This window comes from Arachis ipaensis, chromosome B1 (assembly GCF_059453495.1).
Source record: "Arachis ipaensis isolate K30076 ecotype BB chromosome B1, ASM5945349v1, whole genome shotgun sequence".
NCBI classification, from domain to species: domain Eukaryota; kingdom Viridiplantae; phylum Streptophyta; class Magnoliopsida; order Fabales; family Fabaceae; genus Arachis; species Arachis ipaensis.
The window spans coordinates 129,033,911-129,105,999 of NC_142436.1; the positions used below are offsets into that span (position 1 = coordinate 129,033,911).

At 35.5% G+C, this 72,089-nt stretch overlaps 4 protein-coding genes across 4 annotated transcripts; all 4 read right to left on the reverse strand.

Annotated features, from left to right (window-relative positions):
* Positions 1-24,711: 24,711 nt before the first annotated feature.
* On the reverse strand, positions 24,712-26,116 carry LOC148578353 (protein FAR1-RELATED SEQUENCE 5-like). Its single transcript, XM_088503015.1, has 3 exons — positions 25,575-26,116; positions 25,087-25,490; positions 24,712-24,980 (listed from the first exon to the last, which is right to left on the reverse strand). Exons 1-3 carry the CDS (start codon positions 26,114-26,116, stop codon positions 24,712-24,714), a joined length of 1,215 nt encoding a protein of 404 aa, XP_088359141.1.
* Positions 26,117-29,996: 3,880 nt separating this feature from the next.
* On the reverse strand, positions 29,997-30,443 carry LOC107611283 (uncharacterized). The gene has a single exon (XM_016313230.1). It carries the CDS (start codon positions 30,441-30,443, stop codon positions 29,997-29,999), a length of 447 nt encoding a protein of 148 aa, XP_016168716.1.
* Positions 30,444-33,514: 3,071 nt separating this feature from the next.
* LOC107611292 (protein RKD1-like) lies at positions 33,515-34,495 on the reverse strand. The gene is made up of 2 exons (XM_021123813.2): positions 34,277-34,495; positions 33,515-33,897 (listed from the first exon to the last, which is right to left on the reverse strand). The coding sequence occupies exons 1-2, from the start codon at positions 34,493-34,495 to the stop codon at positions 33,526-33,528; spliced, it is 591 nt and encodes a 196-aa protein (XP_020979472.1). The 3' UTR covers positions 33,515-33,525.
* A 6,193-nt stretch (positions 34,496-40,688) lies between these two features.
* LOC107634005 (protein EMBRYO DEFECTIVE 514) lies at positions 40,689-42,296 on the reverse strand. Its single transcript, XM_016337588.3, has 2 exons — positions 41,708-42,296; positions 40,689-41,312 (listed from the first exon to the last, which is right to left on the reverse strand). Exons 1-2 carry the CDS (start codon positions 42,065-42,067, stop codon positions 41,016-41,018), a joined length of 657 nt encoding a protein of 218 aa, XP_016193074.1. The 5' UTR covers positions 42,068-42,296; the 3' UTR covers positions 40,689-41,015.
* Positions 42,297-72,089: the final 29,793 nt, after the last annotated feature.

Genomic DNA, 72,089 nt, shown 5'->3' on the forward strand with positions numbered 1-72,089 from the left:
CATGTCTTCAATCACGCCTAATGGGTATTTAATGGAGCCATCAGCAAGTTGAAGACATATCCGGGTTGGTTTAACTTCTTCAGTTAAACCAAGCTTTCTGATAGTGGATGCAGGTATTAGGTTGATGCTTGCCCCAAGATCACATAAAGCTGTCTTGGTGCAATTACCTTCTAATGTGCATGGTATCAGAAAACTCCCAGGGTCTTTAAGCTTTTCAGGAAAGCTTTTCAGAATGACTACACTGCATTCTTCAGTGAGGAGAACTCTTTCAGTTTCTCTCCAATCCTTCTTATGACTCAAGATCTCTTTCATGAACTTGGCATAAGAAGGTATTTGATCAAGTGCCTCTGCAAATGGAATCTTTATTTCAAGAGTCCTGAGATAATCTGCAAAGCGAGCAAATTGCTTATCCTGCTCCTCTTGGCGGAGTTTTTCAGGATAAGGTATCTTGGCTTTATATTCCTCAACCTTAGTTGCTGTAAGTTTATTTCCTACAGAAGTGGTTGAAGAAGCCTTTTTAGATGGGTTGTTATCAGCACTTGTGTGTGTCTGATCCCTCACTGGCAATTGAGTGCCAGAGTTAGAAGCTGGAGTGACGTTAGACGCCCGCTCCCCATCTGTTCCTGGCGTTTGAACGCCAGAACTGTGCCTCTTTTGGGCGTTCAACGCCAGATCCTTGCTTGTTTCTGGCGTTGAACGCCAGTCCTGAGCATGGTCTGGGCGTTCAGCGCCAGCCTTCCACCCAACTTCTGGCGTTTTAGCGCCAAAATTATTTTTCCCTGGGCTCTTACTGTCCTCAGATGGATTTTGGGTGGTTTGCTCATTTCTTGATTTCCTGCTGCTTTGAAGTGGGGTAGTTAGTGCTTTCCCACTTCTTAGTTGAACTGCTTGGCATTCTTCTGTTATTTGTTTTGACAGCTGCTGCCTTGTTTGCTTTAATTGTACTTCCATGTTTATATTAGCCATCCTTGTATCTTGTAGTTTATCCTTGAATTCAGCTAACTGCTTTGTTAGAAAATCCAATTGTTGATTGAATTCAGCAGCTTGCTCTGCAGGACTGAGTTCAGCAGTTACTGTTTTAGCCTCTTCTTTCATGGAAGAGTCACTGCTTAGGTACAGATGCTAATTTCTGGCAACTGTATCAATGAGCTCTTGAGCTTCTTCAATTGTCTTTCTCATGTGGATGGATCCACCAGCTGAGCAATCTAAAGAGACATGAGCTCTTTCTGTAAGCCCATAATAGAAGATGTCTAACTGAACCCACTCTGAAAACATTTTAGAGGGGCATTTTCGTAGCATCTCTCTGTATCTCTCCCAAGCATCATAAAGAGATTCATTATCTCCTTGTTTAAAGCCTTGGATGTCCAGCCTTAGCTGTGTCATCCGTTTTGAAGGAAAGTATTGATTCAGGAATTTTTCTGTCAGCTGTTTCCATGTCCTTATGCTAGCCTTAGGTTGGTTATTTAACCACCTCTTGGCTTGGTCTTTTACAGAAAATGGAAACAGTAATAATCTGTAGACATCCTGATCTACTTCCTTATCATGTACTGTGTCAGTAATTTGTAAAAATTGTGCCAGAAACTCTGTAGGTTCTTCCTGTGGAAGACCGGAATACTGGCAGCTTTGCTGCACCATGATAATGAGCTGAGGATTCAACTCAAAGCTACTGACTCCAATGGAAGGTATGCAGATACTACTCCCATATGAAGCAGTAGAGGGGTTAGCATATGACCCCAGAGTCCTCCTGGACTGTTCATTTCCACTTAGATCCATGATGGAGAAAGGGAGATGATGTAAAATAAATAAAAATAGGTGAAAATTTTCGAAAAAATGGGGAGAGAGAAAGTGGTTAGGAAGTTTTGAAAAAGATATGATTTGGAAAAGATTTTAAATTTTGAAAAAAAAAATATGAATTTTTAAAAATAATTTTCGAAAATTTGTTTTAAAAATAGAGAGAAAAGATATTTTTTTGAATTTAGTGAGGAAAGAGAAGAACAATAAAATAGCACAAGATTTAAAATTTTTAGATCTAATGCTCCTTGTTTTCGAAAATTTTGGAGGGAAAACACCAAGGAACACCAAACTTAAAAATTTTAAGATCAAGACACAAGGAAAACTCAAGAACACTTTGAAGACTCACAAGAACACAAGAATATGAAGAAAGAACACCAAACTTAAAATTTTTAGAAAACCAAACTAAAATTTTTGAAAAACAAAGAAAAATCAACAAGAAAACACCAAACTTAGAGTTTGGCACAAGATTTATTCAAAGAAAAATTATTTTTGAAAAAGATTTTAAAAAAATAGGATAGCCAATTACCAAGAACATAAGCACCACGCTCTAACTAATTGAGCTATAAATTTAAAGTGTTTTAACAATGTAAAAATAATAAAAGACTCTAAACCAAAAAGAAAAATTTTTCCTAATCTAAGCAACAAAATAAACCGTCAGTTGTCCAAACTCAAACAATCCCCGGCAATGGCGCCAAAAACTTGGTGCACGAAAATTACTTCACACTATGTAATTCCGCACAACTAACCAGCAAGTGCACTGGGTCGTCCAAGTAATACCTTACGTGAGTAAGGGTCGATCCCACGGAGATTGTTGGCTTGAAGCAAGCTATGGTTATCTTGCAACTCTTAGTCAGGATATTAATCAGTGGCTATCAATTGACTTGCAAATGAACAAGAGAGCATGAATTAAAGGTTACTAGTTATGCAGTAAATGAGAATATGTTGGAGTTTTGGAGATGCTTTGCCTTTTGAATCTCTGCTTTCTCTCTATCTTCTTCTTCACGCACGCTCGTCCCTCCTATGGCAAGCTGTGTGTTGGAAGATCACCGTTGTCAATGGCTACCATCCTTCCTTTCAGTGAAAATGGTCCAGGTGCGCTGTCACCGCTCGGCTAATCATCTGTAGGTTCTCGATCATACCGGAATAGGATTCGCTATCCTTTTGCGTCTGTCACTACGCCCAGCACTCGCGAGTTTGAAACTCGTCACAGTCATCCAATCCCAGAATCCTACTAGGAATACCACAGACAAGGTTTAGACTTTCCGGATTCTCAAGGATGCTGCCAATGGATTCTAGCTTATACCACGGAGATTCCGATTAAGGAATCTAAGAGATACTCATTCAATCTAATGTAGAACGGAGGTGGTTGTCAGGCACACTTTCATAGGTTGAGAATGGTGATGAGTGTCACGGATCATCACATTCATCATAATAAGGCGCAAAGGAATATCTTAGATAGGAACAAACATGGTTGAATAGAAAACAGAAATACTAGCATTAACTCATCGAGGCACAGCAGAGCTCCTCACCCCCCAACAATGGAGTTTAGAGACTCATGCCGTCAAGAGGTACAAAGTTCAGATCTAAAAATGTCATGAGATACAAAATAAATGTCTAAAAGTTGTTTATATACTAAACTAGTAACCTAGGTTTACAAAAAATGAGTAAACTATGATAGATGGTGCAGAAATCCACTTCTGGGGCCCACTTGGTGTGTGCTGGGGCTGAGACTAAAGCTTCTCACGTGCATAGGGCTGTTTTGGGCATTCAACGCCAGCTTTGGATCCAATTCTGGCGTTGAACTCCAACTCCTAACTTGTTTCTGGCGCTGGACGCCAGACAACAGCATGGAACTAGCGTTGAACGCCAGTTTACGTCATCTATCCTTGAGCAAAGTATGGACTATTATATATTGCTGGAAATCCCTGGATGTCTACTTTCCAACGCAATTAAACGCGCGCCATTTGGAGTTCTGTAGCGCCAGAAAATCTACTTTGAGTGCAGAAAGGTCAGAATCCAACAGCATCAGCAGTCCTTTTTCAGCCTGAATCAGATTTTTGCTCAGCTCCCTCTTTCAGCCAGAAAATACCTGAAATCAGAGAAAAACACACAAACTCATAATAAAGTCCAGGAATATAAATTTTGCCTAAAAGCTACTAAAAATAAACTAAAAACTAACTAAAACACACTAAAAACTATATGAAATTAACCCCAAAAAGCGTATAAAATATCCGCTCATCAAAAATCGTATCCAAAAATTTTCAAATCTTTTTAATTAATTAGCCATTTTAGTATTCGAATTATTTTATTTTATCTTATTTCCTTTTATTTTTTGAAACTTATATTCTATTTTCCAATTATTTTATTTTATCTTATTTCCTTTTTATTCGGTTTTTCCTTAATTATATTAAATAAAGACAAAAATATACTTTATTTGCAATCCACATCATCTCCCTTTCTCCATCATGGACCTAAGTGGAAATGAACAGTCCAGAAGGACTCTGGGGTCATATGCTAACCCCACTACTGCTGCATATGGGAGTAGTATCTGTATACCCCCCATAAGAGCCAGGAACTTTGAGCTAAACCCTCATCTCATTATCATGGTGCAACAAAATTGCCAGTATTCTGGTCTTCCACAAGAAGAGCCTACTGAGTTTCTGGCACAATTCTTACAAATTGCTGACACAGTACGTGATAAAGAAGTAGATCAGGATGTCTACAGATTATTACTGTTTTCATTTGCTGTAAAAGATCAAGCTAATAGGTGGTTAAATAACCAACCCACAGCAAGCATAAGAACATGGAAACAGTTATCAGACAAATTTCTGAATCAGTATTTCTCTCCAAAAAGGATGACACAGCTAAGGCTGGACATCCAAGGCTTTAAACAAGAAGATAATGAATATCTTTATAATGCCTGGGAGAGGTACAAAGGGATGCTAAAAAAATGCCCCTCTGAAATGTTTTCAGAATGGGTACAGTTAGACATTTTCTACTACGGGCTTACAGAAAAGGCCCAGACGTCTCTAGACCACTTAGCTGGTGGATCTATACACATGAGAAAGACAATTGAAGAGGCTCAAGAGCTCAGTGATACAGTTGCAAGAAATCAATATCTATACTTAAGTAGTGGGTCCACCATAAAAGAAGAAGCTAAAGCAGTATCCACTGGACTTAGTCCTCAAGAACAAGTTGTTGAACTCAATCAGCAATTGCTTATTATAACAAAACAGTTCGCAAAATTTAAAGAGATGCTGCAAGAAACCAAAGATGCTAACCAGAATATGGAAAAACAATTAAATCAAACAAGACACCAGTTATCTAAACAGATAACAGAAGAATGCCAAGCAGTTCAATTAAGGAGTGGGAAGACATTGAATGTCTCAACTCAAGGCAGCAGAAAGCCAAGAAAGGAACAACTGAAAGAGGATGACCAAGCCATTGCCCAAATTCCCTCTGAGGACAGTGAGAGCCCAGAGAGGAATGATTCTGGCGTTCAAACGCCAGAAAAGAGGGAAAAATTGGCGTTAAATGCCCAATGGGTAGTCAAATCTGGCGTTCAAATGCCAATAAGGGATCAGACACCTGCAAGTGCTGATAACAACTCCCTTAAGCAGGCTTCTCCAACCCTTTTTGCAGGAAATAAAGCTGCAGCAACTAAGGTTGAAGAATATAAAGCCAAGATGCCTTATCCTCAGAAACTCTGCCAAGCGAAACAGGATAAACAATTTGCCCGCTTTGCAAACTATCTCAGGACTCTTGAAATAAAGATTCCATTTGCAGAGGCACTTGAGCAAATACTCTCTTATGCTAAGCTCATGAAAGAGATCTTAAGTCATAAGAAGGATTGGAGAAAAACTGAAAAAGTTTACCTCACTGAAGAATGCAGTGCAATCATTCTGAAAAAGCTTACTAGAGAAGCTTAAGGACCTCGGAAGCTTTATGATACCATGCACATTAAAGGGTGCTTTTACCAAGACAGCTCTATGTGATCTTGGGGCAAGTATCAACCTAATACCTGCATCCACTATCAAAAAATTTGGTTTGACTGATGAAGTTAAACCAACCCGGATATGCCTCCAACTTGCTGATGGCTCCATTAAGATTCCATCAGGCGTAATTGAGGACATGATTGTCAAGGTTGGGCCATTCGCCTTTCCCACTGATTTTGTAGTGCTGGAAATGGAGGAGCACGAGTGCAACTCTCATTCTAGGAAGGCCTTTCCTAGCAATTGGATGAACCCTCATTGACGTCCAGAAAGGGGAGATAACCCTAAGAGTCAATGAGGATGAGTTTAAGTTGAATGCTGTCAAAGCTATGCAGCATCCAGACACATCAAAGGACTGCATGAGCACTGATATTATTGACTCCCTGGTGGAAGAGGTCAATATGACTGAGAGTCTCAAATCAGAGCTAGAGGACATTTTTAAGGATGTTCAGCCTGATCTGGAGGAACCAGAGAAAACAGAAGAACCTCTGAAAACTCCTCATGAAGAGGAGAAGCCTCCTAAACCCGAGCTCAAACCACTACCCCCATCCCTAAAATATGCATTTCTGAGAGAAGATGACACTTTTCCGGTAATCATATGCTCTACTTTAGAGCCACAGGAAGAGAAAGCACTAATTCAGGTGCTAAGGACACACAAGACAGCTCTTGGGTGGTCCATAAGTGATCTTAAGGGCATTAGCCCAGCCAGATGCATGCATAAGATCCTATTGGAGGATGATGCTAAGCCAGTAATTCAACCACAGAGGCAGCTGAATCCAGCCATGAAGGAGGTGGTGCAGAAAGAGGTCACTAAGTTACTAGAGGCTGGGATTATTTATCCTATTTCTGATAGCCCATGGGTAAGCCCTGTTCAAGTTGTCCTCAAGAAGGGAGGCATGATAGTGGTTCATAATGAAAAGAATGAACTAGTTCCTACAAGAACAGTTATAGGGTGGCGTATGTGTATTGACTACAGAAGACTCAATACAGCCACCAGAAAGGATCATTTTCCTTTACCATTCATAAACCAGATGCTAGAGAGACTAGCAGGTCATGAATACTACTACTTTTTGGATGGCTATTCAGGTTATAACCAAATTGCAGTAGATTCTCAGGACCAAGAGAAAATAGAATTCACATGTCCTTCTGGAGTATTTGCCTACAGAAGGATGCCATTCAGTCTGTGTAATGCACCTGCAACCTTTCAGAGGTGCATGCTCTCTATCTTCTCTTATATGGTAGAGAAATTTCTGGAAGTCTTCATGGATGACTTCTCAGTATTTGGAGACTCATTCAGCTCCTGTCTTGACCATCTAGCACTTGTTCTAAAAAGGTGCCAAGAGACTAACCTGGTTTTAAACTGCGAGAAATGTCACTTTATGGTGACTGAAGGAATTGTCCTTGGGCAAAAAATTTCAAATAAGGGAATAGAGGTGGATCAAGCTAAGGTAGAGATAATTGAAAAATTACCACCACCTGCCAATGTTAAGGCAATCCGAAGCTTTCTGGGGCATGCAGGATTCTATAGGAGGTTTATAAAGGATTTTTCAAAAATTGCAAAACTTCTGAGCAATCTGCTAGCTACTGACACGCTATTTATCTTTGACACAGAGTGTCTACAGGCGTTTGAGACTCTGAAAGCTAAGTTGGTCACAGCATCAGTCATTTCTACACCAGACTGGACATTACCATTTGAACTAATGTGTGATGCCAGTGACCATGCCATTGGTGCAGTATTGGGACAGAGGCATGACAAGCTTCTGCATATCATTTATTATGCTAGCCGTGTTTTAAATGATGCACAGAAGAATTACACAACTACAGAAAAGGAGTTGCTTGCAGTGGTTTATGCCATTGACAAGTTCAGGTCTTATTTAGTAGGATCAAAAGTGATTGTGTACACTGACCATGCTGCTCTAAAACATCTCCTCATAAAGCATGATTCAAAACCCAGACTCATAAGATGGGTGTTGCTTCTGCAAGAGTTTGATATAGAAATAAGAGACAGAAAAGGGACAGAGAACCAAGTAGCTGATCACCCGTCCCGGATAGAACCAGTAGCAGGGGAGTCCCTCCCTCCTACTGAGATCTCTAAAACCTTTCCGAATGAGCAACTATTTGCCATTCAGGAATTACCATGGTTTGCAGACATTGCAAACTATAAAGCTGTGAGATTCATACCCAAAGAGTACAGTAAGCAACAAATGAAAAAAATTGATTTTTGATGTAAAGTACTACTTGTGAGATGAACCATATCTCTTTAAAAGGTATGCAGATGGAGTAATCCGCAGATGGAGTAATCCGCAGATGTGTGCCTAGAGAAGAGGTACAGAAGATCCTATGGCATTGCCATGGATCACAATATGGAGGACACTTTGGAGGTGAGCAAACAGCCACAAGGTTCTCCAATGTGGTTTCTACTGGCCTACTCTCTATAGAGACACCCGAGAGTTTGTACATAACTGTGACAGTTGCCAGAGAGCTGGTAATCTGCCTCACGGTTATGCCATGCCTTAGCAAGGGATCTTAGAGATTGAGTTGTTTGATGTATGGGATATTGACTTCATGGGACCTTTCCCACCATCTTATTCAAATACTTATATTCTGGTGGCAGTAGACTATGTATCTAAATGGGTAGAGGCAATTGCAACACCTACTAATGATACGAAGACAGTAATGAAGTTCCTCCAGAAGCATATCTTCAGCAAGTTCGGTGTTCCTAGGATACTGATCAGTGATGAAGGCACTCATTTCTACAATAAACAGCTTGACTCTGCTCTGGTCCAATATGGAATTAACCATAAAGTGGCAACTCCATATCATCCACAGACAAATGGGCAGGCTGAAGTCTTGAATAGAGAACTAAAATGAATCCTGGAAAGGACTGTGAGTACCCATAGAAGGGATTGGGCAAGAAGTCTGGATGATGCTCTGTGGGCATACAGAACAGCATTCAAAACTCCTATAGGGACCTCTCCATACCAGCTTGTGTATGGAAAAGCTTGTCATCTACCAGTGGAACTGGAACACAAGGCCTACTAGGCAACCAGGTTCCTAAACCTTGATGCTAAGGTAGCTGGAGAGAAAAGATTACTCCAGTTGAATGAGCTGGAGGAGTTCAGACTCAATACTTTCGAAAATGCTAAAATTTATAAAGAGAAAGTAAAAAGATGGCATGACAAAAGGCTATCACCTAGAGTCTTTGAGAAAGGACAAAAGGTCCTGCTGTTTAACTCTAGGCTCAGATTGTTACCTAGGAAATTGAAATCCGGTGGAGGGAACCGTATGTGATTACAAGTGTGTCACCATATGGCTATGTAGAGCTTCAAGATATTGATTCTGACAAAAAGTTCATTGTTAATGGATAGAGAATCAAACATTATCTTGAAGATGATGTTGAGCAAGAATGCTCAAAACTGAGACTAAATTAAAAAGCTTAGTAAAAGTCCAGCTAAAGACAGTAAAGAAGTGCTTACTGGGAGGCAACCCAGCCATTATCAAAATTTAGATGTTTATAACAATTATATAAGTCCATTTAATTTTGTTGTTAATGTTTATTAATGCTTTTCAGTGAACAAGTTAGGGAAATGAAGGTTCAGAACATAAAACAGAAGAATCACAGAGAAAAAGAGCTTACTGGCATCAAAACACCAATAAAGAGGCAATTTGGGCGTTAAACGCCAGAATGGCTACCATTCTAGGCGTTTAACGCCAGTAAAGGTATCATTCTGGGCGTTAAACGCCAGAATGGGCAGCATTCTGGGCTTTCAGAAAAATGCCCAGTAAAGAAGAATTTCTGGCGTTTAACGCCAGCCAGGGCATTAAACACCCAAAATGGCCACCAGATGGGCGTTAAACGCCAGAATAGGTATCATTCTGGGCGTTTAATGCCAGAACAGCTAGAGGAGAGGTAATTTCGTTTCCAATTCAATTTTTTTTTCGAATTTTCATGTTTTAATTCAAAATTTTCTGCATCCAAACATTACAAACATTCATTTTTTAATTTCTATTAACAAAAATTCATAATCTTATAAATTCTTTTTAATTCTCTTTCAAACCTTTTCAATTCTTTTTCAAAAACTCATTCATCTTTCCAATTTCTTTTCAAATATTTTTAATTCATTCATATTATCTTTTATTTCTTAGATGCATAATCAAAAATTCAGATTTAACTTCCTCGTATCTTTTTCATATCTCTTAAATTTTGAAAATAATCTTCTCTTTTTCATATCATGTTTATCTTTTATCAATCATATCTTTCAAATCATATCTTTTTCTAAAAATTCGACCCCATTCCCTCCTTCCCCTTTATTTATACACTCGGCCATCCCCTTTACTCCATCATTCGAATCCTTCTCTCCATCTATTCATCTTCTTTCTTTTTATTTTGCTTGAGGGCAAGCAAATCTCTAAGTTTGGTGTGATTTTCATGATCCCTGAGCTAAAACAAACCAATCTCATGGCACCCAAAGGAAGACAAACCGCTTCAAGAGACAAGAAAGAAAGCAATCCAAAACCACGTTGGATGCATGAGAACTTCTGTACCAAAGAACATGCAGACCATTATCTCAAAATTGTGTGCAAAAGATCAGTGATCCCGGAATTTAGGTTCAATATGAAAGAAGATGAATACCTGGAGATCCAAGAGCAGATCTAAAACAGGGGCTGGGAAGTCCTGGCTAATTCTGAGATACATGTTGGAAGAAACATGGTCCAGAAATTTTATGCAAATCTGTGGATGACAGAAAAGTAAAGATTAGAGGGAACTGCTTTCTACTCCTTTTGGACTATGGTCAGAGGGAAGATTATTTACTTCCATTTTGACAAAGTGAGAGAAGTTCTTAAACTTTCTCAATTACAAGAAGATCCAGAGTCCTTTAACAGGAGAATGGCCAAGGATAAAAGGCTAGATCAAGTTCTAGAGAACATATGCATCCCTGGAACCAAGTGGATTACCAATTCAAAAGGTGTCCCAAACCAGTTAAAGAGAGGATATCTCAAACCAGTTGCTAGAGGGTGGCTGGACTTCATTGGGCGTTCTATACTCCCAACCAGCAACCGATCTGAAGTCACTGTCAAGAGGGTAGTGATGATCCACTGCATTATGCTGGGAAAGGAGGTAGAAATTCATCAACTGATCCCTGTTGAGATTTACATGTTTGCAAACAAGGAATCCACTGAAGCCAAAATGGCCTACCCAAACTTGATTAGTCTGCTATGTAAAGATGTGGGGGTAAAGATGGGTGTGGATGAATTTATCACAGTTGAATATCCAATCACCAAAAAAGTGATGGATGGACCTCAAATTCAAGATAACCTCATCAAGAGGGGGCACATGAGCTCCACCCAGAAATTCCTCAATTTGACTACTGGGCCCGCTTAGAAGCATCTGTCACCAAGCTGCAAGAAACTGTGAATCAACTCAAAGAAGAACAGCAGAATCAAAACAGCATGCTCTGTAAAATGCTCACACAACAAGAGAAACAAGGGCGTGAGATACAGGAGCTAAAGCGTCAGAAGCTGTCTCTTGAAGAGTTGGACGTCCCACAGATTGAAGGAGCACCTACCCCTCAAAATCAAGGTTGTTGAGTCCTAACTCTGTGATAACTTTTATTATTGGAAACCTATTTTAAGAGTTACATAAGCATTAGTATTAGAGTCATTTATTTTTATGTCTTTAATTTCCTTTCTTTTATTATTATTTGTTTGCTTTTATGTTTATTTTATGTCTTATTTTTATTCCATGATCAATAAAGTTTAGAGTCTATGTCTTAAAGCTATGAATGATTCCATGAATCCCTCACCTTTCTTAAATGAAAAATATTTTTATTTGCAAAAGAACAAGAAGTACATAATTTTGAAAATTATCTTGAAATTAGCTTAATTATTTTGATGTGGTGGCAATACTTTTTATTTTCTGAATGAATGCTTGAACATTGCATATTTTTTATAGTGAAGTTTATGAATGTTAAAATTGTTGGCTCTTGAAAGAATAATGAAAAAAGAGAAATGTTATTGATAATCTAAAAAATAAACAAAAATTGATTCTTGAAGCAAGAAAAAGTAGTGAAAAACACAAAGCTTGCAAAAAAAAAAGAAAAAAAAAAGCAAGCAGAAAAAGCCAATAACCCTTTAAACTAAAAAGGCAAGGGTAAAAAGGATCCAAGGCTTTGAGCATTAACGGATAGGAGGGCCCAAAGGAATAAAATCCTGACCTAAGCGGCTAAATCAAGCTGTCCCTAACCATGTGCTTGTGGCGTGAAGGTGTCAAGTGAAAAGCTTGAGACTGAGCGGTTAAAGTCGTGGTCCAAAGCAAAAAGAGTGTGCTTAAGAGCTCTGGGCACCTCTAACTGGGGACTCTAGCAAAGCTGAGTCACAATCTGAAAAGGTTCACCCAGTTATGTGTCTGTGGCATTCATGTATCTGGTGGTAATACTGGAAAACAAAATGCTTAGGGTCACGGCCAAGACTCATAAAGTAGCTGTGTTCAAGAATCAACATACTGAACTAAGAAAATCAATAAAACTATCTGAATTCTGAGTTCCTATGGATGCCAATCATTCTGAACTTCACATGATAAAGTGAAATGCCAAAACTATTCAGAAGCAAGGAGTTACTAGTGCCGCTCATCTAATTGAAACTAATCTTCATTGATATTTTTGAAACTTATTGTATAATCTCTTCTTTTTATCCTATTTTGTTTTTGGTTGCTTGGGGACAAGCAACAATTTAAGTTTGGTGTTGTGATGAGCGGATAATTTATACCCTTTTTGGCATTGTTTTTACATAGTTTTTAGTATGATTTAGTTACTTTTTATTATATTTTCATTAGTTTTTATTCAAAAATCACATTTATGGACTTTACTATGAGTTTGTGTGTTTTTCTATGATTTCAGGTATTTTCTGGCTGAAATTAAGGGACCTGAGCAAAAATCTAATCCAGAGGCTGAAAAATGACTGCAGATGCTATTGGATTCTGACCCTCCTGCACTCGAAGTGAATTTTCTGGAGCTACAGAAGCCCAATTAGGGCGCTCTTATTTGAGTTTAAAAGTAGACATCTTGGGCTTTTCAGCAATATATAATAGTTCATATTTTGCCCGTGATTTGATGGCTGAAACTGGCTTTAAAAGCCAGCCAAAAACTTTCTGGCGTAAAACGCCAGAACTGGCATAATTCTTGGCGTTAAACGCCCATTTTGGCACCCAGGGTGGCGTTTAATTCCAACCTTGGGCATATGCACGTGAAAGCTTGAAAGCTCAGCCCAGACACGCACCAAGTGGGTCCCGGAAGTGGATTTCTGCACTATCTGCACTTAGTTACTCATTTTCTGTAAACCTAAGTTACTAGTTTAGTATAAAAACTACTTTTAGAGATTCATTTTGGAACTTATGACATTTTACACTTCATATTGTATCTTCTATAGCATGATCCTCTAAACCCCATAGGTGGGGGTGAGGAGCTCTGCTGTGTTTCAATGGATTAATGCAATTACTACTGTTTTCTATTCAATCATGCTTGATTCTATTCTAAGATACTCACTCGTACTTCAATCTAGAGAATGATATAATCCGTGACACTCATCATTATTCTCAATTTTATGAACGCGTGCCTGACAACCACTTCCGTTCTATCTGAGCTCAACGTAGTCATTGGGTGACAGCTTGAGTGCGTATATCTTGGGTCTTTGATCCATGGACCGAGTCCGTAAGATCAAAACCTTCGTGGTAGAGGCTAAAACCAATTGGCAGCATTCCTGGGATCTGAAAAGTCTAAACATTGTCTGTGGTATTCTGAGTAGGATCTGAGAAGGGATGACTGTGACGAGCTTCAAACTCACGAATGTTGGGCGCAGTGACAGTGTGTAAAAGGATAGAGAGATCCTATTCCGACGCTAGTGAGAACCGACAAATGATTAGCCGTGCGGTAATTGTACCTGGTATTTTTCATCCAAGACGAGAAATCTGACAGTTGATTAGCCGTGCAGAGATCGTGCCTGGTATTTTTCATCCGAGAGGATCATACAGCTTGCCGTTGAAGGAAGCCATGCGTGTTTGGAGAAGAAGACAGTAGGAAAGCAGAGATTCAGACGACAGAGCATCTCCGGAACCTTAGCCTGTTTCTCATTACTGAATCACAAGTACTATTTATTTCATGTTATTTATTTTACATAAATACAATCATTCTTGTCATTAATCTCCTGACTAAGATTTACAAGATAACCATAGCTTGCTTCAAGCCGACAATCTCCGTGGGATCGACCCTTACTCACGTAAGGTATTACTTGGATGACCCAGTGCACTTGCTGGTTAGTTGTGCGGAGTTGTGAAAAGTGTAATCACAATTTCGTGCACCACTGGCACATGTGCCAAAAATGAACGTCTCTAATACACTGCTGATAGAATTGCTTGATCGGTTTGATATAGAGAGAGGATGCCTGAAAACTCTACAGGGGACAATATACATAACTCCTCGGAAGGTAGCAGCTGCCCTCGGCATAACCAATGGAGGTAATACATTTTCCACTTACTGCTTATTTTCAGTCCATTGGTGTCCGGATAATTAAACTGGTCATTTTTGTCTTATTTTTGCTATTAAAATATTGTAGGGAATCTTTTTCCTGAAAAGTTTGATTACAACAAGCTGAATCCAACAGACAAGAAAATATTTGACAGCGTCAAAAATATTTCCTTGGCAACTTTGGTAAGGAATGTGCTGGATATGAGTGTAGAAGGGGAGGATAACCAGAAAAAATTCAAAAGGACTTTTGTTGTCTTCATACAAAAGTGCTTCTTGCTCCCCACAACGGTAAGTGTGGCCTCCCCAATCCACAAGCCACCGATCTTTCATGTGGACAACATTAGGGAATGGGATTGGGCAAAGCATGTTCTCAACTTCTTAATGAAAGGAGTTGAAAACAAGAGAAAGGGAAAGAAATAGTTTGTTGATGACTGTGTTTTTATATTAATATTGATATACTTCCATGAAACAAAGTTCCCCCGCCCATTTGCACCTGATGCTCCCCCTGCACCATGGGTGGCCTATTGGACAAGGGAAAAGATCATTGAACGGATTTCATCCGAAACAACACAACCATTGGTAAGTACTATACTAAAATTCCCCGAAAAATTTGCTTTGAAATACTTTTAGGTTATAATTAAATTATTTGTCCTACTTGCAATTGTTAGTTTTGTTCATTCGAATGTTTTTGCATTAAGAAACATTTTTCTTGATGAATAAATAGCTGTCATGTACTATTCACTATATGAATATTTTTCGGTTCGGTAGGATTACTTTATTCAGTTCACCGAATTGTTAAATTGTTATTTTGATGATTAATTAATTGAGATCTTATTTCTAATTTAGGGACTTCTGTACAAAAAGCAAAAAAAGAAAGAAAAAACAAAAATAAGTAACTTGGAGAAAAAAGAAAAAGAAAAAAAATAAAAAAGAAAAATGTTGAGAGGAATTCTTCTTCAGAAGAGGAAAGACTTTCCGAATTTGAATTCGAAAGCCAGTAAGTTTAATTTTCATATCAATTTCATTTAATTTGTATTTGCTTAAATTTGTTCTTATGCGCTTGTTCTTATGTTTTGCAGAGAAGAAGAAATAAAAAAAACCACACAAAAAAAAGAAAACAACCATTGAAGGTGGTTAAAAAACAAACAAAAAAAATAAAGCCTGTGCCTATAAATTCAGAGAGCACAAGCAAATCTGAAAACGAGTAAGTATTTTTGTTGATTGCATATATATCTATTTTCGGTTCGGTTGGCTTCTAGGTTTCGTTTTAGCAGTTTAATTTATTTCGGTTCGGTGTTATCTTTGGATTTGGTTGACTTCATCGTTAGTGTCTTGTCTCCGATATAAATTCAATGTGTTTATCTGTTTTACAGAAAAAATGAAACTGAGAAAACACCCATAATAAAAAGAAGAAAACAACCAGAAAGAGTGGCAAAAACACCAACCCAACCTGAGAAGGAGTAAGTTTCTTGAATCATATTTTCTTTTACTGATACTTACATTTTAGGTTTCTTGATACTTATTTTATGAACTTTCAGAATTGAACAAGAAAAAGACAATGCTGCCGAAAAAAGAAAACGAGCATTGGAGATGATAAGGGAAAAAAGATCAAAGAAAAGAAATGATGGAGCTCAGTCAACAAACATTGCTCTGGATTAGTTTGACTCTCCACAGGGACAAAATGATTTCTCTCAGATGTAAGATTCAGTTTATTATTCTCGAATTCTTTTTCTTACTTTGCTTACTTTTGCTACAACTTTTTATAATTCCTCTAGATTCAATTACTAATATTTATTTATATTGCTTAGTGTGCCGAATGTAAATATTGATAGTGAGCAAGTCTTACAGACTCAAGGAAGCTCTACACCTTCTGTAGATGCTGCGAGCAATACAAGGTAAATTGGTTCACTGCATATTATATTTTCGGTTCGGTGGTTGCCCAAAAATGAATTTAATGTCTTTCTAGACCTCTGCTTTTAATCTTGGTTTCTAATTTTAATTTCTTATTTTTTTTAGGAAAAATATCCCGGACAGCCTGGTAAAATATTTTAGAAAAAAGAAAATCTTCCCAAGAAAGACGTCTAAAACTCCACAAGTGTAAGTTAAAAATATTTATGTTACTCTTTTAGATTTAGTTAATAATTTTTGTTAAATTAATCACAAGGAAATTGTGTTTAAATGTCACTAGAGCTACACCTGAATCTGAAGTACAAATCGTTGAGTTTTAACAACAAACTCGTTCTGAACCTTTGGAAGTGTGAGTTTTTCAATGTACAAATTTCTATTTTTCAAAACAAATTCTAATTATTCAACATTAACTTTATTTTTGTTTACATTCCTTAGACCTCCTCTTGCATTGTCTCTTCCAAGTTCAGTTCAGGAAGAGTTGATGAAGGATGACTTCATCTATGTCCCTCCACAAGAGGAAACACAACAAACTTCTAATAACGAATAAGTTAATAAATATTCATTCACCACATGAATCTTGTTCAATGTTTACTGCTTATAAATGGTTTAATTATGGTTCAGTTAAAACCAGAAATGAATTCAATCTGTTCTTGTCTTTGGACTCTCTTCTGCTTATTACAGCTGCCCTCAAGAAGCTGAAAAGCAGGGTGTTACAGTACGAGTTCTGTAATTGAAGACTTAATGAAAGATGACTATGTGTATCAAGTTTCTAATGAAGAGTAAATTTCACATAAAAATTCTTTTTATTAATTTTAATGGTTGTTATTGAACTGTTTTCTATTTAATGCAACAGCCCTGCAAAAGAACAAGAACAACAACCCCAAGAACCAACGGTGCAAGAAGAATCAGAACAAGAAGCACCTGTTAATGTGTAAGCATTAAATTCTTTAATATCACTTTTGTTTAATATAATTTCGGTTCACTGTAAGTTTGGGTTTTGGTTCAGTATAAGTTTAGTTTTCGGTTCACTATAATGATTAGTGTAATTTCTGTTAAATATCATTGTTAAATATGATAATAGTTTGGGATAATTATAGAAATCTTTACTGTTTAATGCAACAGCCTTGCAAAAGAACAAGAACAACAAGCCCAAAAACCACTGGTGCAACAAGAATCAGAACAAGAAGCACCTGTTAATGTGTAAGCATTAAATTCTTTAATATCACTTTTGTTTAATATAGTTTCGGTTCACTATACGTTTAGGTTTTGGTTCAGTATAAGTTTGGTTTTCATATCACTATAATGATTAGTGTAATTTCTGTTAAATAACATTGTTAAATATGAAAATAGTTTGGATAATTATAGAAATGTTTACTGTTTAATGAAGCAGACCTCTGGAACAGCCCTGTGAAGAACCAACAGAGCAACAATCCAAATAAGAAGCACATGTTGATGTGTAAGTTTTACTGCTTATATAAATATCGATAATATTTACTGCTTATACATGGTTTAATTATGGTTCGGTTGAAACCAGAAATGAATTCAATGTGTTGTTGTCTTTGGACTCTCTTCTGTTTCTTATAGCTACCCTCCAGAACCCAACAAGCAGGGTGTTACGGGGTCTATTACAAGCTCTGTTATTGAACAATTTTTCAAGGATGCCGATGTCTATCCAGTTTCTGATGAAGAACAATCCAAAGAACCACCGGTGGCACGATAATCATAAAAAGAAACTCTAATCTTGTCATCATTTGACAGGTATGTTACTTGCTTTTCTTTAATATCATTTTTGTTTAATATCATTTCGGGTCACTGTTAGTTTGGGTTTGGGTTCACTACTTGTTTGGATTTCGGTTCACTATATTGATTAAATATCATTTTTGTTTAATATCATTGTTAAATATCTATCATCCTGTAGTGCTGCTCAACCGAGGGAAAGGGAAGATGAAAGGCCTTCCTTTAGCCTTGGGATAAGTCCACCAGCATCTCAACCAACTCAGCCCTCTCAAGAGAGTGATTCACAGCTTGACATCCTGGCAGAGACAGTGATAGAGGCTGGATGGAAGCAGCATTAAAATTTGCTGAAGGAACATCTTCAAAACCAACCTTACCGGCGGCTCAAGTTTACAAAACCCCGCAGAAAAAGACAAAAATCACAAACGGGCTGATTGAAAAGTGTTATCATTGGATGACACATGTAAAACAAATAAAAGATGGTACCAATGAATATGAACCATTATTTGTCTTGAAACATGAGGGACTCTACGAGGGATTAAGAGAATATTTCACATCTCTAAAGCCCGAAGAACAAGTGCATGCCGTGGTAAAATCCTTTGCCAATTGCGTTAACATTAATGATTTTTTTAAACACTCTTATATAGTATGTCTCATAAATTTTTATCCTGTAGGTGGTTAGTATACACAGCTTGATTCTCAACGAAATAAAAACTAAACGGTATCAAGAACAAATATACATTGTGCCGATGGATATTGTGGTAAGTAAATTTCTTATTCACTGCTTATTACTTTTCAGTTTAGTGAGAATGTTAATATTGGTTCACCTGATTCTTATGTCTTCTTTTGAGTACTTTTGGATTAAGAAAACTTTTCTCTTGAAGATTGAATGTTTTTTACATTTTATTCAGCATATGATTTTCGTTCGGTTCAGTAAAATATGATTTAACTGATGTTGATTTTGCAGAATTTTATCGTGGAAACATATGGCGACAAGTACTATGATAAGAGCACAAAAAAAGTCCATAGTTTTAATATTCAACAATATGACCACTACTGGCAGTTTATTGATAAAAGAAAACTTGTATCCTATCCATTTGTAAGTTGTAATATTTAAAATTCTTTGATAATTTTCTTGTTTGCTATTGTTTTCACTGAAATATTCTATAATTTTCCGAAACTTCGGCTATTTGTCCCAATTTGCAATGGAGGGCATTGGTGGTTGTGGATTGCTGATGTAAAAAATAAGAAATTCTATGTCCTTGACCCTATCAACAAGAAACCAGAAGAAATACCTGATTCGAGAAAGGAAATAAACAAATTTGTTGTAAGTTATTTTCTTGTAAATTATTGAAATTATTCTGTACATGAAAGGAGTTTGGTTCACTGTTGTTGGTTTTGTTTATTTACTTTTTTTGTCTCTTTCAGAGTTTAATAATTTCCTAGATGAGGGTGTACGCTGGGGCGGAACCCTTAATATACAATGAACTGGGAGAGGAAGCAGAGTATATCCCATTAAATGGTTAACGTACAAAGTAAGAATATTTCTCTTCTATAGTGCTATTTTTAATGTGTTTTATTTTATATACTAATGATCGTATTATACTCAATTCTTGCTTAGCTATGATTGTGGAATATTCGTAATGAAATGGCTGGAAACAATAGATCCACAAAAAATAAAGAGCGGCAAGAGATATAAATATAAAGCTTGGACACAAGTAAGTACTTTCTAAATTAATAAACTTTTTTCTTTTCTTATTTCATTCAGTTAAGTTGATATTGTAACTAGAGCTTTGAAGTTGGTTGTTACTCTGTTCAATAGTTGTTTTCCATGCAAAAAATACTATTCTTGTTGATTGAAAATTGATCACCATTTATTCACCACATATAAAATTTTCGGTTCGGTAGCTCATATAATTTTGATTCACTAAGTGAATGTTTTTCGGTTCGGCGGCTTTTATAATTTTAATTCACCAAGTGAATGTTTTTTGGTTCGGTGGCCTCCTTTTAATTTGTTTAGGTTTAGGGTTACTGTGATTCTATTTTTACAGTATAACTAGGGCTTTGAATTAAATTTGTTGTTATTTAATGTGGTTTTGATTTACTTGATATTTAATGTGTTCAGGATGTAGGGTTATTGTGATTGCATTTTTACAGTATGATTAGGGCTTTGAATAATATTGTTCTTATTTCATTTGGGTTCATATCTTATGTAACTAATTCATTTCAATTGAAATGGAGAAAGAAATTAATGAATCCAGATACCAATATGGTCCACATTTTCTGTTTCATGAAATGAACAAAATGAGAGACCAAGTAATTTCGGAATCTGAAGCAATAAGACTCACCAAGCCGTCTGCTTTCCTCTCCAGCCCTTATTGTAAATACACATATGGGGATTTAGATAGCAAATAGCATATACTAGTTGTAATTCACAATATTTTGTTTAACTTGTTTAAAGAGCAAAAAATGCATACTTCAAATGTATCTATGTCAATGTATGTATCAAACAATGCAAACAATGCTTCTTTCAAATGTATATATGTCAATGTTAATGTATATATCTATTCTTAATATCAATGTATGTATCAAATGTTAATATTTATATATCTGTTGGAACTGTGTGGCTGCTGTTTTATTCCAGGTTTTCAGTGATTGCAATCACTGTATTTACGAATACATTTATAATCCAAAAGAACATAGTAAACCGAAATTAATACACTGGGCGAACCGAAAAGGTAGAAACACACTGAACCCCTAAATCCTGAACCCTAAACCCTAAACCCCAAACACTAAATTTCTAAACCCTAAACCCTAAAACACTGAACAATGGGCCCTGAACCCATAAATCTTAAAACCCTAAAACCCTAAAACCTAAACCCTGACCCCTAAACCCTGAACTCTGAACCTAAACCCTGAACACTGAACTCTGAACCCTAAATGCTAAACCCTAAACCTTAAACCCTTAGAACCCTGAACCCTGAACCCTAGAACCTTAAACTCTGAACCCCTAATCCTAAACCCTAAACTCTCAGCCATGAAAGAGGTGAACCGAAATTAATACACTGGGCGAACCGAAAAGGTAGAAACATACTGAACCCCTAAACCCTGAACCCTAAACCCTAAACCCTAAACCCCCTAAACACTAAATCCCTAAATCCTAAAACCTAAAACCTAAACCCTAAACCCTAAAACATTGAACAATAGACCCTGAACCCATAAACCCTAAATCCTGAACCAGAACCCTGAACTCTGAACCTAAACCCTGAACACTAAACTCTGAACCCTAAATGCTAAACCCTAAACCCTTAAAATCCTGAACCCTGAACCCTAGACCCCTAAACCCTGAACCCCTAATCCTGAACCCTAAACCCTCAACCATGAAAACGGTGAACCAAAATTAATACAAGGGGCGAACCGAAAATTTGAAACACACTGAACCCCTAAACAATGAACCCTGAACCCATAAACCCTAAATCCCAAATTGACCCACACCCAGATAAATTTAACCACCTCCAACATCACTAAAATAAACGTGACTTCCACGCGCTTCATTATAAAAAACTAAATTCTTCTTCAAAATGCACAAAATTATCCTTCTCTTCAAATCTCTCTCAAAATCACTCAAAATTGTAGTCATGTTCTCTGCGAAAACCACTACTGCAGAAGAATAGCGAGAAGATTTGGCAATGAACAACCACAAAAGAATGAAAATAGCAACAGAGACTACCAAAGGTATGAAAAAACTACTGTTCACTTGAAATCTTGCAATGTCGCATTTCTCCTAGTTGCATTTTAGGTTTCCTGGATTGATTTGCTTCGTTTAGAAAGTCGAACTATTGTGAATGTATTTTTACAGTATAACTAGGGCTTGGAATGAAATTTGTTGTTATTTTCATTCAGTTCAGTGGATAGTGTAACTAGGGCTTTGAAATTGGTTGTTACTCTGCTCAGTACTTCTTTTGCATGGAGAAATACTATCATTTAGAAATAGTGTTCAAGAATATGAGTCAGAAAAAGAAATCTATAGTTGAAGAAATGGGATTCGGTGCCCTGGCACATGTCCTAGAAATGAAGGTATCTCACGCCCTCTTAAGAGAACTGATTGATTACTATGATGAGTATCATGGTTGCCTAAAAACTCTCCATGGAAAAAATATACATAACACCTGCCAAGGTAGTAGCTGCGCTGGGGATAAGCCACGGCGATAATACACTTTCCACTTCTTGCTTATTTTCGGTTCATTGCTCACTTAAATTTCGGTTCATTGCTCGCTTTAAATTCGGTTCATTGCTACTTTTAACTTCGGTTCATTGGTATGTAAAAAATTAAACTGAACCTTTTTGGCTCATTTGTTGCTATTAAAATATTGTAGAAGATTATTTTCCTAAAAAGGTTGACTATCGCAAACTGAATGAGGAAGACAAGGCAATATTTGACAACCTCAAATGTGTTACATTGGCGACTTTGACAAAGTCTATCCTAAATATGAGTGTTGAAGGAAAGGAGAACCGGCAAAAATTCTGCAGGACTTTTGTCATCTTCATACAGAAGTGCTTCTTGCTGCGTACGACGGTAAGCATGGCCTCCGCGATCCATAAGCCACCTATCTTTTGTGTGGACAACATCCAACAGTGGGATTGGGCATGTCATGTGCTCAGCTTCTTGAGAAAGGGAATCGAAAACAAGAGAAAAGGGAAGAAGCAGTCCGTTGAGGGATATGTTTTTGTTATGATGCTGATTTACTTCCATAAAACCAAGTTTCCTCACTTGGATGGACTTGATGCTCTGCCGGCACCATGGGTGGCCTATTGGACAAAGAACATGATACTCGATCGGATTTCTAAGGAAGCAACAGACACAATGGTAATGTGTTGATTTGAAGCATTGTGCATACAGAAATATTTTTCTTGATAATTGAATTTGGTTGAGTGGTTGTGGTCATTTTGATTCACCTGATTGTTTTTGTATTTCCTCGTTTCAAATACTCTGCTAACTAAATAATTTTGTTGTGGATTCTTCTTCAGAAGAAGAATCTTTTTCGGAATCCAAATCAGAATCGGAATTTGATAATATAACGCTAGCAGAAAGAACAAGACAAAAGACGCTCATGAAAAAAGAAAAAATTGTTCCAACGGATTCAGAAACATCAAGTGAATCTCAAAACCAGTGCAGTTTGAATGGTTCTAATTAACAATATTTTGTTCAACTTGTTTAAAAAAGCAGACACTGCTTCTTTTGAATGTATATATGTCAACATTAATGTAAATGTTAATATTAATGTATGGATCTAATGTAAATGTATATACTGATTCAAGATGGATTACTCCTTGTCTTGTTATATACCTATTGGAACTGCTTGGCTGCTGTTTTGTTGCAGGTTCACAGTGAAAGAAATCAGGGTGATTACCAATACATTATGAACTCCAAAAGAACACAGTGAACCGAAATTACTACACTGGGCGAACCAAAAGGTAGAAACACACTGAATCCCTAAACACTGATCCCTAAATCCTAAACCTAAACACTAAAACCAGAACCCCAAACACTAAACCCTGAACCCATAAACCCTAAATCCCTAAAACCTAAACCCTAAACCCTAAACCCTAAACCCCAAAAACACAATGAACCGAAATTAATGCAACTGGTGAACTGAAAAAGTGCATATCTCAACATAACACATATATAATTTTAAAAGAATGTTACTATCAAAAATTTGAACTCTGAACCATGAACCAAAAAACAAATTCTTATTATTCAACTTAGAAATTAATACACTAGAAGAATCGAAAAACTGCATATATCAATATAGAATTTCACAAAAAAAGTGACTATTCATTAAAGACTATCAACATTCAGAAATTAAACCTGCTATAACCATGGTGAACCAAAATTTGCTCATGGGTGAACAAAAATTTACATTAATAAAAACTAAAACTTGTAAAATCCTGTCTTGGATAATTCATATCTGGTGTATTGTAAAGAGTGGAGCTTGACTGAATCGATGATCCGGAGTCTAAAAAGTTCAACTACAAAAGACATAATTAATTGTATATTAGGAAATTGAACAATTGAATTTTTAACTAATCAAAAGCAAGTCAATTTTACCTCGCTTGGAGCTGTCTTTTTCTTTTTCTTCATGGCATTTGAGATCTTTTTTTCTAGGTTTGATCCAAGTCTGTTCTTGGGCCGACCTCTTGTTTTGATACGTGGTGGGCTTTGAAGATCATTCACATTGCTTAATGTCACTTCTTCGTGGGTTAACAAACTTTTTCCTTTCCTTCTCTCTTGATATTCTTCCATTTCCGCCATGACCTTGTCGAATGCTCGGTGCAAAATTCCGGTCAACTCTTCAGACTCGGATGCAAATTCATATATATTGTGTGACTGAAACATCAATTCGTCAAATCTCTTACTTCTTGGCTCTAGTACAAGTTCATCTTGGCTGCTCTTGATGTGTGTATGCCTCCTCTTTATGTTCTTGATCCAGCGTTCCAATATGTATTTCGGTGCCACGTTATCCACTCGCTCAAAGCTTAGAACGCTTAGGGAATGGCGGCACAATATGCCCCTAGACTCAAACAGCAAGCAATGGCACTTTACATCTCGTGATACTGCGACATAGGTGACGACAAACTTGTTGAATGTGGAGTTGAAAACCTGCTCTATGGCTTCATATGTTGTGAAACTTAGGGTGGAATGCATTGATCTTGTGATACAATTCACTTTACCTCTAAATTGAGCTTAAACTTCCCTGAACTTCTCATGGGTATATACACGCTGAAATTGTGCCTCTATTGCTGATTTTGTTGCGCACGGTACCACAGTGTGAAAATCTGCAGCATCGAATTCTCTCTCTGCTTGCGAGGCAATTGTCGTATTGCTTCACGAATTGTCTCAAGGAGTTATTCTTTGTGATGAACTTGTTGAAAAACGAATGCATGCTCTCGCTCCTTTGTGTGCTTCTCATCCCGGCCCAAAAGTGGTAATCCAAGTAAACCAGAATCCATATATGCTGATCCTCGTACATCTCTGCAAACCGAGCTGAATTTATAAGTTGTGGTGAACCGAAAACAGTGCATGCTTTTGGGAAAAAATATATAAGTATAAAAATTATTCGAATTGAAATCTCAATTACCTGAAAGCCACTTGTTGCCTCTGAGACCATACTTTGTGAGGAAATCGTTCCAGTTTCTGTCAAAATCATCTTTTGTGTACGAGTTCCAAACAACATGGCTCATCTCTTGTTCAATATCAATGTGTCCCTTGTAGCCATTTAGTTTGCTTGGGATCTTCTTCATGATGTGCCAGATACACCAGCGGTGAATTGTTGTTGGCATGCATAGCTCAATTGCCCTTTGAATCGATACGCATTGATCGGTAAGAATACCTTTTGGTGCCTTCCCTCCCATGCAACGTAGCCAACACTTAAATAGCCATTTGAATGATTGAATGTCCTCATTTTTCATCATCGCGCATCCAAGAAGTGTCGACTGCCCGTGGTGATTCACACCAACAAAAGAACCTAAAACTAAATTGTACCTGCATAAATAACAAGCACACTATGGTGAACCGAAATATGTACAGCCACTGAACATCAAAAGTATCTTTGAAGGAACCGAATACCTGTTTGTGTTATATGTGGTATCAAATGAAACCACATCTCCGAAATAATCGAATGCAGCCTTGCCTCTTGCATCAGCCCAGAATGCATGTTTAATGCAGTGATCGCCTTCAAGGTTGAGCTCAAAGAAGAAATTTTGGTTCTTTTCTTTCATTCTTACTAGGTACTTCCCAAATTCTTTAGCATCGTCTTTTTCTGAAATATTCCGTACTTCCCTTGTGATGCAATTCCTTATGTCTTTTTCTATAAAACCTAGTTCACAGTGGCTACCAGCTGCTGCCACAAATGATTGGTAGGTTTTACTCGGTCTGATTCCAGCTTCCTCGTGGGTTTCAATGGTGCGACGTACGAACATGCTAAGCTCCCTGTGTTGCTTGAGCATCTCAGCCTGGTCTGGACAACAAGGATGTGAGTGATTTAAAACAACTTTGGAAATTGTCCAAAGACCAACATCCTTTATTATGTGTACGTAAATTATGGCCGAACAATTTAACCCAGCTGAAGGGTTTGTCTTCAAAGTTGGAGATATCTTTGATTTCCACATCCCCTCTCTAGAGCATACAATTAGTTGATTCTTAATCTTGTCTCCATCCCGAGTCGTGTTCCTTATTTTGGTGGAAAAACCAGCAAGTTTGGAATAATGTTTGTAGAACTTTCTAGATTCTTTTAGGGTCTTGAAAATCATTCCCACATTTGGGACAAATTTTTCGTCCACAACACAGCTGGTCTGCATGGTGAACTAAAATCTTAATTATGGTGAAACAATTATATAGTGCTTAGGGAAGAAAACAAAACATGTTGGTCTAATTCTTGTTAGACTGCTTTCTATGTACCGAACCAAAAACATGAAAGTGATGAATCACCGCTTTAGTACTTACCGAACCGAAAAGTTACTCAAATTTACTCAGAGTTACTCATAGTTAATGACACTCACAGTTACTCACAGTTACATATTATCAAGTCAATTCAATTCAATTCAGATGTAGATCACCTCAGTCCCTTCAATTCACTTCAAACAAAATTAGCAATTTCATTCCATTAAATTCGATTCAAAATTCAATAATCCAAACCTTATCAAATTGATGCGTTTCAGAATAATCATCAAAATCGCACTCATTCAGCTGATTTGAAGTTGATTCGTTCATTGTTTCAATTCAAAAGTGCAGATCGAAGAAGAAAACAAAGAAGAAGATGAACGACAAAGCTAATTACGTTAAATCAATCCAGATCCATAATGCAGAGAAGAAAAACACGAAAGAGGAGAACAACGATTTTAATTAGGTTTAAGAAGAAGAAGAACGCGAAAGAGGTTTACGTTGTATGAGAAGGTTTATGTTGAGAAACGTTGATAAAGCAAAATAAGGATTCCCTTATATAGGTTATAAAAGGCGCGTGTATAACAAACGAGAGAGTGGGGAATGGAGTGAAAGTTACATGGATACCATCCATGTAATTTTTAGAGCTTTTCCCATATTTTTAGTTATTTATATACTTACATCCATCAAATTATGTATTTTTATCCAATGTCAACTCGGTTTTAACAAAATCTATTCAGTGGAATATTGTCCTTAATGTAACTTTTTCTTTGTTCTTTTTTAAAAATGAAGTACAGTAACTATAAAAAAAAGTCATACTAATGCCAAGTACTATTAAGTTTTTAGTATTAATTATTTAATATAGTCCTAATCTATAATATTTTTGTTTAATAATAATATATGTTTTATTATGTATATAATGTGCTTAATAAAAAATTATGAAGCATAAAAGCATAGATTTATTGGCCAAATAATAATAATAATAATAATAATAATAATAATAATAATAATAATAATAATAATAATAATAATAATAATAATAAATTGGATTAATTTAATAATATTCACAAACAGTTAGTTATAGATATAGACTTGCATTATTTTCTTTTATCAATGTCTCTAAATAAAAAGTCTTTTCAGCTAATATTCACAAAACATATTTGTATTTCTTTAATATCGATGTCTTTAGTTCCAAAAATGCTTTTTCTACGGTATAAAGCTGTCTATTACATAATATTAATCTCAAAAATCACTCCTTATTTGACTGTGGTGTATTCTCATGGCCTGTCAAAATAAAAAATCAAATCATTCATATGCTATTAAATCCCAAAAGATATAAATCCATGGGAAAATGTTATTTGAAAACTAAACATAAGATAGATAAATGACAATAAATCTTAATTACCTGTAACAATCATCTATGACTGGGAATGGGACCATATAAGGAAGTTTCATAGCTAGCAGAAGTATGGTTGCTATCTCCTCCAAAAAATGTAGAACTTGAACCTTCACAAAGACATAGTCCATAATAGTATAATTCCAGAATGATTGAATTGGAAATATACTAAATTGAATAATGTGTATACCAGAAGTATAGACTTTACTTATATCTTCTTGAGACAATTGTGGATTCTTTTTCTCACTCCAAAAGTGTATATTTTTAACATTCACCTCCACAAAAGAAGCTATTGGAGTCTGTTCATATAAAATTACAAAAAGTTGGTTCAAAATTAACAAAAGTATAAATTTCATATAAAAAAACAAAGTTAAAACGTACATATTAACTCAAAATATCATGACATTAGTTGTTTAGTCTAGTAAGTAATAATAAATTCTCGTGTTACCTGATCATTTGGAATACAAACAGATTCAACACCATCTTCAAATTCATCTTCCCTGACCATTCTATCATTATGTTGAACATCTTTTTCAGCAATTTTCTCTATGCATTTCCTTTTTGTGTGACCAGTTTGATTGCAATTAGAACATTGTCGTCTTTTATTTTCATCTTTTTGGACTTTTGGTGCACCTTTGGATTTTGCAACAGAAGGATCACCAACTTTGTTACCTTTTTCCGGTAAAATAGTTTGCTCTAATTTTGCTTCCAAGTCTTTCGTCACTCTACAAATTTCATTCATTGTGTAGCGAAAATGAGACAATTTTCTGCCTCCTAAGTATATCATACGAGAAGTAGCAACTGATAATGCACCTATCCGCATCAGAATGCTCCTTTCTCCATCCTGTTTTTCATTTATGTTACATTGATCATCGTCAATTTTTTTAACGTCTCTAGTCCATCTTTTCTATACAAGAGTTTCTGGCAATTCCTTGATCTGTTCTCGTTTTATCACACAAAACATATGAGAACATGGAATGCCATAACTATCCCATATTTGACATTGACACACCATTTTCTGAGTATCTTGATCATATAAACAATGTACTCATGATCAGGTCTTCCATATTTGATGATCTTGTACTCTGAAGTTGTTGAACGACTACCAGACCACACAATATCCAAAGCTGCCACACTTTTAATCTCTTCTAATATTTCCCAAAATATCTCCCTAGTATACATTGACGCAGCATGACGCTCAAGAGAATGTAAACATGTTATAGGCACATGTTCTCCATTTATTGTTTTGAATTCAGCAACAATCTCATTATTTCTGTAGTCCCTTAAAGCATGTTCTAGGTTTTGCACCAATGCAACTATACTATCCCTTGAATCAATAAAGCTTTTAATGAAAGAATTTATGTATTCACATCTGGATGTAGTTCTAAATCCAACGCAAAACTTGCTACTCAAATAAGCAGTAGCCCATTATTCTTTCCTTCTATATTGTTTCTCTACCCAGTCGTTTCCCACAAAATTAAACCTTTCAACCATGTCATGCCAATACTCTTCAAATTCATCACATTCGAATTTGGCATACAAGCATTTTTTAAATTCCTCACGAAATTCTGGGTCCTTGATATGAGATACTGCATTTTTATACAGATGCCAAGCACATAATCTATGGGTAGAATTTGGAAAAACTTCTTCAATTGCACTCTTCATGGCATTATCACCATCCGTTATGACAAGACTCGGATGCTTATTCATCATCGCCTCTGAAAAGGTATCTAGTAACCACTTGTATTATTTTTTTTGTTCATATGCTAGCAAATCGAAGCCAAAAATACAAGTTTGGCGATGATGGTTTGTGCTTGAAAAGATAACTAGCGGCCTATTATACTAATTTTTTATGTAGGTAGAATCAAATGCTAGAACATCACCAAAATATTGATAGTCAAATTGACTTAAATCATCCGCCCAGAATAAATGCTCCAATTTATCGTCATCTGTTAAACTATGTCTCACAATCATCTTAGGTTCATCCTCTGCTTTTCCATGCAAATAATTAAGAGTTGCATTTACATCTCCTTCAATGATCTTTGAACGTAGATTTCTTTCAATATAGTTATCCAAATTTTTTTTGTAAAACCAGCAAATTCATAACCACCGACTTGTCCAGCAATAGGACCCATGACCTTCGAAGGTGGAAGGACATGTCTATGCATGCTATCCACTTGTGCTTTGTCTGCATCTGTCATTGTACGATGATTTTAAATTTCGTGAACTAATTTAAGAGGTATCAAAGGATGGTTATGATCCTCCACAATCTTTCTGACTTTCCACATTGAACAACTCTTGTCAAGATAAATTGACAACATTGCATTAAAATTTGTTCTAGTCTCAGGCTTCTGCTTTCTTATCTTACTGGTAGTTGCGTAGCATTTCTTCTCTCTCACACCTGCTCTATTGTACAAGAATTTACGTCGAACATAATTGCCAGTACTATCAGCAGCCACACCCCCCTCTCGAACTCCAAACCTCACACACTTGGCATATCTCACATAACATTCGTAAGCTTCTTCATAACTTACAAATTGCTGATTCAAAAAATCATTTGCACTCAAAACAGCTGCCTCCTTACCATCAATAGTTTTATCATTGTTGTTTTCATTTTCCTCCTCCTCTGTATAACATTCATCCTCTTTAGAATGTGACATATTTTCTATATTTTTTCCTTACCCTATATCAGTATTAAAATAAAATAACTTATAAAATTGACGAATTACAACAATGTAATCTCATGGTTTATTTTCTATTGTTCCCGTATCTTTTCTACTAGTGACATAAATTTTTTAACAAATAGACTAGAAAAATAAATGAGAAGATATATAAAATTTAATTTTAAACATCTTTTTAGTCATATACCTTACTAATATTATATAGGTCAAATTTTGTTATGATCAATGTTAAAATTTAAATTATTTTTAATAAGTTGTTAATAATTTAAAACATGTTTCTATAAAGTTAATACTTTGCTTCACATGATTCTTTTCAAGAAAAAATATACACAAGTTAAACATGTACTAAGATAAAAATCTAAATCTCAAAACACTATTTTATTCTTTACAAATATTACTGTGGCAAAATTAAAAAAATACTCAGACCTAGTACTACATTATAGTTATATTTGGAGTATTTCTAGTTATATATGTTTTTTTTATTCTAGTACTCATGGTTGATACTAAAATTTTTAACCATACCAACTTTAAATATATATATATATATATATATATATATATATATATATATATATATATATATATATATATATATATAAGTTTTATTCAAATTCAAGTTGTTAGAATATAATTAGGATCAATTAGTATTATTTAGTATATCTGAATATTTATTATAGAAGATTATATCTTTATTATTATGATTCTCTTAGTACCTATAAATACCCTTTTATATTGTATCATTCCAGACAATTTGAGTAGACAACTTGAATACACTCAATAATACAAATTCTTTCTCCAGTCTAGTCTCTTGTTTCTAACATGGTATCAGAGTCATGGTATCCTCCTTGAAGATGATAGGTTGTTCTCGTTGCGGTGAAATCACCGTAGCTTTTGCATTTTTCTATGTCATTCTTCTTTCCCTTTTGTCACTCCTTTGATGCTTTTTTCACTTCACCGATTAGCCTATTTTCTCTGTCTTGTGTTTTTTTTCGAGTCGAATGATCAAATACCATTGTCATCTGCTGCTTACCTATTCTCATGAAGAAATCATATAGTTTTCGCTCTCTTTCGACAGTTCCATCTGCGTTCTCTCGTGACAGTTCCGTCTGCGTTTTCTCGTGGCAGTTCCATCTGCGTTTCGTCTGTGTTTTCTTGTGGCAGTTCCGTTCTGGCAGTTCTGTCTGCACTTCCTTCAGACAAGCGACAGTTCCGTCTGCGCTTTCTTCAGACAAGTGGCAGTTCCGTCTGCGCTTCCTTCAGACTAGCAGCAGTTCCGTCTGCGCTTCTTTCAGACAAGCGGCAGTTCCGTCTGCGCTTCTTTCAAACAAGCGGCAGTTCTGTCTGCGCTTCCTTCCGGCAGTTCCGTCTGCACCCGTTTTAGAGAGTTTATGCATTTTTTTTTCTTTTTTCTCTTTATTTCGTTGTTTTAAATAAGTTTCAAAAGGGGAGATGTTAGAATATAATTAGGATCAATTAGTATTATTTAGTATATTTAAATATTTATTATAGGAGATTACGTCTTTATTATTACGATTCTCTTAATACCTATAAATACCCTTTTATATTGTATCATTCCAGATAATTTGAGTAGACAACTTGAATACACTCAATAATACAAATTCTTTTTCCAGTCTAGTCTCTTGTTTCTAACACAATTGACTATAATTAACCTCTTAAAATTAATTTTGCCTACTCCTTAAACATCTCAAATCATCACCAAACTAAATAAAGAGTAAGATAGGTTATATTCAATTAGTTAGGTATTCAATTAAAAAAAATAATAATTTACTGCTCTTTAATCAAATATAAATATTAAATTAAGAGTACATAGTTTTTAGTCCCTAATTCAATATCCTCTTTGTGAATTAATATATTTCTTAAAATATAATACAAGACTAGATCACATCTTTGTTAATATAAAATTCATTCATCAAAACTTGTTGAGTTTAAATAAGAATACAAAGCTTACAGACATCTTTAAATATTAAGCTTAAATGTATATACAATTCAATTGACGTAGTTCTATTAAAAAAATTATCTCTATTTTTATAAAAGTTAAACCTCATATAATTACCTATTATATTTAATTAGGTATTTATATGGACAACACCAACAATATTAATTTCTACATATTGTTGATATCAAATCAACACTTACTACAATTATATTTCACAAATTATTTATAAAAAAAAAAGCATAACTCACAAGGAGTGAACATCAAAATGGTATGATAGTTATATATTTATTAAATAATTTTCATCATTCATAGAGGAGTGAATAAAAACATAAATTAAAAAATACATTTATAATAATAAATTTGATTAAAAAATATAAATGAGAGGAACATACCTAATTAAAAGTTTGATATTAATTCTGAAAAAGAAATTAGAAGAGAACAAATTTTAAGTACGAAACAAAGAAAAAGAGAATAAAAATAACTGTTTGATTCAATTTAAAATGTTTTTTTTTTAATTATTTGTATAAAATAAATCATTTTTTTAACCCATACAATAACACGTGTTATCCATTTAAAAACAACTACTTCTGAAGTGCAATGCAAGTGAGTTTTTACCATTAAATTTATTTGACACATACATCCGTATTTTTATGGGTTTTCGAATGTAGAAAAGAAATATAGTCAAGATATTATTGACATATAAGTATAGAGAGATACCTAAACAAATACTTACTAAAGTTTTTATTTTGTGAAAAGAAAAGAAAAAGTATATACTTCAGAGGCAAGATGCATGGGCAAGAATATGGAAACAAACAATGAAATCATCTTACCACGGAGGAAAGAAGCTTTAAAATAATTTACCCATAGTATGATTAAATTTTCTTAAACTCAGTTCCTTTCACTCTATTTGGCAAAAGATACTTTCATGAAAGTACTTAATTCATTCGAACTTACAAAGAACCAATATTTGAAAAATAAAGTGTTTCACTTCAAGTTCAAAGTGAGAGCAACACCATTAATTGACAACAGGGAGAAAAAACTAACGCCACTCTCCTATTGATCATTTGTGTGATTAAACATATATATAGCTAGACCATCTGAATGTTAATTGTTATGGGACAAAGGAGGCAAAGACAACACAGATTTGATGTCACGTTCTTGATCTTCTTCATCCTCAAAGCTAATAAATCCAATACTATCCATTGTGCCTCCTTTACAACTAGTTATTCTTGTTGCATTATGTCCAATAATGTTATATGATGAAGAAGATTCCATGGATGAATTTGAAGAACTACTACCCATTATTAGCTTCCTCTTCTTGTAGTTGGCCTTGAAACATGCTTGTCTAAGCCTTTTGGTATTGTCTTCAAGTTGCAAATCAGGCATTTCTTCCAGAAGCTTCTTTTCCTTCTCTAATATCTCAATTGCATTCCTTAGCTTCTCTTCACTCTCTGTCCCCTCGTCCTTCCCTAGCTCCTTCAATAACCCCATCACACCCCAAAAAAAAAAAAAAAAAAAAAAAAAAAAAAAAAAACACATTGCACTAATCAGTATCCTTAATTACTAAAATAATCAAATATTAATAATAACAATAATAAAAATAATGTAAACTTTACATTACTTTAAACAATACATTAATGCCAAAACATGTAAACAATACAAGTTTATCTTTAATTTGTTACCACAAAAACTAAAAATAAAAACAATAGTATCAACATCAATCCATTAATATATATGTGTTCATGAAATGAAACAACAACAAAAAAGAAAAGAATAAAAGAATGTGTTCATAATAGCATTTAGAATTAGCATATATAAAAGAATAGAATAGAATAATGTGAAGTAATGAAGGGACCTGAACATTATTGATGAGGGTTTGAAGGCTCATAAGTTTTCGATGGGGCCACCTTCGAATCCCTAACTCTCTGCATCTCTTCTTCAGAAGAGTTAAGCCCACATCAAGTTCCTTCGCTGCTTGAGTTATTGGCATGTAGAAATACTCGGATATCATCTTTCTTGATAACATTTTCGTACTGTTGCTACTTCTCACTTCTCTACAAACTCGTTTATTCATGACCCTCCTGATTCTCTTGTCTTCTTCATTGTTGTTGTTGGAAAGTGATGATGATGACGAAACTACTTTTTCCGAACAATCAAAGCCGGCATCCACTTCGTTCCAGACAGAAAACCCTTTCTTAATATCATAAAAGTCATAGTCTGCATGTATTTAAGGACAAGGTATAATATATGTAGCTATAGTAATATAAGAATCTAATAAGGAAATAAAAACTTTAAGAAACTCATCAGTCATCATCATGATATATATACCTTTAATAGTTGAAATTGGTTCGACGGAGAGAGTTTCATAAAAAGGAAGTGAAGGGTAACACTCCATGTCTTGTATTGAAAACTCGTGTGCCCAACATTCCAGTGGTGGATATTCGTTACTGTTTCCACTGAAATATAGATTGAACATAAATAAATGCAGCACAGTGGCAAATAATTCACAAAAAAAAAAAAAGTATATATAGAGTGTTGTAACAATTTAATCTAATTAGATTACCTGGAATAATAGTAATAATCATAATCATACAAGGAAAATTGAATGGGAAGTGGGAAAGGATATTCATCTGTTTGTTGAGGGTTGAAGAAGTAGTTGCAAGAAGCCATGGAGATGATGATGATTGATGAGGGAGAGAATTGATAAAGCGAGGGATATAGTAAGTGAGTGAGGGATTCGAAGAGAAGTTGGCAATATATATATGGATATAATGATGAAAAGAGAGTAATGATGATGATGAATGGGTTGATAATGGAGGGTAATTACTTGGAGAAAGTGCGCAGCCTTCTATCAGTTAAATGACTTTTAATGCTATGCTTATGAGTTGTGAGAGTTACAAGTATTCTATTAATTGCATCATCAATATATATATATATAATTTTAATCACCTCTTTCAATCTTAGCCATTAGATTTTGGTTCAATCTATTATTGTTGTTGTCGTGGTCGTCGTCTCTAACATTTTGGGATTGAATCTTAATTTTACCACTAATATTTAAAATATTTTATTTTTATCATAAATATTTTATTTTATTTTAGTATTGAGTTAAAATTAAAAATTTTTAAAATATTTTTTTATAATTTTTTTAAATAATGACAAAAATTGTAATTATAGTCATCATAACGAGGGTTGTAGTAGTAATTAGACCGCGAAAATAATAAAACTCTAAAAGAGAAAAAATAATAATAAAATTTTTTAAAAAAAAAAGTGATTAGAAGATTTAAATAGGATAAAATAAAATATCTAAAATAAAAATATAATTTTTTAAATATTAAAAATAAAATTAAGACTTAATTTAAATATTAGAGGCTAATATCTTTATTTTTCATTTTTTTTTAAGTCAAAATTTTTTAATAAAAAAAAAATCTCACCCAAAGAGCCCTTAAACCTAATTATATCATCTCGTGTGACGTGCTGTTGTAGAATTGCATTAAACAGTTGTCTCGGGAATCCTCTTCCTCGTGTGCATGCTGCATTTGAAAGATTTTGATCTTTAGTAAGCATTGGATTATGACCCTTTGGCCTGTTGAAAAGTTTTAGATAAGATGATTATGCCTACCAATCTCCTCTAATTTGTAGCCCATAATGTAACTCTGCAACCAATACGTAATTAGAACACATTAATTAATAATTTAGTTCACATATACTTTTATATTGTTCTCTATCCGGTTCACAATAATTATCTTAAAATAAAAAACAGATAGTCTAAGAGAATTATGAAAAACAATAAATACATTTAGAAAATAACAAAAAATTATTTGATTAAACAAAATTACTGAAAATTTAAACTTCTTGTAATACAAATTACTGAAATTAGGATAAAATATAACTTTTTGTTCCAAATCATTGGGATAAATAATATTTTTTATAGTGAAATTCATTTATGAAAGATTATTTATTTTTTAAATTAGTTTTTAAATAATTTTTTAAGTCATATTAGTAAAGATAAAACCTAAGTCAAATTAATCATTTCATTAGTTAGATAATGACGTGTCACGTTAAGTGTCACGTGGCATGATGATGTGGTAGATTAATGCCACGTGTCATTTGACATGTAAAAAAGTTATTTATAATCAAAATAATCTCTGAAAGTCTAGATATAGGTCATTTTCATCCCTAAAATTTTAAAAATTAATCAAATTAGTCTTTATATAATTTTTTTTTCATAATATCAAATTTAAAATATTTTTTAATAGTATTAATTTTAATATTATTTTTTAGATCTTAATAAACAAAATTCTCTTTACATAAAATAATAAAAATAATTAAATAATTATAAAGTTATTTTGTCATTTGTATTTTAAAACTTTATAATTTCAAATTGTAATTTTTTATAGTGAATTTTTTTTATTTAAACGAGTTTATTAAATTATTGTTGATTATATATTTAAAAATTTAATATTTTAAATCTCATTAAATAATATAATAGTCATTTTAAATTTTAAATCTTTTAAATTTTTTAAAATTAAAATTTTTATTATTATTTAATTTATATAGTAGAGCTCAATAATTAAAAAATCGATTTATAGGATTACTTGTTGAATCTTAATATTTTAATATAATTTTTTAAAATAAATATTATATTTATTTAATAAAATCTAAAAGATTAAAATATTTAAAATAACTACTATATTTATTTACTGAAATTCAAAATATTAAAACTAATTAAATAACTACTATATTTTTTATTATTGTTGATTAAAATATTTAGTAAAATAACTACTATATTTAACTAGTTTTAATATTTTGAATTTTATTAAATAAATATAGTAGTTATTTTATATATTTTAATCTTTTAGATCTCACTAAATAAATATAGTACTTATTTAAAAAAAATATATTAAAATATTAAGATTCAACAAGTGATCCCACAAATCAGTTTTTCAATTATTGAGTTCTACCGTATAAATAAAATAATAATAAAAATTATAATTTTAAAAAATTTAAATTTTAATATAACTACTATATTATTTAGTGAAATTTAAAATATTAAATTTTTAAATATATAATCAACAATAATTTGATAAACTCATTTAAATTAAAAAGTTTCACTATAAAAATTACAATTTGAAAATATAAATGACAACATAATTTTATAATAATTTAATTATTTTTATTATTTTATGTAAAAAGAATTTTTATTAAAATCTAAAAAATAATATTAAAATTAGTAATATAAAAAATATTTTAAATTTAATATTATAAAATAAATAAAAAAATTTATATAAGGACTAATTTAATGAATTTTCAAATTTTTAGGGATAAAAATAACTTATATCTGGACTTTCAGAGACTATTTTGATTATAAATAATTTTTTTACATGTCAAGTGACACGTGACGTGCTAGGTTTCACTGACCTGTCAATCAATCATCTTGTGACACGTGGCATTAACCTACTACGTCATTATCTAACTAACGAAAGAACCAATTTGACTTACGTTTTATTTTTCAATGACTAATATGACTAAAAAAATTATTTAAAAACTAATTTAAAAAATGAATATTTTTTCAGAAACGACTATTAACCCAATAATATTTTTCTAACATTTTTATCGTTTTAGTTGTGTCCAGGGACGGACATAAGGGGGCGAGTGGCGGCCTCGGCTCCCCCAACTTTTTTTAATAGTAATAAGTTATTATGTATAATTTAATTTTTTTTTAAAAATATTTAGTATTTAGTCTAATATAAATAAAAGTTCAGTCTAATTTAAATATTAATAATTTTTAATATCTAAAAAATAAGTAACAATATTAAAAAAATCTGAAAAAGATATTATTACTAATATTTTTTAATTAAATAAAAATTTTTAAATCTCAAAGTGAATTCTTTTTCTTTTTGTGGCCGTTTTGTTTATTCGTTTGGTATTAATTCTCTCTGTTTCAACTGCTACAATTAAGAGATCTTTTTCAACTATGAATATTGTGAAAAATAACTTAGAAACAAAATAAAAGATGAATTTCTTGTTAATTGTCTTTTAATTATATTGAAAAGAAAATTGTTGAAAATTTTGACACATTCTATTATCGGTGAATTTTATGATACGAAGAATCGACCACTTCGTTAGTAAAAAGTATACACATATTTTTTTTATTTTAAAATATATTCTCTATCCGTATATTTTTATAATACATCTTATATTATATAATTTTTTACATAATTTTTAATATTATATGTGTTATTGGTCCCCCATAATATCATTTTTGGATCCGTGGTTGTGTCCTAAATATTTTAAACCTAACTCGATAATTTGAGTTTGACAAGATGTACACCATTGTACTTTTTATGATATTTAAAATTAGGATAAAATTGAATCATTTTTAAAACCTTTTATGTATAGAAAAATAAGACAAAAATACATAAGTGACTATTTTGATATTTATCCTAAACATTTGTAACAAAAAATAATACTTTACTTTATAAATTATATAATGCATGAAATAACTATTTGTAAAATCTCACTTTAAATGAAACGTGTACCAAGTAACAACTACTCTTGTGTATTTGAAAAAAAAAAATTATAGTAATCATTAATTCATTATCCATCCATGTATTATGATTTTTATCAGGTTATTGCTCTACTTTAGTAGCGGAGCCATTCAGTGATATATCTATGGGATATGTTTAAATAAGTTTCAGAATAACTTATTAGCCATTGCTACTCAGTTATTCTATTAATAAATAAACGAAGAGTGCCTCAATAAACTATTTTTTTTTTTACTGAATTTTTTTTATTCATTCTTGAATCCAATGAATGAGGCGCGTTCATGTAAGGTGCAAAAAATAAAAATACAAACTCAAAAGAGTTATTTCTGATGAATTATTTTAATTTTCTTTTTTAAGAAATTGTTATTTCAAATAGGCCATAGGAGTTTTAGGAAATATATTATTTTCGTAAAAATACATAAAAATCATGTATATCATAATTTGATTAGTGAAACAATGACTACTATCACTAGAGATTGTAGCTATTTCCAATAATAGATAAAATTAAAAAATAAAAGAAAAATAAATAAATAAGGGCTTGATGAAATTTGATTGGAAATGAAAACAAGAGTAACTAGCAGCTAAATAATGTTGTGAAACCTGACCAATTATTTCACTCTACTTCCTGAGCATGTATGTATGGTTGCTACTACACGTTTACTATTTCTTTCAAGCAAAAGACCATATCTGAAACAAATTACAATCATTAGCCTCTCTCCCAACTTCCTATGCTCTAATTAATCATTACTGTTTGAGGCCAAATAGTAGTTTCTTTTTGTTTTTGCTTTATTGAAATTTATTTATTTGTTTGGTATTTTAATTGAAGGCGAAAGAAATGAACTTATTAGTATAATATCTATGGAGAGGATGAGATGTAACCGACTCATAAAAAAGGCCAATCATTTTTCTGTTTCTGTTATGAAGTGAACTTTGATGGTTAGCTTTCATGGTGGGAGTTACTCCCAATCATAATAGAGTAATTGATTGTTTTCATTACATCCCTTTATTATTAAGAGAGGTGAGCTATTAAATGCCAATAACCATTTTTATTATTTTATACTATCACTATTACTGCTTTTGCAAGAATGCAAGGATAATCAGGTTGAGTTTTTTTTTTTGGACATGTATCATAGGAGGATTTTTTTTTTTTTTTTTTTTGGTCAAGTATCATAGGAGGAGTTTAACCATTCAATTTTTATTTTGGGCTACATTTTGAACCCATCTATGTGGGCAATTTATAGCCATCCCAAATATTAATGTGCTCTAAGGTAGGTCAACAGAGACCCAAATTTGGGTAGCCATTACAAGTTTTTTTTGTTCCTACGGCATCCACTAGCCCGACAGATCAAAGACTAATTCGTCGATTTAAACTCCATTTGAAGAATGAATTGCTGCATATACAAAGCAGGATTCAAAACCCAATGTTTTTTTAAGCAAACAAGTGAGTTTTTTAAGCAAACAAGTGAGTTAACCACTCAACCAACCCAAGTTCATTGAAATCATCACAAGTTTGCATCCAGTGATATATAACTCGAGTATTTGACCACTTACCAGTAGCTCATAGCTTCTTAGTTTTGAATTCCAACTAAAATCTTGTTTAGTAACCTCAAACAAGTTATAGCATCCGTAATATGTTTTCCCTACGAATTATATTGTGTTTGGTTTTGGTATTCACTCTAAATAACATTCATGTAAGGAATTTACCCTGCTCCATTTGTCAAATCTAAAAAACATATGGCCAAGCCAACTAGAATTTCATTCAAATAAAAATGATACTATTCCAATTTCCCAGCCATTCAAAAGCTCTAGTATTGGGGGTATGATACAAATGAAAGTTGACGGTAACAAAACCAAAATTTGGTTGAACTTGGATGAAGTAAGGCGTCACTTTACAAAGGAATATGAGTATGACAGAAACACAACATCATGTATCAAAGATCTGGGTAGTGCAGTTTTAGTGTTTCACAGCTAGAGGAAGTATGGGATAAGCTGATCAAGTATGCACAACACACTGAAGATCTCTGGGAAGAAAATAGCCATTACTGGCAGTCACTTTCCAGATTCGCCACGGCCGCGCCCTCCCTGTTTTGAGTACTTCTTTTTGCTGCTTAAGTGCTTGTCCACTCCAGGTAGTGGAAGCATCTCATCCGGCAATGGAAGAATATGATGCACACATTTGCGGAAGCGAAAATAATCCACAGATCCATCCTCCCTGATGGGGACGAAGCACCTGCCCATCCACTTGGGATGCTTGTGGATTTGGAAAGAGCGGATTCCCACTCCAATCTTCCGGGCAGCATTCTTGTGTCCCTTCTGGAGCAATTCCAGCAACATTTGATGTTCATACTGCCGCACAATTACAAAATTTAGTGAGGAGAAAATTCAGCTTAACGAAGAACCATTGATGAAACAAAGACACAAACACAGTACATTCAGGTTACGGCTACCACCTAATCAAGATTCAAGAGTTTAAAAGAAAACACTGTTATGGCAATTATGAATTAGCAAGCAGTTCATTCAATCCAGAACTCTTAAACATAAGTGAATCATTATTCATGATCCCAGATCTTTCCAAGAAAAATAAAATCCAAGAACAGGTATATTGATTCAGGGAATGAAATTAATCAAGCTAGTAATATACATGCAAGAATATAAATAAGCATAGACACTAATAATCCATTTTCTTCTTCTTATTATTATTGTTAGATTGGGGCTAAGAAAAGAGGAATTAGGAATTGAACCTTGTTGACATTGATATTAAGGGGCCAGGAATGAAGAAAGTTGTAGAAGTAATCGAAAATTTCCACCGAAGAATCGAAGGTCTTGTAACCCAATTTCACTGGACCCGATAGTATCTCCTTGCTCGCTTCCTCCGCCTCCTCGTTCTTCTTCTTCTTCTTCTTGTCTTCACTTTGTTCATCAACTTTGGCTTTCCCCTTTCCGTCATCTACCTTCCGCTTCTTGGAATCAGTAGCTTTGTCGTCACCGGCCTCGCGACCAGCCTCAGGTTTGGAGCTGTCCACGTCAATTTCTTTGGCGGCGGAGGAGGAGGATGTGTTTTGTTCCGCGAGATGTTCTTCCGATGCGGTGGTTTCCGCCATGGTTGAGGGTCTGGTTGTTGAGGTTTAACCTAAACCCTAGCTAGATTTCTTGCAGTTTTGTTTATTTTAGACAAATTGAAAAAGGTCAAGACTTTTCTCTTTTCTCTCTGGTCTGAAAGCGAAAGAGGCTTTTATCCGATTAATACTCAAAATTTTCTGATAGTTGACTGCAATTCAATTTGGCCTCTTAATTTTTAATTGACTAAACTAGCAAGACGCCGACTCATGGGTGATTGAATTTGTGGAATTAATATCAATACTATAACTATATGAGATGAATATATAAAAGTTGGATAATGATATATTTATCATATATATTTATTAATCTTAAAAATATGATAATAATGATGTAATTAATAATTTTAAGTCATGTATTAATTAAATATTCTTAATTAATATCAATATATAGAAAGAGAAGAAAATTAGTTAATGAAGTGCACATTTTTCATACCAAAAATTGATAGTTGTGGTGTAATAAATTAAAAAATATCAAGTGAATTTATAAATTAATAATGTGTGCAATATATAAATACAAGGATAAAGGTTGGTCAAATTTTAAAAACAAAATGTTGAGATATAAATAAATAAATAAGAGATAATTACAAAAAGAATTTAGAAGAATGAAAAATATGATTCTTATGAATTGTGTGTGACACAATATACTAAAATTAAATATTTTTAAAAACTTCCTAATGAACGATATTGTTAACCTAAACTTCCTAATCAATATACCGCATGACTCGCGTCAGGGAGGAAGGAGGTCCACCCCGTGGGGGCTTTAAAACCGACTCCACCAACTCAAAAACACTTGGAGTCCAAAATGGATATCAGGATGCGTTCATTATTAGAGTATGGGGCTTCTTTTATGGATGTACTCTTACAAAATTTCATGTGCATTTTCCTCTCATCATCAACAACAACAACAACAACAATAAAAAATTGCTAACAAATATTGAAATCAATAGCTAAAATTTTTCTATCAAATAAGAGGGACAAATCTTTTAAATTAATAGATCAATTTATTACAAACTTCTTACATAGAATTTGTAATCTCAACAACTATGTAAAATACATTCTAAGATTCTGCATTATCTACGTCATCTGAATCTAAAGTCACAATCTTTAACATATTAAGAATGATCAGAACAGCCATTTATACTTGCTCAAAATGACGCCTCTTGATGGAGATAAAGACTAAAAAGAAGAAATAAACATAAGCAAATGCTTGCAAGTAATATGGCTCCAAATCATTGTCGGTGTGTGTGACATAAATAATCATCCCAAAAATAACATTTAGCCTTTGAAGTTCATCAACAAATGCACTTCATCAAGTCAATACAAAACTAATATTAAGTGATTAGGAATATTTTTCGCTGGTTTTTATAATGAAATAAACAAAGGCATATATAATACAACTGGATAGAAAGTGTGGTTAAATATCAAGCTGAAACTAAAGGCCTAGACAAAGATGTTAGACTTGATATAAAAGTTAAGTCTAAGCTATAATCTGTTGTCATCCAAATCATGTCCTCATACCCTAAGAAACACTTTTACTCAGGCTTATTAGTTAGCAATCCTACTCAAACTCAAAATTCAAAATAGTATGTTCAACCCAAAAACCGAAAAAAAAAAAAAAACTCGTAAAGACAATTCCAAATGCTGAAGCCAAAAGCACATTATGTTGCAAGAAATTCATATCTGGTATCATTCTTCTATCACGATCGAAAAGCTGAAAGGAACGAGTATGTTCTTTACACCAAGTCTTGAACAACTTAGATTTAACATAAACACCAAAGAAGAACCAAGTGCATTAAATGAGTCTATTCATGCATTGCACATGCTAAATGAAACAAGAAAAAAAATAATATTTCAAAGGAAAAATATAAAGAACCAACATTAACCAGCCAATTTTTTAAACAACTCTATTTAATAATTAATTTTAATTTTTTAAATTCAAAATTTAAATAATTAAAAGCTAATTAAATAAACTAGGGATGGCAAAATTCCCCGAGACGCGGGGATCCCTGCGGGGACTGCCCCGAATGGAGATCCGATTGTGGGGAATTTTCCCCGCGGGGATGGGGATGGGGGACGAAATTCCCCCGAAGCAGGCGCGGGGACCCGAGTGGGGATCCCCGCCCCGTCCCCGCTATTCCCCGAAATGTATGAATTCCTTGAATTATCCTTAATAGTTTATTTCTCATATATGTTTTTTAGACATTTCTCACACACACATATATATATAAACCCAAAACTCCTAATCTTTATTTGCATAACCCTTCTTCAATTCAGAGATTCCTAAGGCAGTCCATACTTCATCCAACCTCTCTGCAGCCACCCCCTCGTCACCCTTCTCACCGCATCGTCACACCTCACCGTGCCATCACCCTTACCGCGTCGTAATTTCTTTTTGCGGCGTTCCTTTTCGTAACTCTGCCGTCGTGTCCATTCTCCTCTCTGTTGCCGCGTCTCCCATCTCGTCTACTACTTTGTCCTTTGGCTCGTCGTTGCGTCCCCATTGCGTTATTTCGAAAGAAGTCACCATTGTGTCATTTAGATTTTTTTGTATAAAATCTTGCAGTTTTTGTATAAGATAGATACTTGTAACTCTATTCATATGAAAATTAATAATTAGTTAGAACTATTATGTACATGGGGAATGGGGTCCCCGCGGGGAATGGGGCCCCGTGGGGAATGGGGCGGGGATGGGGAGCAAATCTGAGGGCGGGGATGGGGAGCAGGGAGGCATCCCCCGCCCCCGCCCTGCCCCATTGACATCCCTAAAATAAACCCTAATTAAAAACGTAGAAATCCTTTCCTTTCTCTCACACTCCCATAGCCGCACAAAAACTCTTCCCCATTCTCCTTCTCCCACTTCCACTCCCAATCCCACTCCCACAGCCGCGTCTACACTCCTCTCCATTGTCATCGTCACCGAACCACCCAGAGTGAAGCCCTATATGTCCTCCTTAGCCACACCAACCCTCTTCTCCTCTCTCCGCAAACCAGACCTTCACACTTGCCCCTACTTCGTCGACGCCAGCAACCCAGGGCCACCGAACCCTAGCTCCAGCCCCTCGCTCTGTGCCACCCTGTCTCACTCTCCAACACTGAACCAGTAGAACAGCCAAAACTCCCTAAGCTCAGCCAAGTTTCGACGCAACAGAGGACAGCCCCTGTTCTTCCTCCTTTCAGCGAGCATGGAGACGCACTCTGGCTGTCTCCACCACCGCTGCAACCTCCATGTTTTCCCTAATTTCTTACTCTGTTATTCTTTACAGATTTTGAACAAACTCAATTTTTTAATTTCTTTATTTCAGTTTAATTTGGTTTAGTTTTGATTAGAATTCAGTTTTAATTTTCAATCAATTTCATGATTAGTTCAGCTTAGTTTTTTATTTTCTCTTAGTGGATTTAGGTTGTATGATAGGATTAGCTTAGGTTATCAGGTTTTGAAAAGTGTTTGGATTGAATTGTATTGCTGGAAATTGTTGCCGAATTCGTTTGAGCTGAAAGCGTTGAAATTGTTGATTTGCTATAACTATTGCTGGAATTATTTGAAAATGGTTAACTGTATTCATGATTTGCTATTTTGTGCTGAATTAATGGAGAATTGGCTGTTGAGATTGTGTGAAAAGTGTTTGATTATGTGGAGATTTACTATTTTACTGTCTGATTTCGTGAATATGTTGCTGAAACTATTGGGTTAATTGTGTTGTGAAATTGCTGACGATTTTGTTGAGAAATTGGAAATATTCTGAGTTTACTGACGGTTTTTTTGGAAAATTGCTGCTGAAAGTGTTTGGAACTATTATGAGTTTGCTGATTGAATTGATGGAATATGCTGCTGAATTCTTTTGAACTGGTTTAATTGACTTTCTATTGAATTAATGGAGGAATTGTTGCTGGTATAGTTTGAATATTGTTAGGTTGTGTAGAGATTTTCTGTTTTATTGCTATTTTGTTGAATTTGTTGCTGGAGTTGTTAAGATTATTTGATCCTATTAATCCACTATGTTATAGTCGATTTTGCGAAAATGCTTAGATATGCTATTTGATTTGGATGAGTGAGTTGTAATTGGAAGAGAGAGTGATAAGAGGAAAGTTATAAAATTGTTGTTGGATGAGGAAATGGGGAGAAGGTTAGTGATTGCAATTGTGGGCATGGAGGATGTGGGAAAAATTACTCTTGCTCAACTTGTCTACAATAATGTTGATGTGGATAGTAACTTTGATTTGAAAATTTGGATATCTGTTTCTCTTGAGTATAACATAGAAAGAGTCACAAGGTCAATTGTTGAGTGTGCTTGTAGGAAAAAGGTGAAGTTGTCTGATTTAGAATCAATTCAAATGAGACTTGAAGAAATACTCAATGGAAAGAAGTTTTTAATAGTATTAGATGGCTTCTGGGATGAGGATGAATATAATTGGGATGTTTTGTACTTGCCATTCAGAGTTGCTGCTCGAGGGAGTAGAGTACTGGTGACGACACGAAGCATGCTTGTTTCAAGAATTGTTGCCACTGCTTCTCCTTACCAGTACCATTTTCAGACTTCGTCTGATGAATATTGTTGGAAATTGCTTAAACAAAGAGAATTTTAGAAGTGGCTAAAAAAAATTAGACTTTCTTGTTGTTTTACATGTTTTTTTTTTTTGTTAAACAAATAGATATTTTTTTTATACTAAATGGATGATTCTTCTTGTATTATTTTTAGTCATGATGAATTCTTGTATCTATAATGTTGCAAATTGTATGGATAAGTTGAATGAATATTATCATTCTTTTTATTACATTTTAGCTTGATGACAAATTTATAGTTACCTATGTGAGATAAGCTTTTTTTATTTTTCTTTCCCATGACTTTTGTTAAAGTAACATTTATTTAGTATGAAAAAAAATATCTTAATGCTTGACAGAAGTAACATCCATTTAGATCTTTGCAAAAACAATTAGATACCTAACAAAAGTTAATTATATATATTCTTTTCTGTAGAGATGATTCAATTGGTAGTGAATACAAGTATCACAAAAGAAAAAAAATTGTATTTATTTTGTTGTTTGTTTAACAAAATTTAAAGAAGAATAAAAAAGGATCAGGAGAAGAACAACAACAATATCTAGTTATTTGCTTTTTCAAAAGCAATCAACGTGTTTTGACAGTTTTATTTTTACCCACGGTTTGCAGTTATTACACTTGAACTTTGGAGTTACAATTACATTGAACTTTGGAGTTACAAATTTTATCAAATTAAAACTGAGTCCACATACATAACATACTACTTAGCGATGAATTGATAAGGCAAGTTTTACTTCCATGATTAAATTTATTACCAAGTGGTCAAGGTGTATGTTGCAAATGAATAGCCATCTATGTCTATTATATATTGACTATAAAAATGCTCATAAGTCACAACAATTGAATTAATAAGTACAATATGCGTTCTGTTCTTGTATGGATACTTGAAGGGGGAGCTCGGCTCCTGTAAGTCGATGCCGAGTTATTATCTTCGGTGCTAAACTTTAAGCCTTGGGGAAGTCCAAGCTTCACTCCGAGAGGATGTCCAATCGCGCAAAGCGTGAGCAATAAACAAGGGGGAGTGTACCTGCAAAGGCACTCCGAAGCTTAAGTTAGTATTGTGAATTCAATGTGTACCTTTAAGATAGAATACCATATCTTTATAGGTGAAGTAAGGTCGGTTACATTTCTGTTGGTCTTCGGAATTGAAGAGCAATGATTAGGCTTTGAAGGGTGATGACGTTACATTGGACATTTTTTATTATAGGACATAATCCGTTGAGTTTGGTTGTAACGTAACTTGCCGATTAATGACGTAGATTTCCGATTAATAATGTAACACCGAACTATGCTGCGTTCTGCTGAGTTATGACTCATAATGCCGAGTTATGACTTGATATTTGTAACGGCCGAATCATAGCCCCTAAGCTTAGCCTGGGAGTGTGTTTAATGAAGCAGGTTGAGCTTTTAATGAGTTGGAAGTCGGCTAAGAGGAGCATAGTTTGGCGAGGTTGAGCAGGGATAAAGTATTTAGGTGAGTTGTGTTATCGTTGTAGATTGAGTGGATTTGTATAATTCTGCTAACTGTTTTATTTTGTTGTTGGCAGGTGAAAAATATTCTGGTGTATCTGCTGCGAGTCTGAGGGCTCGGGTGAAGACTAAAGTTCTTGACAAAGAGTGGTCTTCGTCAAAAGCGGAGAAGGTCAGCACTGGCAAAGTTGATTAACCAAAGCCGAGGAGGAAAAAGGAAATTCTAAAAAGAAAGAAATTTGACGTGGTGGACCTGTCAGAAGATTCTGATGATGGGCTAGAAGTTCCAGTAGAGGAGCTACAGAAGTTTTATGATAATTAGAAAAAGTTGCATAATGTTGTTGAGCAAAGTGAGGGTTCCTCTCCCTGGGGGAAGGATTATCCCTTTATGATTACTGCTGATGAAGTTTGTCAGACTTTTTCCGATGTTATCATGGCTGATGAGGTGGGGAATGTGGCTATTGACCAGTACATGCAGGTAATGTGTATGATTTGGTTGTGGTGTTTTTTATAGATGACAATGTTGATGATTTTTGCTTTTGTTTGTATAAGGTTGTTGGTCTGCGACTTGCCAGTTTAGGGCATAGTCGAGAAAAGAAACATATAAAAGCTGCAAATGAAAAGTCTGATTTGAAGTTGAAGGAGGAGTTATATTTGAGAAATGCTAGGGTTGCTGAGGTTGAAGCGAAACTGGCTGAGGTAGAAAAGGAATTGACATTGACAAAGGAGAATTATTCGAAGGAAGTAGAAGATGTTAAGAAAAAGGAAGCCGATCTGTCCAGTATGAGTGCTCGTATGATTGAGTTAACGAGTAAATTGAAGGAGATGGAAAAGAGCAAACAAGGTGAGATTTTGGATTCTTTTATTGAAGGTTTTGAAAGAGTTTCTATTCAAGCCAAGTTTCTTGCTCCTGGAGTGGACTTCTCTTAGATGGATCCAGGGAAGATTGTGCAGGACGGGGTCATGGTAGAGGATGATGGTGCTGCTGAGCAGGGAGATGAGAATGTTGAATAGGTTTAGGTATGATTTTGTTGTGTTTTGAACATTTAGTTTGTTGGTAAACTATTTTGCTCCTGGAGTGACCTTATAACTTTATTTTGCTACTGTTTTAAGGAAGGTAATTTTGGTGACATGCTGTGTTGCATGTGTGGATTTTCTAGGAGTAGAGAATATAGTTATTTTGTTATTTGGTAATTTGATATGATAAATTGTTGTTACTTGATTGTGAATGTGGCTTGAAGCCAGAATGTTTAATCGGTGTTTATGGAAAGCAGGTTGTTTTGACATTAGTTAAAACAAACCATGTGGTATGACTGTTTGTGTCACCTTGATGGTGATTTAATGGTTCTATGTGACAAAAAATGTTAGTTATAATGTTCAATAAAATCCGAGTAGATTGAATTTGCCGACTTTCTGTTTGTATGATAGATGCCGAGTAGTCGGAATGGGAATAGTGTTTGTTTGATAGATAATGTTAGGTGTGATTGGATTTGGTTTAATGATCGGCTGTATTTTGATAATATTTGAATAGTTGGTTTCCGAGTATTGATCGGCTTGACTGATAAATTCCAAATAGTCAAATTTGGGATTAGATCGGATATTTGTTTGACTGATAGATTCCGAATGGTCGGTTTCGGAATAAGATCCGCTATTTTGTTTGACGGATATTTTTTGAATGGTCGGATTCAGAGTATAGATCGGTGGTATAGTGTTTATAAGGTTACAAATAAATGAGAAGTGTAACATGCTAAAATATTGACTTGATGAAAATAAGAAATTCATTTATTGGTAGAACCTTTGATTTCAAAGGCCCAGGTAGGCTAGCCTCGTTAAAACCTCTCCAAGCAAAACCCATTGTGGGAAAATTCTTGGTAGTAGGAAAAAGAGTACTAGCCTGTCCCTGGTTTTAACTGTAATATAACTTTAAAGAAGATACATTCCAAGTGTTAGGCAGGTCTTTACCATCTAATGTTTGTAATTAGTAAGCTTCGTTTCCAATGACTTCAATGATTTGGTAAGGGCCCTCCCAGTTAGTTGTTAGTTTGCCATGGCTTGATGGTTTTCTAACCTGTTCGGTTCTTCTTAGCACCAAGTCGTTCACTTGAAAGGACCTTGGGTGTAGTTTTTGATTATATCGCCGAGCTATATATTGTTGCATAGCTCGGTGTGTGATTGCTGCTGAGGATCTGATCTCTTCGACGAGGTCTAGGTTGGTCTGCCGAGCTGTGAGTGCTGTTGTATGTTCGGCCAGTTGAGTTCGCAATGATGCTTGGGAGATCTCCACTGGTATCAAAGCGTCAGAGCCATATACCAGGCGAAATGGTATTTCTTTTGTTGTTGAGTGAATCATGGTATTGTACCCCCATATGATTTCTGGTATAAGCTCGGCCCAGAGGCCTTTTGCATCGTGCAGTTTCTTTCTTAGAGCATGTAGTGTCACTTTATTTGCAGCCTCTGCTAACCCGTTTGTCTGCGGGTGCTCTACTGATGAAAAATATTGTTTGATTTTCAAGTCCTGCAAAAAGGATGTGAACTTATGATCGGCAAACTGGCGACCATTATCTGTGATAATGTGTCGAGGAATGCCGAATCGACAAATAATATATTTCCATACAAAAGAGAGCATTCGTTGTGATGTAATCTTGGCTAGAGGCTAGGCCTCTATCCATTTTGAAAAATAATCAATTCCCACAACCAGGAATTTTACCTGTCCCGCTGCTGTTAGGAAAGGGCCGAGGATATCTATACCCCATTGGTTGAAGGGCCAGCTTACCTCGGAATAGTGTAGGAGTTTGGCTGGGAGATGTGTGATCGGACTGTGTTTCTAGCAGTTGTCACAACTTTTCACTTTTGTTTTACAATCTTGTTGGAGCATCGGCCAATAGAATCCAGCTCTGAGGATCTTTGAAGACAGGCTTTGGGCTCCGAGGTGTGTACCACAGATACCCTCATGTGCCTCGGCAAGCGCAAGATTAGCTTCTGTTCTGCATAAACATTTTAATAAAGGATGAGAGAATCCTCGTTTATATAGGCAATTGTTATAAATTGTAAAGAAAGAGGCTTGTCGGCGAAAGTGCCGAATGTTTTCGATGTCGCGTGGCAAGATCCCTGTCCGAAGATAGTTTATGTATGGAGTTCTCCAATCTGCATCCTGTGTTACACTCAGAACCTCTGTCAATTCTATGCTAGGTTTAATCATGGTAGATCGGTGAAGGGAGAAATTATTTATTTGTGTGTTGGCGAGCTTAGAGAGTATGTCAGCTCGGCTATTGTTCTCCCGAGGTATATGTTCAATGTGACATTTATGAAATTTTGAAATTAAATTTTAAATGATTGCTAGGTATTTGGATAATAAAGGGTCTTTTACCTGGTACAGCTCGTTTACCTGCTGAACAATTAGTAGAGAATCACAGTATACCTTCAGTTTGGCTATATTGAGATCGGAAGCTAGTCTGAGGCCGGCAATAAGGGCTTCATACTCGCTCTGGTTGTTACTTGCCTTGAAGGAAAAGTGAAGCGAATGTTCAATGACGTTACCATTTCCATCATTGAGTATGATCCTGGCGCCACACCCTTGTGGGTTAGAGGAGCCGTCTACATACAGAGACCACTCTGGTGAACTTTCGGCGATGTCTGGTACTGTGAATTCGGCAATAAAATCGGCCAAGAATTGGGATTTGATAGATGATCATCCTTGGTATCTGATGTCGAACTCGAAAAGTTTGACCGACCATTTTACTAGTCAGCCAGCCAATTCTGATTTCTAAAGGACTTGTCGTAAAGGATGATCTGTCCGAACATGGATTACATGACTCTAGAAGTATGGCCGAAGTCTTTTGGATGAGAAGACAAGAGCTAGGGCCAGCTTCTCAATGTTTGGATACCGAAGTTCGGTATTCTGTAATGTTTTGCTGGTAAAATAGATCGGGAACTGCTGCTTTTGCCTTTCTACAATAAGAGCAGAGCTTATAGCCTAGTTAGTCACAGATAAATATAGGAATAACGGTTCCCCTTGGAGGGGGGTTTGTAAAATTGGTGGTTTTTGAAATAGTTTCCTTGATGGTTGTGAACGCTTGTTCACATTCATCAGTCCATTGGAAATCTTTTTTCTTTTTTAAAGTTTGGAAAAAACATAAAGACTTAGAAGCTAGGCAGGGTAAGAATCTAGAGAGTGCAGCAAGTCTCCCTGTCAACCGCTGGACTTCTTTGATAGTTTGTGGGATAGTCATGTCCAAAACAGCTCAGCACTTTTCTAGATTCGCCTCAATACCTCGGCTAGTGAGCATGAAGCCGAGAAATTTGCCGCTTTGCACGCCAAATGCGCACTTCTCGGGGTTTAACCGCATGTCGTATTTTCTGATTTGTCCGAAGATTTCTGTGAGGTCATCAAGGTGGCTGTTGCCAATCTTCGTTTTGGTGACATATTGTCAACGTAGACCTCAATGTTCCTGCCAATCTGTTTAGCGAATACTTTGTCCATTAGGCGTTGATATGTTGCACCAGCATTCTTAAGGCCAAACGGCATGACTTTATAACAATAGTTTCCATATTCAGTAATAAAGGTTGTCTTATTTTGATCGGATGGATGCATTTGGATCTGGTTATAGCCAGAGTATGCATCCATAAAGCTAAGTTTTTCACAACCAGATGCATTATCAACTAGGCAATCAATAGATGGCAAAGGATATGAATCTTTGGGGCATGCTTTGTTGAGATCGGTGAGATCAACACACATGCGCCATTTACCGTTATGTTTTTTCACCGTGACGATATTCGCCAGCCATGTTGTGAATTTGATTTCCTGGATGAAGCCGGCATTGATGAGCTTCTTGGTTTCTTCCAGAGAGGCTTGTTTGCGGTCGTGGTCGTGGCTCCACTTTTTCTGTGCTATAGGTCAGACGGACGGATCTAATGCCAGCTTGTGGGATATGATGCCTGGAATATAAGCTGGAGTCCAAGCAAATAGGTCGGCATTTTGTTGTAAAAATGCTCGGAATGAGGCTTTCTCTTCTGAGCTTAACGTGGAACCGATGTAAGTGAATTTGTCCGAGCTATCTGCGAAATAGATTTTATGCAAGTCTTCTATTGGGGTTGGCCTTTCAAGGGTTCCTGCCCTCGGATCAAGGTCGGCCAGAGCTGGTAGGTCGTCCTAGCTACCGATGTTGTGCACATGAGCTTGTATGTTTTGGTTAGGTCTTTTAAAACTGTTGTTGTAGCATTCTTTGGCCTCTCGGGTGTCATTGTAATTAGTTACAATTGTGTTATCCTTCAAATGGAACTTAACACAGAGATGAATTATAGAGACTATGGCGCCAAACCTATTTAAGAAAGGTCGGCCAAGTATCAAATTGTAAGGACTAAAACAGTCAACAACTAAGTATTAAATATCTGAAGTTTTTGATAAGGAAAACTCACCGAGTGTGGTTTGTAATCACACAGAGCCCATAACCGAGACTCTCTCACCTGAGAAACCAACTAGGTCTCCAGTGGAAGGTTGGAGGATGTTACTGCTCAGTTTCATCTTCTGGAATGTGGAGTAATAGAGAACATCGGCGCTGCTCCCAGGGTCTAGTAAAACCTTTTTGACTAGGAGATCTCCGAGCTGCAGGGAAATCACGACTGGCTCGTCTAGATTTATTACGTTGGTGTTGTGGTCGACTGTCTGGAATGTTATCTGAGGAAAGTGTGGAGGTGTCTGCTGTTGAGTTTGATCGGCTTCTATGGAAAGCATAGCTCGGTAAAACCGCTTTCTTGCCGAGCTTGCTGCTCCCCCACCTGCAAAACCTCCGGAAATACAGTTAATAATACGTCTTGATTCGTCAGGATGATTGGTGTTCAATCGATCTTTATCTCGGCCATGCTGTATTGCCGAGCTCTGGTCACCAGAGGGGGGTGCTCGTCGTTGTATGTGGTCGCCGATATACTTGTCGAGGTGACCTTGCCGAGCTAACCGCTCCAGAAGGTCTTTGGCAATGACACACTCGTCAGTAGTGTGTCCGTGCTTTTGATGAAAAGAGCAGTATTTTGATCTGTCTGCGCCTTTTGAATTTGGATAGCTGTCGGCTTTTCTTGGCGGCTTGATCAACTTTGAATTTAAGATCTTCTTGATGATGTCGTCTCGATTGGTGTTGAACTAAGTGTAAGAATCATATCGGGGAGTTGGTTTGAAGTTTTTCTTGTTGTCTTGTGTTTTTGTCGTCGTCTCTGTATTGTAGTTTCTCTGTTTTTCGAGCTTGTCGGAGTTCTTCGATGTCAATCTGACCTTTCGCCTTTTCACGGAGCTCAACTATAGTTTTAGGTTTGGCTACGGCAATGGTCTCCTGGAATTTTTCTGGTCGGAGTCCACTTTTTATTGCGTGCAGTTCCACCTCGGGATGGAGATCGGGTATACTCATGGCTATCTTTGTGAAGCGTGTCATGTAGTATCTAAGGCTTTCATGCTGGCCCTGTTTGATTGTGTTTAGATAATCAGAGTCGTGTAGATAGATGGCCGACCCAGCAAAGTGCTCTTCAAACGGCTTTGATAGGTCTCGAAAGCGAGAAATAGAACCTACAGGCAAAGAACAAAACCAATCAAGTACAGGACTGTCTAAGTAAGATAGAAAACAACGACATAAAACTTTATCAGATGCACTATTTACCATCATGATGGAGGTGAACTTTTTGATGTATTTCTTCGGATCACCTAGCCCATCATAGGGAGTTAGTGTGGTCGGCAGAGTGAACCTCCTGGGCAACACGAAATTCATGACCTCAGCCGTGAACGGCCCAGGGGAGCTTTCTAGGTTGTCATCTTCGTCTTCTGGCCGAGCTTCCTTATTATGCTCGGGTTGCTCTTCTTTGTGCCGAGCAGTTTCAGAGACATGCGTCGGTCCTGACTGATGCTCGGCTTCTTCTGTTCGTTCTTGTCGATCGTTGTTGTTTTCGATTCGGGTGTTATTCAAATTAGCAATCTAATTTGCCATTCTTTGGTTCTCTTCGGCCATGCGCTGGTAGAAGTTTTTCAGCCATGGCTCAGAGTGAGAACGTCGAGGCCGATGATATATGGAAAGAATTATATTCTCAGTCCCACGGTGGGTGCCAATTGTTCTTGTATGGATACCTGAAGGGGGAGCTCGGCTCCTGTGAGTCGACGCTGAGTTATTATCTTCGGTGCCAATCTTTGAGCCTTGGGAAAGTCCAAGCTTCACTCCGAGGGGATGTCCAATCGCGCAAAGCGTGAGCAAGAAACAAGGGGGTAGTGTACCTGCAAAGGCACTCCAAAGCTTAAGTTAGTATTGAGAATTCAATGTGTACCTTTAAGATAGAATACCATACCTTTATAGGTGAAGTAAGGTCGGTTATATTTCCGTTGGTCTTCGGAATTGAAGAGTAATGATTAGGCTTTGAAGGGTGATGACGTTACATTGGACGTTTTTTATTATAGGACAAAATCCGTTGAGTTTGGTTGTAACGTAACTTGCCGATTAATGACGTAGATTGCCGATTAATAATGTAACGCCGAACTATGCTGCGTTCTGCCGAGTTATGACTCATAATGCCGAGTTATGAGTTGATATTTGTAAGTTGTAACGGCCGGATCACGTTCAATTACTTCAAAGTTAATTTCTACCTTAAATGATGATTCCTTTCAAAGAATCATCCATTTAGTATATAAAAAAACATCCATTTGTTTAACAAAAGAAATATCTGAGGAGATTTTTGCATATTGCGCTCGGTTCTTCAGGATGCTCCTGAAAAGTGAAAGCAAAATAAAGCAATTATGGTCAAGGTGTATGCAACAAATGAATAGCCATCTATGTCTATTATATATTGACTATAAAAATGTTCATAAGTCACAACAATTGAATCAATAAAAAACTTTTTGTAAGGGAGAGACATGTTGCATAACTAAAAAAATCATCAAATCTCTAATTAAAAAAAAGCCTCTATTCTATAATAAAAAAATCATACAGTTGTCCAACAAGATAATCATGTCATAGTAACCAATAGACGTAGTTAAAAAGAGAAAACTTTTAAAAGAAAGATGAAGTAAAAAAGAGAAAATTTTTAGAAGGTCAAAGAGAATATAAGAAATCAACAGTTATTATTTTGTACTTATCCTAAGTACTAGTGGTAATCATGCTAGGTAGCATGATTATATAGTTGATTTTATTATACTTTGAGTGATCTACTCTGAATTATTTTCTATATATATCTTGAGTTTTCGACTTAAGTATACTGTGTACATCATCATAATTGCGGATAATATGAAATAAATAATTAAAAAAATAGTTAATAACCAATCGCTATAAGTTTTTGTAATATAGGATTTTGAATTCTTTTAATTGATTATTGGTTGATTGTTGTTATGATCTACTAGTAAAATTGTTCAACATAAACTTTTAGCCAGGAAAAGGACAAGAAGAGAAAAGTATTCAAGCAGAAAAGAATGTAAAATATAAGAAATGTATGTTTCAACTATAACACTATACAATGCACAAACACCAGTGATTTATTTTATTTGATACTTTTTCCATAGTGGAGGCACAAAAAGGGATCGACGAGATTGGGTTGGTGTCACAATCTCAGTCAGCTCAACTCATAGTTCAACACAAACTTGTAAAGGCTTATTTTTGATGAGCGGGTAATTTATATTCTTTTTGGTATTATTTTTACATAGTTTTTAGTATGTTTTAATTACTTTTTATTATATTTTTATTAGTTTTTATTCAAAAATCACATTTCTGAACTTTACTATGAGTTTGTGTATTTTTCTATAATTTCAGGTATTTTCTGACTGAAATTGAGAGACCTGAGCAAAAATCTGATTCAGAGGCTGAAAAAGGACTGCAGATGCTGTTGGATTCTGATCTCCCTGCACTCGAAGTGGATTTTCTAGAGCTACAGAAGCCCAATTGGTGCGTTCTCAATTGAGTTGAAAAGTAGACATCTTGGGCTTTCCAGCAATATATAATAGTCCATACTTTGCCCGAGAATTGATGGCCCAAACTGGTGTTCAAAGTCAGCCTAAAACATCTTGGCGTAAAACGCCCAAACTGGCACCAGAATTAGAGTTAAACGCCCAAACTGGCACCAAAGCTGGCGTTTAACTCCAGAAAAAGCCTAAGGACGAAAAAGCTTCAATGCTCAGCCCAAGCACACACCAAGTGGGCCCCAGAAGTGGATTTCTGCACTATCTGCACTTAATTACTCATTTTCTGTAAACCTAGATTACTAGTTTAGTATAAAAACTACTTTTAGTGATTTATTTAAGAGTCTTTTTGACAAGCTTTTAATCATATAGACCATTGTACACGTTTGGAGGCTGGCCTCATGGCCATGCCTAGACCTTTTTCACTTATGTATTTTCTACGGTGGAGTTTCTACACCCCATAGATTAAGGTGTGGAGCTCTGCTGTTCTTCATGAATTAATGCAAGTACTATTGTTTTTCCTTCAATTCACGCCTACTTCTTCTCCAAGATATACTCCTGTTCTTAATTCAGTTAAGTCAGAATGAAGGGGTGACCCGTGACAATCACCCAATCTTCGTTACTCGCTTAGCCAAGATCGCATGCCTGACAACCACAAAGCGATCTACATGATGTTCAACGTAGTCATTGGATGACAGCTGGAGTATACTCTCTTGGATATCTAATACACGGACCGAGTCCGTGAGATTAGTATCTTCGTGGTATAGGCTAGAACCATTGGCAGCATTCCTGAGATCCGAAAAGTCTAAACCTTGTCTGTGGTATTCCGAGTAGGATCTGGGATGGGATGACTATGACGAGCTTCAAACTTGCGAATGTTGGGCGCAGTGACAGTGTGCAAAAGGACAATGGTCCTATTCCGATGCTAGCGGGAATCGACAGATGATTAGCCGTGCGGTGATAGTGCATATGGATTTGTTTTCATCCGAGAGGATCATACAGCTTGCCATGGAAGGAGGTAACGCATGGTTGGAAGAAGGCAGTAGGAAAGCAGAAGTTCAGAAGCAACAAAACATCTCCAGACGCTTATCTGAAATTTCCACCAATGAATTACATAAGTATCTCTATTTTATTTTCTGTTTTATTTATATTTTAATTATCAAAACCTCATAACCAACTGAATCCGCTTGACTGAGATTTACAAGGATGACCATAGCTTGCTTCAAGCCGACAATCTCCGTGGGATCGACCCTTACTCACGTAAGGTATTACTTGGACGACCCAGTACACTTGCTGGTCAGTTACGCGGAGTTGTGAAGAAGTGTTGAGATCACGTTCTCGCGTACCAAGTTTTTGGCGCCGTTGCCGGGGATTGTTCGAGTTTGGACAACTGATGGTTCATCTTGTTGCTCAGATTAGGTTATTTTATTTTATTTTTAGGCTTTTTATTTTCTAAAAATTCAAAAAAAAATACAAAAATTTTATTTTATTCTTCAGAATTTTTAAGAATGAATTCTAGAGTTTCACCATGATCTGTTGAAGCTTGGCTGGCTGTCAGGCCATGTCTAAATTCTTTTGGACCGAGGCTTCCACTTATCATTGCAGGAGCTTTTTGATTCCTATCAATTTGGCTGTTGTATGTAATGCTCTGCTGAAGCTTGGCTGGCCATTTGCCACGTCTAATCTTTTGGACCGAAGCTTTCACATAAAGCTTGGCTGGCTATTAAGTCATGTCTAAATTTTTGGACCGAAGCTTTAGACTAACATTGCATGATTCCTGGAATTCTTATTAAAAATTTTGAATTTCTTTATTTTTTTCTGATTAATTTTCGAAAAATGCAAAAAAAAAAAATAATAAAATCATAAAAACCAAAAAGTATATGCTTCTTGTTTGAGTCTTATGTCAAATTTTAAGTTTGGTGTCAATTGCATGTTTTAATCTTTCTTTAATTTTCAAAAATTCATGCATGTGTTCTTCATTGATCTTCAAGTTGTTCTTGATGATTTTCTTTGTTTGATCCTTAATTTTTCTTGTTTTGTGTCTTTTCTTGTTTTTCATATGCATTTTTGAATTCTTATTGTCTAAAGTTTAAAATTTTTTAAGTTTGGTGTCTTGCAAGTGTTTCTTTTCTTAAAAATTTTTCAAAAATAAGTTCTTGGTGTTTATCTTGACATTCAAAGTGTTCTTGGTGTTCATCTTGACATTCAAAGTGTTCTTGCATGCATTTTTGTTTTGATTTTAAATTTTTATATCCTGTGTCTTTTAGTTATTTTTCTCTCTCCTCATTAAAAATTCAAAAATAAAAAAAATATCTTTTCCTTATTTTGCTCATTAATTTCGAAATTTTGAATTGATTTAGTCAAAAGTTTAAAATTTAGTTGTTTCTTATTAGTCAAGTCAAAATTTCAAATTAAAAATTCTATCTTTTTCAAATCTTTTTCAAAAATCAAATCTTTTTCATTTTTTTTATTTTCGAAAAAATTTTCAAAATTAATTTTCAAAATCTTTTTCTTAATTTTAGTTCATATTTTCGAAATTAATGCTAACAATTAATTTTTTGATTCAAAAATTTCAAGTTGTTACTTGCCTATTAAGAAAGGATCAATATTTAAATTCTAGAATCATATCTTTTAGTTTCTTGTTAGTCAAGTAATCAACTTTAATTTTCAAAAATCAAATTTTTTTTAATTTTTTTTTCAAATCTTTTTCAAAATAAATTTCAATCATATCTTTTTCAAAAATTTAATTTCAAAATCCCTTTCTAACTTCTTACCTTTTCAAAATTGAGTTTAAAATTTTTTTCAATTAATCACTTGACTTTTTTGTTTGATTTTAAAAGTTTATTATTTCTTATCTTTTTCAAAACCACCTAACTACTTTTCTCTCTCATTAATTTCGAAAACTAACTAACAACATTTTCAAAAATCTTTTTAAGTAATCAATTTATTTAAATTTCAATTAATTTCATTTTATTTCTCTTGTTAAATTTTGAATACTAACCAATAATTAAAATAAAAACAAAAATATTGTCCTTTTATTTTAATTTAAAATTCGAATTCTCTCTCTCTCTTATCTCTTTCTATTTATTTATTTACTAACACTTCTCCTCTTCTTAAAAATTCGAACCCTCTCCCTCTCTCTGTGTTCGAATTCTTCTTCTCCCTTCTTCATTCTATTTCTTCTATTCTTCTACTCACATAAAGGAATCTCTATACTGTGACATAGAGGATTCCTATTCTTTTCTGTTCTCTTCTTTTTCATATGAGCAGGAACAAGGATAAGAACATTCTTGTTGAAGCTGATCCGGAACCTGAAAGGACTCTAAAGAGGAAGCTAAAGCACAACACTCTGGAGAGGACCTGACAGAATTTTTTGAAAAAGAAGAAGAGATGGCCGAACCCAACAACAATGGTGGAGATGTAAGAAAGATGCTTGGTGACTTTATTGTACCCTCTTCTGACTTCTGTGGAAGGAGCATCTCAATTCCTGCAATTGGAGCAAATAACTTTGAGCTTAAGCCTCAATTAGTTTCTCTGATGCAGCAGAATTGCAAGTTTCATGGACTTCCATTGGAAAATCCTCATCAGTTCTTAGCTGAATTCTTGCAAATCTGTGACACTGTTAAGACCAATGGGGTTAATCCTGAGGTCTACAGACTTATGCTTTTCCCATTTGCTGTAAGAGACAGAGCTAGGACATGGTTGGACTCACAACCTAAAGATAGCCTGAACTCTTGGGAAAAGTTGGTCAATGCTTTCTTGGCCAAATTCTTTCCACCTCAAAAGTTGAGCAAGCTTAGAGTGGAAGTCTAAACCTTCAGACAGAAGAAAGGTGAATCCCTCTATGAAACTTGGGAAAGATACAAGCAATTGATCAGAAGGTGTCCTTCTGACATATTTTCAGAATGGAGCATCATATGTATATTCTATGATAGTCTGTCTGAATTGTCCAAGATGTCATTGGACCACTCTGCTGGAGGATCTCTTCATCTGAAGAAGACGCCTGCAGAAGCCCAGGAACTCATTGAAATGGTTGCAAATAACCAGTTCATGTACACTTCTGAAAGGAATCCTATAAATAATGGGACAACTCATAAGAAAGGAGTTCTTGAGATTGATACTCTGAATGCAATATTGGCTCAGAACAAAATATTGACTCAGCAAGTCAATATGATTTTTTAGAGTCTGTCTGGGATGCAAGCTGCAACAGGCAGTACTAAGGAAGCTTCCTCTAAAGAAGAAGCCTATGACCTTGAGAATCCTGCAATGGAAGAAGTGAATTACATGGGAGAATCCTATGGAAACATCTATAATCCTTCATGGAGGAATCATCCAAATTTCTCATGGAAAGATCAACAGAAGCCTAATCAAGGCTTCAGTAACAATAATGGTGGGAGAAATAGGTTTGGCAATAGCAAACCTTTTCCATCATCTTCTCAGCAACAGACAGAGAATTCTAAGCAAAGCCACTCTGACTTAGCAACTGTAGTCTCTGATCTATCTAAGACCACTCTCAGTTTCATGACTGAAGCAAGGTCCTCCATTAGAAATTTGGAGGCACAAGTGGGTCAGCTGAGTAAAAGAGTTACTGAAATCCCTCCTAGTACTCTCCCAAGCAATACAGAAGAGAATCCAAAAAGAGAGTGCAAGGCCATAAATATAACCAACATGGCCGAACCTAGTGAGGAAGAAAAGGCAGTGATTTCCAGTGAGGATGACCTCAATGGACGTCCACTGGCATCCAAGGAGTTCCCTAATGAGAAACCAAAGGAATCTGAGGCTCATATAGAGACCATAGAGATTCCACTGAACTTACTGTTGCCATTTATGAGCTCTGATGAGTATTCTTCCTCTGAAGAAGATGAAGATATTATTGAAGAGCAAGTTGCTCAATATCTAGGAGCAATCATGAAGTTGAATGCCAAGTTATTTGATAATGAGACTTGTGAGGATGAACCCTCATTGCTCATCAATGAACTAAATGATCTGGTTCAACTGAAATTACCTCAGAAGAAATAGGATCCTGGAAAGTTCTTAATACCTTGTACCATAGACACCATGACCTTTAAGAAGGCTCTGTGTGACCTGGGGTCAGGGATAAACCTCATGCCCCTCTCTGTAATGGAGAAACTAAGGATCTTTGAGGTGCAAGCTGCAAGAATCTCACTAGAGATGGCAGACAATTCAAGGAAACAGGCTTATGGACTTGTAGAGGATGTCTTGGTGAAAGTTGAAGGCCTGTACATCCCTACTGATTTCATAGTCCTAAACACTGGGAAGGATGAGGATAAATCCATCATCCTAGGAAGACCCTTCCTAGCCACAGCAAGAGCTGTGATTGATGTGGACAGAGGAGAGCTAGTCCTTCAAATGAATGAGGACTACCTTGTGTTTAAGGCTCAAGGATCTTCTCACTACAAGAAAAACACCCATTCAGGTACACTTGAAAAGTGTAGCCAAAAGTAAAAAAAAAAATGATGCCTTAGGCTAAGGCTACCCTTTTTGGGCTACGGCTACGCTTTTTGGAGTGATTCCTATTCGGCCGTTGCCTATTCTCAAAGGCTACGCTTTTCTGCACCAAGGGCTACGCTTTTCAAGTGATGCTGTCCAGGACCAAAGGCTACGCTTTTCAGCTTTCATTTTTCTAGAATAGGCTACGCTTTTCAACACTACTGCATCACTTGTAAAGCGTAGCCACATTGTATACCATAGCTACTTTTTATAAGCGTAGCCTTAGGTCCCTCTTTTTTTTTTTTTTTTGTATACTATAGCTACTGTATATAAGTGTAGCCTTAGGTCTCGTTTTTTTTTTTTTTTTGTATACTATAGCTATTGTATATAAGTGTAGCTTTAGGTCTTTTTTTTCTATATATATATATATATATATATATATATATATATATAATTATCTAATAATTATTAATACAACATAATAGTTAATATGATTACATGTATAATAATTTTGCATTTTTTATTTAAATGAGTTGAATATTACAAAATAAAAATTATCTCTAACCAAAATATATTTATAATATTGATCCAAAAGTACAAGAATGAAGTTAACTGGAAAAATTCATACATCTCAAACTAAAGTAAACATAGCCATATCAAAACCATAATATCACTTAGCCAATAAAAGTATCTTCTAATAAAAATCATTAGTCACCCTGATAATCCATACTTCTTCAAGAGTTCTAATTTCTCCTTGTAAGATTGATCAGATTTCTTGAGTGACACTGACAACTCAACTGAATCACAAGAATTGGCGCCTTCCCTTGGAACAAACCCATACGATGATAGAAGCTCCCCATTTGATTTTTTTCCATATGAAATGAACACCTAGGTAGTATGATACGCTTAAACTACTCCGATGATGCCATACTGGTGAAAAATATCACGATCAAATAAAGCTTTAATCAATTAATAGCTTATCATTTTGTTTGGAACTTGTTTGCTTTGTGCTAACTTTATCCTAGATAACAAATTCCAATCTTTCAATCTATGTTTACCTGCTCACCTGGTTGATACGGCCGATCTATAGTAAAGACAATTCCCTTTGATAAATTATCATAATCCAAAAAGGTATCCACCTAAACCAGTGAAAAGAAACTGGAGTTAGAAAATTTCATGGGCAAAACCATAATAAGGAAATTTCTTTGGAATAGACCGTACATACTCCTAATATTATAAATCGTACCCTCAAAACAGTTAAACAGAGCAGGTAGAACAACCCTCAATACTAAACCACCAAGCAACCCCATTTATTAGGATGACCAACCAAAAGACAGATCCAAGTTAACACTTGTGCATTTTAAGTAATTCAAAAAAAAGGAAAAAAAGTCACACACACACATATCCTTCAGAAGACCAGAAAATCAGAACCCAGATTTCATAACCATAATAAAAAAAACTATATGAGAAATATATGGGAGCATAACAACAATAAAAAAATGTCTATGTATAGATTCTGTTTACCCTGGTTGATTGGCTTGTTTCTGAAATGCTACATATATCTCAGTTAATAAAACATATCACGTTCTAAATAATCATCACCCTAATCAAAAGAAAGTACAGACCTCAATGAGAAAATAAAGATAGGTACCTAATGATAACTTCATCCCAGCCTTAGTGATTTCATAAGGGATAGTAGATGGATTTTTTGTTACAAACAATTGCCGGGGAACTCCAATCTTGCCTAAAATCAAAAGTTAAGGAGTAGTTCAACCACTAATCCAATTTACCATAATAGAAACAGTTTCACTCTAAAACATTGCAAGAAAATAACTTCTTGTTATATTAGCTAAAATGACTTAATAGTTAATACTTGTGCATTAGGATGACCAACCAAAAGACAAAGATCCAAGCTAACACTTGTGCATTTTAAGTAATTCAGAAAAAAGGGAAAAAAAAGCCACACACACACATATCCTTCAGAAGACCAGAAAATCAGAACCCAGATTTCATAACCATAATAAAAAAACTATTATTATTATTATATTAATATAAGAAAAATAAATAAATTAATCAAATTGAAATACCCAGTCCGGGGTACAGATTAAAATTGGAAAAAGCACCAGAAATATCTTCACTTGAGGTGATTTAAGTGGGGAAAATTAAAAAAAAAAAAGGTTTACCAGAATGAGCAAGTTTATTGACACGGGTGTGCCTACTCAAACACTGCGTTTCCTGTTGAGATCAAAGAGCCAGAGAGAGAGTGATCAAAACAATCTAAAGCTCATGGCAGCCACCAAATTTTGCTCCTGAAAAGGAAATACAATTTCGGACGAAAAAAATTATTAATCCTCAACATGCATTTGGATTCAGTATCAATGAATAAGCTAATGAAAAAATCAACCATGAACAAAAGGAGAAATGATACATATTGATATTCCTAGATATTGTAGTATAAAAAAAGCTAAAAACAATCAAATTTCAATAAACTAAGTTGGCAAAGTGTTGGCAAAGTATAGGGAAATGTTAAAAGAAAGCAGTTGACTTATGAATGATGGAATAACTAGCCCATCATTACTCAAAAAGCAAAACAAGTACAAGAGTAGCAGTAGCAGTTAACAGAAACTTGGAACAGTATAAAATAACAAAGTCACCCAAGTATTTCTCTCCATAAGTCGATCAAGGAAAAAAAATCATATTTTTAAATAAATATCAGTCAAACTAACATTAACCAATTTGTTATTTTTTACTAAAAATATATAAAAAAATGTTTATGGATGAAAAACTGATTCTTGATGTGTTGATCAATCACTCACAGACCATAAATATAAAATATTTAAGTATATAACCTATTATAAACCATCACAACAGTGGAATAGCAGGTGGACTAGTTGAAACTCGGACCAAGATACACAACAAAAGCAAGAAAGTATAAGATAAATTGAAACTCAGACCAAGATACACAACAAAAGCAAGAAAGTACAAGATACACAACTCGGACCAATGGGTCACACACAAAACCTAACTTACATGGAATTTAGGCGATTCTAGGGATTCAAATCTAGTATTTTTATAGAAAAAAGCTCAAATTTCCAAACCTAGAATCAATTTCCCGAACTAACAATGAGCTAGGATCAAGCAAAAATCAAAATTAACATAGCAACAGCACCAAAACTCATTTCAATTAATCCATAAAGATTGGAACTTTTAACAGTAAGACAATAATTTTGCATGCAGAATTGGGTATTGGATGGAATCAAAACTATTCAAGTGTTTTATACAGTTTGGATGGAATCAAAACTATGCAGAATTGGCCTCAGATGTCGTGAACAAAACACCAAACAAATTACTCGAATCTAATTAACTAAATACAACAATACAAATGTCACACATTATTTAAGGGATCAGACTTTCACAGCCATATTTTATTTTATTTGAGTTCATCAAGAATCCAACAAATTTAGCTTGAAACCTAATAATAAGAATTGAAACTACACAATACTTGAAACCATTAATTAGTAGAATTGAAAGAAAAAGAAAACTAATAATAAGCAACAAACATAATAAGCAACTCATCTTGGTATTCCTGCGCAGCAACTAATCATGGACAAACTCACCTGTGTTAATGGAATAAAACCCCTAAATTCACGATGTCACAGATTATTGTACCAAAACCCCCAAATTGAAACCTAAAATCAGAACCCTAACCTTACGAATGAAGAAAGCTTTCAGTTGAGCGCAGAGTCTTCGTGATGTGACCGCGCAGCGAAGAGAAGCGACGATGAAGATGAGTGGGGAAGATGAGTGAGCGCAGAGTCTTCCTGGAGTGGTGAGTGGTGACGCCGTTAGTGGTGAGTGGTGATGGCAAACGCTTTTCTCTTATTTGGGGGTGATAACGGTGGTGAGGGCGGCGCAGCGACAATGGTGATGGCGGCGCAGCGACGGTCAGTAGTGCAGCAATGTGGAGAGTGGTGAGTGCGGGTGAGTGGTGCGTGGGGGCGACGACGGTCAATGGCGAGAGTAAGAGGGTCAATGATGAGAGTGAGAGTGAGAGGGTCAATGGCGAGAGTGAAGAGAGTGAGTGGGGGGCGACGATAGTGAGCTTTGGAGGCAGGGTTTCTTCCTTGCGACGGTGCAGTAGTGAGTGACCTTTCCAGGGTTTCTGAAAGGGGACGATGAAGGTGCTTTGGCTTGAGTGAGATTTGGAGGGAATAATGGATAAAAAATTTTAATTAGTAAAAATTTTACTAAGTGTCATCAGTTTGCTTTCAGGAAAAAGAGGGAAAAAATTTACTAAGTGTTAAGTTTTTGGCTCTAGATACATTAGGTATCACTTTTAAAACAAACCTAAAACTTAACAAATAGGCTACCTTTTAAAAGCGTCTCTTTTGATACGAAAAGTGAACCTATAGATATCAACCTACGGCTACACTTTATAAGTGATTTCTATAATACCTAAGGCTACGCTTTTTAAATGATGCCGCATTTGTGTATCCTTTTCTCTTATAAAAAGGCAACACGGAGAAAAGCGTAGCCTATTCTATGAATAGGCTACGCTTTTCAAATGTAGCTTAAAAAAAGTGTGGCTGAATAGGTATTTTTCTTGTAGTGTCTTCTGTAACCATGGAGAGGAAGCATGAAAAACTTCTCTCAATACAAAGTCAAACAGAGCCCCCACACTCAACTTCTAAGTTCGGTGTTGGAAGGCCATCATCAAGCTCTGAGTCTCTGTGAAGCTCTCTAAGAGCTCACTGTCAAGCTATTGACATTAAAGAAGCTCTTATTGGGAGGCAACCCAATGTTATTTAATTATATTTATTTTATTTTCCATTGTTACTTTATGTTTTCTTTAGGTTGATGATAATGTGAAGTCACAAAAATAACTAAAAAGTCAAAAACAGAATGAAAAATAGCACATCCTAGAGGATAGGCTTACTGGCATTTAAACGCCAGTAAGGATAGCAGAATGGGCGTTTAACGCCCAGCCTGGCAGCATTTTGGGTGTTAAACGCCAGAATGGGCAGCACTCTGGGCGTTTAACGCCAGAAAGGGCTGTCTGGAATCTGGCTGGCGTTTAACACCAGAAATGGGCATCTGGCTGGCGTTTAACGCCAGGAAAGGTAGCAGAGCTGGCGTTAAATGCCAGAATTGGCACAGAATGGGCGTCTGAACGCCAGAATGGTGCAAGGACTCAAATTCCTTGACACCTCAAGATCTGTGGACCCCACAGAATCCCCACCTACCCTACCTCTTATTCTCTCCTCTTCCCACATTTCCATAACACTCTTCCCCAAACACCCCTCACCTATCACATCCTACCCTCTTCCCCACAACCTCTTCACCACTCACATCCATCCATCATTAAACCCCACCTACCTCACCATTCAAATTCAAACCATTTCCCTCCCAAATCCAACCCCTCATGTACGGCTACCCTCTCTCCCTTACCCTATAAATACCCCTCCTTACCACCTTCATCTTCACATAACATACACACTACTACCTCCCTTGGCCGAATTCACACCCCCTCCATCTCCTTCATTTCTTCTTTTTCTACTCCTTTCTTTCTTCTTTTTTGCTCGAGGACGAGCAAACCTTGTAAGTTTGGTGTGGGAAAAACTAAAGCTTTTTGTTTTCCATAACCACTAATGGCACCTAAGGCCAGAGAAACCTCTAGAAAGAGGAAAGGAAAGGCAATTGCTTCCACCTCCGAGTCATGGGAGATGGAGAGATTCATCTCAAAGGTCCATCAAGACCACTTCTATGAAGTTGTAGCCAAGAAAAAGGTGATCCCCGAGGTCCCCTTCAAGCTCAAAAAGAGTGAATATCCGGAGATCCGACATGAAGTTCGAAGAATAAGTTGGGAAATCCTTACCAACCCCATTCAACAAGTTGGGATCTTAATGGTTCAAGAGTTCTATGCTAATGCATGGATCACTAGAAACCATGACCAAAGTATGAACCCGAACCCAAAGAATTGGCTCACAATGGTTCGGGGGAATTACTTGGATTTTAGTCCGAAAAATGTGAGGTTGGCATTTAACTTGCCAATGATGCAAGGAGATCCTCACCCTTTCACTTGAAGGGTCAACTTTGATCAAAGGTTGGACCAAGTCCTTAGGGACATTTGTGTGAAAGACACTCAATGGAAGAGAGATTCAAGAGGCAAGCCGGTTCAACTAAGAAGGCTTGACCTCAAACCTGTGGCTAGGGGATGGTTGGAGTTCATCCAATGCTCTATCATTCCTACTAGCAACCGGTCTGAAGTTACAATAGACCGGGCTATCATGATCCATAGCATCATGAATGGAGAGGAAGTAGAAGTTCATGAGATCATATCCTTAGAACTCTACAAGGTGGCGGACAAGTCTTCCACTTTGGTAAGGTTAGCCTTCCCTCATCTCATTTGTCACATATGCAATTCAGCTGGAATTGTCATAGAGGAAGACATCCTCATTGAAGAGGACAAGCCCATCACTAAAAAAAGGATGGAGCAAACAAGAAAGTCTACTCATGGACCTCAACAAGAGCATGAGGAAATTCCTCATTATGAAATCCCTGAGATGCCTCAAGGGATGCATTTTCCTCCACAAAACTATTGGGAGCAAATCAACACCTCCCTAGGAGAATTGAGTTCCAACATGGGACAACTAAGGATGGAGCATCAAGAGCATTCCATCATTCTCCATGAAATTAAGGAAAACCAAAGAGCCATGAGAGAGGAGCAACAAAGGCAAGGAAGAGACATAGAGGAGCTCAAGCACTCCATAAGATCTTCAAGAGGAAGAACTAGCCGCCATCACTAAGGTAGACCCGTTCTTTAATTTCCTTGTTCTTATTTTTTCTGTTTTTCAAAAATTATGCTTTATGTTTTGTCTATGTTTGTGTCTTTATTACTTGATCATTAGTGTCTAGTGTCCATGTCTTGAAGCTATGAATATCCTATGAATCCATCACCTTTCTTAAATGAAAAATGTTTTAATTGCAAAAGAACAAGAAGTGCATGATTTCGAATTCTATCTTGAAATTAGTTTAATTATTTTGATGTGGTGGCAATACTTTTTGTTTTCTGAATGAATGCTTGAACAATGCATATTTTTTGAATTTGTTGTTTATGAATGTTAAAATTGTTGGCTCTTGAAAGAATATAGAAAAAGGAGAAATGTTATTGATAATCTGAAAAATCATAAAATTGATTCTTGAAGCAAGAAAAAGCAGTGAAACACAAAAGCTTGCAAAAAAAGTGGCAGAAAAAAAAAGAGAGAAAGAAAAAGAAAAAGCAAGCAGAAAAAGCCAATAGCCCCTTTAAACCAAAAGGCAAGGATAAAAAGGATCCAAGGCTTTGAGAATTAATGGATAGGAGGGCCCACAGGAATAAAATCATGGCTTAAGCGGCTAAACCAAGCTGTCCCTAACCATATGCTTGTGGCATGAAGGTGTCAAGTGAAAGCTTGAGACTGAGCAGTTAAAGTCATGGTCCAAAGCAAAAAGAGTGTGCTTAAGAGCTCTAGGCACCTCTAACTGGGGACTCTAATAAAGCTGAGTCACAATTTGAAAAGGTTCACCTAGTTATGTGTCTGTGGCATTTATGTATCCGGTGGTAATACTGGAAAACAAAATGCTTAGGGTCATGGCCAAGACTCAAAAAGTAGCTGTGTTCAAGAATCAACATACTGAAATAGGAGAATCAATAACACTATCTGAATTCTGAGTTCCTATAGATGCCAATCATTCTGAACTTCAAAGGATAAAGTGAGATGCCAAAACTGTTCAGAAGCGAAAAGGCTACAAGTCCCGCTCATCTAATTGGAACTAAGTTCATTGATAAGTTTGGAATTCATTGTATATTCTCTTCTTTTTATCCTATTTTGTTTTTAAGTTGCTTGGGGACAAGCAACAATTTAAGTTTGGTATTGTGATGAGCGGATAATTTATACCCTTTTTGGCATTGTTTTTACATAGTTTTTAGTATGTTTTAATTACTTTTTATTATATTTTTATTAGTTTTTATTCAAAAATCACAATTCTGGACTTTACTATGATTTTGTGTGTTTTTCTATGATTTCAGGTATTTTCTGACTGAAATTGAGGGACCTGAGCAAAAATCTGATTCAGAGGCTGAAAAAGGACTGCAGATGCTGTTGGATTCTGACCTCCCTGCACTCAAAGTGAATTTTCTGGAGCTACAGAAGCCCAATTGGCGCGCTCTCAATTGCGTTGGAAAGTAGACATCCTGGGCTTTTCAGCAATATATAATAGTCCATACTTTTCCCGAGAATTGATGGCCCAAACTGGCGTTCAAAGTCAGCCTAAAACATCTTGGCGTAATACACCCAAACTGGCACCAGAATTGGAGTTAAACACCCAAAATAGCACCAAAGCTGGCGTTTAACTCTAGGAAAAGGCTAACGATGAAAAAGCTTCAATGCTCAGCCCAAGCACACACCAAGTGGGCCTAGAAGTGGATTTCTGCACTATCTGCACTTAGTTACTCATTTTCTGTAAACCTAGATTACTAGTTTAGTATAAAAACTACTTTTAGTGATTTATTTAAGAGTCTTTTTGACAAGATTTTAATCATATAGTCCATTGTACACGTTTGAAGGCTGACCTCATGGCCATGCCTAGACCTTTTTCACTTTTGTATTTTCTACGGTGGAGTTTCTACACCCCAGAGATTAAGGTGTAGACCTCTGCTGTTATTCATGAATTAATGCAAGTACTATTATTTTTCCTTCAATTCACGCCTACTTCTTCTCCAAGATATACTCTTGTTCTTAATTCAGTTAATTCAGAATGAAGGGGTGACCCGTGACAGTCACCCAATCTTCGTTACTCGCTTAGCCAAGATCGCGTGCCTGACAACCACAAAGCGATCAACATGACGTTCAACATAGTCATTGGACGACAGCTGGAGTATACTCTCTTTGATATCTAATACATGGACCGAGTCGGTGATAGTATCTTCGTGGTATAGGCTAGAACCATTGGCAGCATTCCTGTGATCTGGAAAGTCTAAATCTTGTCTGTGGTATTCCGAGTAGGATCTGGGAAGGGATGACTGTGACGAGCTTCAAACTTGCAAATGTTGGGCGCAGTGACAGTGTGCAAAAGGACAATGGTCCTATTCCGACGCTAGCGGAAACCGACAAATGATTAGCCGTGCGGTGACAACGCATATGGATTTGTTTTCATCCGAGATGATCATACAGCTTGCTATGGAAGGAGGTAACGCATGGTTGGAAGAAGGCAGTAGGAAAGCAGAAGTTCAGAAGCAACAAAGCATCTCCAGACGCTTATCTGAAATTTCCACCAATGAATTACATAAGTATCTCTATTTTATTTTCTGTTTTATTTATATTTTAATTATCAAAACCTCATAACCAACTGAATCCGCCTGACTGAGATTTACAAGGATGATTATAGCTTGCTTCAAGACGACAATCTCCGTGGGATCGACCTTTACTCACGTAATATATTATTTGGATGACCCAGTGCACTTGCTGGTCAGTTACACGGAGTTGTGAAGAAGTGTTGAGATCACGTTCTCGCATACCAATTTTACAAACACAATCTTATTCTTATCACATTCAAATTTAAAATGTTATAC

Excerpts from the sequence above, each read along its gene's own strand:
- LOC148578353 (XM_088503015.1), bottom strand. The coding sequence starts at position 26,116 with ATGTGGAAATCAAAGATATCTCCAACTTTGAAGACAAACCCTTCAGCT. Across the intron at positions 25,491-25,574 it reads ACCACATATAACACAAACAG|GTACAATTTAGTTTTAGGTT; the intron begins GTATTCGGTTCC and ends TTATTTATGCAG. Across the intron at positions 24,981-25,086 it reads AGGCAACAAGTGGCTTTCAG|AGATGTACGAGGATCAGCAT; the intron begins GTAATTGAGATT and ends CTCGGTTTGCAG.
- LOC107611283 (XM_016313230.1), bottom strand. The coding sequence starts at position 30,443 with ATGTCACATTCTAAAGAGGATGAATGTTATACAGAGGAGGAGGAAAAT.
- LOC107611292 (XM_021123813.2), bottom strand. The coding sequence starts at position 34,495 with ATGAATAAACGAGTTTGTAGAGAAGTGAGAAGTAGCAACAGTACGAAA. Across the intron at positions 33,898-34,276 it reads CCCTCATCAATAATGTTCAG|GAGCTAGGGAAGGACGAGGG; the intron begins GTCCCTTCATTA and ends GGGTTATTGAAG.
- LOC107634005 (XM_016337588.3), bottom strand. The coding sequence starts at position 42,067 with ATGGCGGAAACCACCGCATCGGAAGAACATCTCGCGGAACAAAACACA. Across the intron at positions 41,313-41,707 it reads TTAATATCAATGTCAACAAG|TATGAACATCAAATGTTGCT; the intron begins GTTCAATTCCTA and ends ATTGTGCGGCAG.